The following is a 71,570-nucleotide window of genomic DNA, read 5'->3' as shown; positions in this document are numbered from 1 at the left end:
GTCACGAATAGCGAGAGCTCTTGCACCTTTATGTTCTTACTTTGCTATTTTCAATACTAAATATAGACTCTTGCTTGTTATTGTCTTGACTTGAATTACATATCTTACTTGCTTTACTTTGAAGTTCTTATATGTGTGTTAGCATGTCACCACATAAATTATTTGTGTTATCATTTATCTACTCGAGGACAAGCAGACATTAAGCTTGGGGATGTTGATACGTCCCAAACGTATCTATAATTTTTGTTTGTTCCATGCTCTTTTGGGTGACATTGTTATATGTTTTGCTACACTTTTATACCTTTTTACACATATTTCGACTAACCTACTAACTCGGTGCACCCAGTGCTAGTTTATGTCTACTGATGTATTTTAATTGCAGGGACTTTACCCCAATTTTCAGAGCCCCAAAATCCTGAGAAAAATATATAAAAACCAGCGTGACGAAAGCTTCACGAGGCATCAAGGTGGGCCAGAGGGGAGCCAGGCCCTACCCAACCGGCCACCCTGCGCGGCCCCCTCCTGTCCGCGCCACCAGGCCGCCTGGGTGGAGGGTCCACCCCATGGCGCCCTCCTTTGGCCTATATTTACCCCTCGGACGGAAAACCCTACATATATATCCAGAGTCACGAGTTTCTCCTCTGTTCCGCCGCCGCAGCGCTTCCGGGATCGGGAGCGCCAGAAGACCTCTTCTCGGCACCCTGCTGGAGGGAGGATTGACCTCCGGGAGCTTCTCCACCACCATGGACGCTTCCCAGATTTGCCATGAGTAGTCCTCCTTTGACCATGAGTCCATGACCAGTAGCTATGTGATGTCTCTCTCCAATCTTGTGCTTCAATGCTTAGCCCTTGTGAGCTGGCCTACATGATCAAGACATCTATGTAATTTACCTGTTGTTGCTATGCTGAGTTTGCTCGGATCCGATGGATTATGAGATTATGTTCAGATTGTGATGAGTTATATATTTGGTTCTCCTTTTATATTATGTTCTTGACTAATTCATGCATGTTCTCCATTGCTTTTTATTGCTTTGGCCGAGTAGTAGATTGTAACTCCAAGAGGGAGCGTTATGCATGATTGTGGGTTCATGCCCCCTGATGTCTAGCTTGAGTGACAAAAACATGAGACTAGAGGATGTGTTGTTGACACCAGGGAGAAAACAACGGTGCTTGTGACCACGGTTGCAAGGATTATTTACCTTACGCAAAGTTCGTTGATGAAGTTGCCCGTTGCTTTGAGTTTACACTTTGGGTGGGGCTCACAACTTAATACCAACGAGATGTTCTGGATAGATATCTTAAGGTGGATGATTAGAGAGTAGATGCTGATGGATAAGCGGTCTACTTGTCTTGGCGTACTGCCCATTACTTTTGAGCCTCTAACTTTCTTGTAGCATGGTTAGCATTGCGGTGCATTTATAATTCTGTCAATTGCCGAGCTGTAATTTGTTTACCCTAGCATTATTGTTTATCGTCTTTTGGGAGAGAGACATCACTAGTGAACATCATGGGACTCTGGTCCATATTTTGACCCTTGTTTACACCTTCACCATTTACCATTTTTATTTACTTTTCTGTTGCAATCACTGTGGCTATTCCCGCTTGTGTTATGATCCTTTGCAAACTACAAGACCGGAGAGATTGACGGCGTATCCGAGCTCGTCCTGTTTTGCAGATTAATTTTCATGTTCAAAATATTTTCATCTCACTTTGGTTTATTTTATATTAATTTTTAAAGTTTTATTCAACATTAGAAATTAAACAGATTTAAATAATTCATATATTTCAATTCTGATATCGGCAATGATGTCATACACATCAGCAGTCAAGAGTATTTTTGACTAGTCAAATATGACCAATGGGTCCCATGTTTCATAGGCACATTTATTTTACGGTTTAATAAATTTTTAATCAGGTTAATTAATGGGGGTGGGACCCAACTGAAGTATTTTATTTAGCTTAGTGAACAAATTTAGGTAACAGTTTATTTAATTAATTCACCTAATCTTTAAACATAACTAAATACTTATTTATCTATTATTATTATATTAAATCTTAATTATTCCATAACAATCATTATTTTTAAACTAAATAACTAATATAATTAATTAATTAATTATTAAATATTTATAAAATCATATTATTATTATTATTATTTACTTATTTTCATTTTCAGTTTTAGGGGCATGGCCCCGCATGTCATTGGGACAACAAGCACACGCATACTCTAAACACACACACATTCTTCACACACCAATTATATAGATACATTCATAAATGCATAAATCGTACATACATACTTTTGCATATACATACATCTACATACATATATACCTATATAGATAGTTTGCTCCTCAAAATACATACTTTTGCATATACATACATCTACATCTACATACATACATATGCATAAATCGTACATACATACTTTTGCATATACATACATACATATATATATACATATAGAACATTCAAAATGCTTCAAACATAGATAGTACAAAATGCAACATTCAAAAAACAACTGACGTTCCAAGAACTTCAGAGCAATACTGAACCAGGAGGATTATCTACACAGTTGATCAACTGAGGGTTTCTAATCAAGTGGTGGATTTGTATCAACAGTCCATTCTGATATTTGTTGTTGGCTTAGTAGGGAACGCAATCTGAAGCCAAGTCAGATTTTCTGTGTTCCTGAATTAATTCTGGTTCCTTGAATTTCTGAATGGAACTTCCAAGCATTGATTGCCCTTCTAGTAAATGCAGCACTTGCTGAACGCCAGCAAGGTCTGTGACACTGACTGCCGCATAACATTCACCGACATATGTGCAGATCCTTGATACACATAGAATACCAAGATTTCAAATGGTGAATGTGTTCAATTCACATAGAATAATCAAAGTTAGGTTAAAACATATGCAAATGTAAGCTGAAAGCTATGATTATGGTTAAAACAATTCTATATGTTTCATACTATTATGAATCAAAAGGTCCTACAAGGGGAACAAGATATTATAGGGGAAATTACAAGGTTCAGACATCCAAGAAACAAATTAGCAACAAAAGCCCTTTAGACAAGGGTGAATGTTTCAAGAAACGGGCCTTAAATTTGATATCATTGTCAAATTATTTCTTTATTCACTAAACAATGGCAAATATCAGAAGAATATTTCCGGTCAACATGCTACATATAAGAGATGAAATAACAGCAAATGCCCTATCAGAGTAACTATGACAAATTATATTGACCCATCTGGACATACATCCATAGCTAATATATTAAATTCATCATGTAGGGCGGTTGAATTAAAACCAACAGAAAATAAAGAAACTTGGAACATTTCATGTTTGATGCAAAAACCAGAGGGCACGCAGATGAATATAGGAAGCAAAAAAATGGTAGAAAATGGCAACATTTCAATGGATTAAAAACAAATCTCTTTGACTCTTCATGAAACCAAGCAAACATCATTCGAAGTTCTATGGTTTAAGTTGCAAACCTGTTGTTTGATTCAAGATCAATTCTAATACTATTTTACAAATCCTAGTGAGTTTAAATCGGTAAGTTTCTTCATTTACTCATTCAGCTTAGTTAAGATTGATATCTTAATACACCAACTCGCAAGCCTTTTGCGTGTTCACAAGAAAAAATTGGTGTCCCGGTCACTTCTTCCAAAACAAAATTCTCAGCCCGACTTACTACAGCAGCACACCAGTGAAACAAAAAACATATGGGAGAGAGGCACTAAACGCACATATAGGATGAGGTTTTTGAGATCACTACTGGAGAGGGTCCTAACAGAGGAATAAGGAGGGAAACCACACCCAAATGACTCGATGTCGTCCAATAAAACAAAGAGTACAAAGAAACATTAACAGAATAGTAGTAATTGAAGAAATGATTATCTCATGGCATGTCCCAAAGTTTAACTGCAGCAACGCCGCTATCAAGGGCAATGGAATATGAGACCACCTTCAAATGGAGAAATTCCAGAGGAATCTACACGTTCAAAGGTTTGTTTTGTGACGTTCGCCAAGGAATATACAAACATAGATAGTTTGCTCCTAAACAGGCAGAAGGACTCGGATGTCCCCCCGTCTCACAACAAGATAGTTTTCCAACAAAATGCAACATTGAAAAAACAACTGACATTCCGAGAACTTCAGAGCAATACTTAACCAGGAGGATTATCTACATAGTTGATCAACCGAGGGCTTCTAATCAAGTGGTGGATTTGTATCAACAGTCCATTCTGATATTTGTTGTTGGCCTTAGTAGGGAATGCAATCCGAAGCCAAGTCAGATTTTCTGTTTTCCTGAATTGATTCTGGTTCCTTGAATTTCTGAATTGAATTTCCAAGGTCTGGTTGCCCTTCTAGTCAATGCAGCGCTTGCTGAACGCCAGCAACAAGGTCTGTGACACTGACTGCCGCATAGCATTCGTTGACATATATGCAGATCCTTGGTCCACATGATACAGTTTCTTATTAGGTTCATTTATTTGATCTGCCCGTTTCAGTTTTCAGACAATCAGACCATGTGCTAAAAAAGGATTCCAAATTTTAAAAACATAACAGAATTCAGAAAGTAATGTAGTGTAGTTCCTCGACGTCCAATCACATCACAAAACTTCCGCGGTGGATAGCGAGAGGAACAATTGCTTTCTGCTTCCCGTCTGCATACTGCCCGGGAACCATACAAATTGATTCACAGACACGAATACTGTTAAGAGAAGCAGCAGACAAAAACACACGTCAAATACAAGATCCAAAATTGGAATCATGATTTTCAAGACAACTCAGTCCCTTAGATGTTCTTTGACCATGCGATCATTTCCGCAGGAGTCATTACAGGTCTGTAACTGTAAAATTAGCTCATCACGGTTGTCAAAATCAAGATTCGAAAGAGGCAAATCAAATAACAAATTTTTTGCTTTGGTGTGTGATGTAAATGTATGTAAGAGCCACCGGCGCCCTGCGAGAGAAACTCGGAGGGCACACGAGAGGGGCGAACTCGGGATACAACGGGATGATGTTGCTTCAAGGGAACGAGTCCATTGGGAACCGATCAGACTCGAGAGACCGATCATCCCAATGACCAGATGACGAAGCACAAACAAATCACTAGAATCAAATTTGAGACGAGATAAAGAACAGCAAAACGAAACGAGAGACACAAATCAACGAGGGCGAAGAAGCAAATCTGCCGGCTGCCGAAGACGGGCGGAGAAGGAGGCGGCGGTGATGGTGTAAACGGGGGAAGAGGCAACTGCGATTTATAGCCAACGCGCGTCGCTGCCTTCGCCAGCAAAACCCTAATGGGCCCTAGGGCGGTGATGGGTCAGTGTGCTGCTATGGGCCGCAAGACATTTTTTCAGGGTGTGAACAAAATACGGGCTCCGTATTGAGTCAGAACTTTTGCTTAGGACTCGAAACAAATCTGACCCCGTACAAAACAAAGATGAAATAACCCTTACCATTCAAAAAAGAAGAAAGATGCGATAACTCTTTCCATACAAACTTGAAATGTGCAGCGATAAATCAAAAAAAAATATACATTGAACAACAAGAATAAAATGTGCCCCATTGCAATGCACATGTATCTAGCTATTAGCAGTTTTTCCCTCATGTCGCCCAAATTCATAACAAAAAAAGTAGTTTTCATCAAAGAAATACGGATGTATTTAGCTAATAGCTGTATTTTAAAGAGGTTGAATGTGTATTTTAAAAATGTTCAGCCTATGCGTAAAATGGTCAATGTGTATTTAAAATAAGAAAACGCATATTTGAAAATTGATTTTTTTAAACAAACATAAAAAACTAACAAAAAAACGGACAGAGCCTTCCTAAAACCGAACAGAATGTTCCTAGAACTGGCCATGAGGTTTTCAAACGGCTTGTAGAAGATTCACAAAGCCATTTGGGTACGTTGTTGAGCCAGGCCAGCTATGTTTTTGCTCACGACAAGCATTTGCATCCGTAAGCATTAGTGGCAGAGACGAAAATTATTAGCGGTTTTGTGGTTATACTTTGCTCTGGATGGTATGATGTGCATCTTCTATGGATGTTATTTTCGTAGGAGTTGCTGGACAATTTTCAAGCATGCATTTTTTCTTAGAGCATCTGAGAGTCGTTTGACTCCGAGTGCGTTCCGACGATGGCTGTTCTCGACCTTGGGGTGAGCGAGTTTCCACCCGCGTCCACAGGTTTCGGCCCCCATACGTCAATGTTTTTAAATTTCTCTTTCCCGCTGTTCAAAAACACGTCGCGAGTTCGGCGATCCGTGTCATAGTTCGGCGATCAAACACACCAATAATTCGACGATCAAAAGAAAATGATAAAAACGGATCACGCGGCCGACTAGGGGGGGTGCGGCTCCTCCACCAGCGTAGACGGGCTCATAATCAGCGTCGTCGGCGTAGTCGGGCTCGTGGTCGGCATGCGCTCTGCGTTGGTGGGCGCCGTCGTCGTGATCGTCGTTGCGATCGCGGTTGCGGTTGCGGTAGTGGTCACCGTTGCAGTCGCCGTCGGCGATGTCATCTAGTTCAAGATGAGGTCACGATGTACTATGTACCACGCCTTCACCTTCTCGTCCATCGTCGATGTGTCTGTCCTCATCATGAACTCCAGGTCGGTGTTCCTCTTCTTTGCAGCGGTCTTGATCATCAATGTCGACCACCGCGCGTCGAATTTCTCCTGCCGCCTAGCAGCGCTGCTCTTGACGCCCGCGAAGCATTGCTCGATCGAAGCCTGCAACCGTTGGGCAGCGGGCGCCGCGTCTCTCGCCACCCTGGCCTTTTTGGTGCCATCTGGGCGCCCTACTGCCGCAGCCGGGGCAGACGCGTCCGGGTTATAAGTCTCCTTGGCCTTGTCGAGAGCGAGTCGAACCTCCCTCCACTTCTCGCACGGGTCGATCCTGGAGAACACGTGAAGGAACATGAACTTTTTGTCCTCGTTGTCGGCGCGGTACATGGCGAACATCCGAAGCATCTGCACAAGACGGCGGACGAAACATGTCGGCAAAGCACACGGCGACGTGATGAACTAGGGCCGGCGAATTGTGGGCATACCTGACCCTCGACGTTGGCGCCACTTCCCGGGCAAGCTGTGACCTCCTCCATGATGTCATGCCACTTGTTGCAGGCTGTCTGGATCGTCGACCAATGGTTCACCATCGCCTTCTCGTCGCGGTCCATGTGGATGTTGGCGAAGTCGGGGTCGACCAGCTTGCGTTCATCGAACGCCATTTTGATTCTCCCCCAGTACATGTCATTGTTCTGATTTGTGCCAGTGGTCGGGTCAATGCTAACAGTCTTTCATGCTTCGGCAAGGCACTCATCTTCCTTGGATGTCCACTTGACGCGGAGTTTGTCCGTCTTGGCATTCGCCGGCCGCTTTCTCTTCCCCCTTTTTCTACGGCACTGGTTCCGGTTCCACCTCCACTTCCTCGTCCTCCCCTTCCCCCTCCTCGGCGTTGTCGAGCTGGTCATCGATGTCGTCGTTTGTGTCCGTTGTTTCATCTTGTGTGCCGAACTCTGGGTGCGACGCTGTGGCGACGGAGCTGCTCGTGATGATCTCGTCCATGTCGACGGCGTCGGCGTAGTTAAACTAGAGCGACGAAGTGGGTGCGAACGGAAGGACGCCAGGGCGCAGAAACGACGCAGGTGAGACTGCTGACGAGTACGTCGACAGCAAGTAGTTGTACTGTGTGTTGAGGCCGGCGTTGAACACGGGCGAGGGAGTACGCTAGTCTTGGCCAAAACCGACGGGGGAGGAACGTTGCGGCGCGCCATGCGGGAAGGTGGTGTTGGGATTGAAGTCGCCATCGTGCAAGAACCCATGTATTATATATGCTTTTGGTGTAGAATCATCCGAGGAATCCATTGGTGGAATCAGATTTCACTTTAGAGAAACTTCATAAAACTGACATTTTCTATCATGATGCCATGTTTAGAGCTTTGTATTATGTGGTGCTTTGACCCTATGAGGATGAATCCTTGATGTAGTGGTAGTGGGTGAACCCCTCTACAGAATGGGGTCTTAGTTTTGTTCATAGGAATTTGTATGCACCTTTTGTGCCTTGTCAAAGTTGACACTTTGCTGAAACTGACAGCTTGGTGAAAATCTGTGATTTTCACTAAGTCTGAGAATCTGGTGTTATTTTCTTCCCGTGTTGTCTTGGTTGTAAAAGCTCATGTGTTGGGAAACAGCCCATGCAACAAACTAAAGTTTGTGAGATTTTGTGTTTGTCTAGCTCCCTGTTAAATTTCATGCTCATACACTTCCTGTAGATATCATTTTGGAGGCTGCCAAATGCTTCAGAGCATAAGCAGCTGGTGAAAATCTGAAGTTTTCACTAAGTCCCAGAATCTGTAATATTTTGTCCAAGTTAGTGCATGTAGATCTGCTCATGTGTGACTCCTTTGTATTAACTTCTTGCACACGGTTGTAGAGCTTTTGAATGGCTTTTGCCTCATATCTTGTTTGGCTCATTTGGATGGCTGTAGATACTTTAAATGTTGTAGACAAACTGCTATGATATTGTTAAAAACATATTGCATGTTTTGGTTGATTTAAAGCTTGTGTGGGCATTGTTGATGGTGTGGTGTGTTTCCATGCACCACCCCACTTATATTTGATTGTTTGATCATGTGGCAACCTCATAACACCAGGAGAGTGCCATTAGAGTGTGTTTGTGGCTGATTTGAACCGTAGGTCTCCATATCATGTTTTTAGTTTCCGGTTGATCCATAGCTCCGTTCTCTACGTTCTTTATATGTTTTTGCATCGTTTTCTCGTGTTGCACATGTTCATGCCATCATCATGCATGTCAAGATAACTTAACATGATGTTCTGTCTAGAATTCTCTTAACTCAACTAATGCATATGAAAGTGACTAGAATAGTGATGCATGCTTCCTTCTTCACTCATGCATCATATTGTTTGTTGCGTCATGTTGTGTTGGTGTTCATTGGTTGTTGTTTTATCTTGGGTAACATCGGTATCGGAGAGCGAGTACGTGGATTCTGGAGAGTACGTGCAGGAAGATCAAGAGCAGTTCCAAGCTGAAGAATTCACAGGCAAGACGACCGTGACCTTGATACGGTATCTAGCTTTGTTATGCTTAGAATCACGTTTCCTTCGATACATGCTCGCTGCCTACCACTTGATATAAATGCCTCCTAACATTGCCATGAAACCCAAACACCTTCCTCTCCTAACAAATGTTGTTTGGCTAAGTAGGCTTGCTCAACCTCTAATGAATAGCTTTGCTAGTTGCAGGTGCCAGCTGTATCATGTGATAACATGAGTATTTTGTTATCATTATGTTTAAACTGCTATTTAATTAATGCACCTATATACTTGGTAAATGACAGAAGGCCTAGCCTTTTGTCGGGTGATTTGTTCTGTTGTTGTCGCCTTAGTTTCGGCTACCGGTGTTTGATTCCATAACTGATCGCTCCTAACACGTTCGGGGTTGTTATGGGTCCCCCCTTGATAAATTGCGTAGTGTTAAGGCTTGTCCGGCAGGACCCAACATTGGTTTTAATCTGCTAATCACCTAATAATAATTTGCATAGGGAATAGCTACCCCGAGGATTTAATCAACAACCCGGGCCAGTGCTCCTCATGAGTGTTGGTCCAAATTGGAGAGACTCTGGGGCCACCACAAGGAAACTTGAGGTTTGGTTCCTGTAGGCTTTCCCATCCATCGTGTCCTGAGACTGAGATACGCGGCTCTTATCGGGGTCGTCGACACGACGGGAGGTCCTGCTAGATTTGTCTTACCTTAGCGATATATCTTGCATATAGGAATCCCGGTAAAACTTTGGGTCTCCTCAAAGTTGAGGTTTTCCTCTAAGGAATCCGACGAGATCACGAGATTCGTGATAGAGGATTACTTTGCGGCCCGTGGCAGTTTGTGATGGACTAGTTGGAGCACCCCTGCAGGGTTTAATCTTTCGAAAAGCCGTGCCCGCGGTTATGTGGCAAACATGGATAATTTGTTAACATCCGGTTCTAGACAACTTAAAGTAACTCTAATAAAACTGTCAACTGTGTGCGTAACTGTGACTGTCTCCTTGGAAGACCTCTCTTCGATCGGGAACACGGTGAGGTTATGTTTGACGTAAGTAGGTGCTTAGGATCACTTAGTGATCATCTAGTCTTCAATCGCTCGCGTAGACCACCATATAAATTACTCTGATCATCGTAAGTTAGCCACCATACATGCTTAGGTTGCTGCAAACCATACGATAAACCTTCCTCACCTAATAACTTGACTAGATTCGATACCAAGGTCATCCGATTGTTGAGTCCCCGTGGCTCACAGATTACTACAAACCCCAATAGGTACAGGTACGCCCGACGCAGGAGATCCTGATGGCACCCAGCTGAAGTGGGAGTACGATGAGGAGTCTGACCGACTGTACGTGAACTATCCGGAGGACCGAGGCCGTGGTCGTGATCGTGGGCCAGCATGCGGGGTGTCATAGTTTTACTTGTTTCATGTTGTCCGTAGCGGGACTAAACTATGCTCTGAATAATTGTGTGATTATAAATTTATGTTAAACTATCGTCAGATGGCAAGTGTATGTCCTACTTGTCATTCTTCAGTTATGTAATGTTATGATTATCTCGCTTGCGAAACGTTTAGATGCGCCTCTTTCCCTTTTGAGGCATCACCCCCAAAATAGGAAAGGGTCGCATCTTAGTCGTTACACTTGCATGCCGAATTTGTTTAGGACATCCTTGAGGTATTTCTCGTGAGAGATGAAGATGCCATTGCGTTGTTGACGAATTTGAAGACCTAGGAAGAATTTCAACTCCCCCATCATGGACATTAGATATTCTTCACCCACCATGTAGCCAAATTCATCACTATAACGTCTCTTAGTATAACCAAAGATAATGTCGTCTACTTATATTTGGCACACGAATAGTTCATTGTCATAAGATTTTGTGAAAAGAGTTGGATCAAGTGAATCGGGTTTGAAGCCTTTCTTCACGAGGAATTCCTTCAACGTGTCATACCATGCCCGAGGGGCTTGCTTGAGGCCATCGAGAGCCTTGTTCAGTCTGAAGACTTTATCAGGATGCTTTGGTTCTTCAAAACCCGGGGACTGAGCAACATATACTTCTTCCTCAAGCTTACAATTGAGGAATGCACTTTTCACATCCATTTGATATAAGGTGATATTATGATGATTAACATAAGCAAGCAATATACGAATAGATTCAAGTCTAGAAAAAGTGCAAAAGTTTCATCAAAGTCAATTCCCTCAACCTGTGTGTAGCCTTGTGCTACAAGTCATGCCTTATTCCTCACTGCGTGACCATCTTCGTCTTGCTTGTTTCGGTAGATCCACTTGGTACCGATGATATTGTGCTTGCGAGGATGAGGTAGCTTGACAAGTTCCCACACATTGTTAAGCTTGAATTGATGTAGTTCCTCTTGCATTGCTTGAATCCACTTAGGCTCCATGAAGGCTTCATCAACCTTTGAGGGTTTTGTGATAGACACAAAGGAAGAGTGCCCACCAAAGTTAGTTAAATGTGAAGCTTTTGAGCGAGTGATGGGACATGGTGCATTGATGTCATCGAGAATTTTGTCCATTTGCACTTCATTTGCAACCCTTGGATGCGCACGTTGATGACTTTGTTCGGGTTGAAGAATTTAACCAGCAACAATTTCCTCACGTGCACCAACTCAAATTTCTTCGTTGTTTGGATGGCTTCTTCAATAGATAGAGGTTCAGTGGGGATGATATCTTCATTAGCATTGAACCTAATGTATTCCTCAGGATCCAATTCATCTAGCACGGGAGGCACGTGCTCTCTTTGCCAGCCGTTAGTTTCATCGAACCGCACATCTAGAGTTTCAACAACTTTGTTGTGGTAGTTGTTGAAGACTCTGTAGGTATGCGAGTACTTTCCGTAACCAAGAATAAAACCCTTATGTGCTTTCGGTGCAAGATTATAACTATGGTGAGGATCTCTAATACAACATCTTGCACTGAAGACTTTGAAATGACTTACATTGGGTTTCTTTTCAGTGAGGAGTTAATATGAGGTATTCTTGAGGAATTTGTGTAGATATACCCTGTTGATGTTGTGGCAGCCTGTGTTGATTGCCTCAGGACAAAAGTGATGAGGGGTCTAATATTCTTCAAGCATAGTGCAAGCCATCTCAACAAGAGTCATGTTCTTGCGCTCCACGACGCCATTCTACTGAGGAGTATATGAGGCAGACAACTCGCGAGTAATACCAAGTTCATCAAGATAATCATCAAGACCAGTGTTAATGAACTCCGTCCCCTTATCACTCTTGATGTGCTTGATCTTGGCACCGAAGTTCGTCGAGGCCCTTGAAGAAAACTGTTTGAAGACATCCTGCATTTCAGTTTTGTAACAGATAATATGCACCCAAGTCAACTTGCATAATCATCAACAATGACAAATCCATATATAGACACTGCATTGGTCAGTATGGCATAATGAGTAGGTCCAAAGAGGTCCATGTGAAGCAATTCAAAGGGATGAGCGGTCGTCATGATAGTCTTCCAGGGGTGCTTGGATCTGGTCATCTTTCCAGACTCACAAGCCCCGCACATATGATCCTTTAGGAATTTTACATCCTCGGTGCCAATGTGTAAGTGCATCTAGTGCCCCTTAGTGATTTTGGTGTATTGAAGACTTATAGGTTAAGAGACTGATATGTTTATGAGTGTACACAGGCTCTATAAGTTCCTGAGGAGTTTGAGTTATTCGAAAAATATCGACCCCTAAAAATGTGTGTCTTCGGCTCAAGACTTTGCTATTTCCTGTGAAGACTTTGAAAGTGAGGAAATTGGTGTGTTCGTGAAGAGATCGATGGGAAGACTCTGAAGCGTGAAGACTTTCATTTTCATAGTTTCATTTTCTGTATTCTGTGTCTCAGGACCACCGTACTGTTAAAGGGGGTCAAGGTAAAACTAAGGAAAAGTTTCCAAGTGATCCTCATCTCAAAGCCTTCACATACAAACCCTTCGAATGAAGCCTTTGGAAATCTTCAACAACTTAGTCAAATTATTCCGTGTCAGAGACTAAGATCTTATGGTCTCTAAGGAATTTGCTCTAACCGAGGACTTAGGTCTTCACCAGTGCGAATCACCTAGCTGTGTGGAGTATGAGTGACATGAGCACTTTCACAGTTGAAAGGTTACGACCATTGCTGTGGTGCGCGCCAGCTGTCCCCAACCTTATCCACCTAACGGTCATATCATTGGGGCATTAATGTCAATTCATGTTGGGATTGCTCCCAGACTATAAATAGCCACCCCCATAACCACTAGTTGGTTGGCTACTCCGCGAGAGAAACTAACGCTTGTCATTTGAGAGCAACCCAATCCTCGAAGACTTTAAGAGAAAATCATCAGTGAGGAAAAAACCCAAACACCCAAACCAAAACCCCAAACCCAAAGTGATTGAGCATCACTAAAGAGATTGTTCCTGTGCTAAACTGACGCTTGTTACCTTTGAGGACAGTGCATCCTCCAAATGGTTAGGCGTCATGGTCTAGAGCATCCAGAAGTGAATTGTGGATCGTCGCATGACCAAGTTTGTGAGGGTTTGGAAATCTGCCCTGAAGACTTACCACGAGTGTTGGGAGAGGAGTGTGAAAGGATCGATATGGTTGACTAGAGGGGGGGGTGAATAGGCAACGACCACTTTTTAATTAATCTTAGCAAGTTAGGGTAAACAACATACGGGTTCACAAGAATAACAACAATGGGGTGAACCGTAATGAAGCTAACCACAAGAGCTACTAAGACAAGTAAGAGATAGACAACAACATAAGCATACACAAAGTAAAGGTTAGAGATAACCACAAGTGGAACCAATGAAGACGAGGATGTGTTACCGAAGTTCCTTTCCTTCGACAGGAAGTACGTCTCCGTTGGAGCGGTGTGGAGGCACAATGCTCCCCAATAAGCCACTAAGGCCACCGTATTCTCCTCACGCCCTCACACGATGCAAGGTACCGTGATTCCACTATACGTGCCCTTGAAGGCGGCGACCGAACCTTTACAAACAAGGTTGGGGGCAAACTCCACACAAATCTTGGAGGCTCCCAACAAGACCACGAAGCTTCACCACAATGGAATGTGGCTCCGAGGTGACCTCAACCGTCTAGGATGCTCAAACACCCAAGAGTAACAAGATCCGCAAGGGATTGGTGGGGGAATCAACTTTTCTCTTGGTGGAAGTGTAGATCTAGGCCTTCTCAACCAATCCCTAAAGAATCAACAAGTTTGATTGGCTAGGGAGAGAGATCGGGCACTTTTGAGCTTAGGGAGCAACAATGGAGCTTGGGAGGGTAAGAGATAGGGTTCCACAGCTAGAAGAACCCCTTATATAGTGGGGGGGGGGGAATCCAACCGTTTTCCCACTCAGAGCCCGTGCCTAGCGGTACTACCACTGGATGCAGCGGTACTACCGCTAGCACTCCAGCGGTACTACCACTCGCACTCCAGCGGTACTACCGCTGGGCCCATGATAGTGCATAAGCACTACCGGGCCAACCACCGCCAAGAAAGTCTTAGCAAAAAGGTTTGTCGAAGTACAACCGCTAGGAAGGCGTGTGACAGCCCGATGCCGGCGTTCCAGAAGATTCCCCCCTTCTTTCCGTTTTCGTCGTGTGTCTATTTTCTTTTGTCGCATCGTCATTGCATCATGCGCATCATTTGCATTGCATCGGCATCTCCGTTGCCGCAAGTTTTCAAAACTTGCATTTGTTGTTAGTTCCCGGTTCTCGTCGTTGTCCGTTCTGAGCCCGGCCGCACACGCACGCGCCCGCGGCATCGTACGAATCTTGTTTTTAAAGTGTGCGTAAAACTTTCTCTGATCGGGTTGAAATTTGTTGTGCGGTGTTATTTAAATATAGGTAGACCGTCTGTCAAGTTTCGTCGCGACCGGAGTTCGTCTGGTACCCGAACGGTTGACCGTAGCGGTACCATATTCGGTCTATCGTCGGACGTTTGTCGGTGTTTTAAAACTCGTTGCTGCGCCGCCCGTTTTCCCTCTCGTCTCCGGCAAACCACTCTTCACATCCACTCACCCGTTCCCGCGTGCGGAATCTGTTGGAATTATGCCCTAGAGGCAATAATAAATATAGTTATTATTATAATTCCTATATCAAGATAATAGTTTATTATCCATGCTATAATTGTATTGAATGAAGACTCATGTACATGTGTGGATACATAGACAAAACACCATCCCTAGGATGCCTCTAGTTGGCTAGCCAGTTGATCGATGATAGTCAGTGTCTTCTGATTATGAACAAGGTGTTGTTGCTTGATAACTGGATCACGTCATTGGGAGAATCACGTGACGGACTAAACCCAAACTAATAGACGTAGCATGTTGATCGTGTCATTTTGTTGCTACTGTTTTCTGCGTGTCAAGTATTTATTCCTATGACCATGAGATCATATAACTCACTGACACCGGAGGAATGCTTTGTGTGTATCAAACGTCGCAACGTAACTGGGTGACTATAAAGATGCTCTACAGGTATCTCCGAAGGTGTTGGTTGAGTTAGTATGGATCAAGACTGGGATTTGTCACTCCGTGTGACGGAGAGGTATCTCGGGGCCCACTCGGTAATACAACATCACACACAAAGCCTTGCAAGCAATGTAACTTAGTGTAAGTTGCGGGATCTTGTGTTACGGAACGAGTAAAGAGACTTGCCGGTAAACGAGATTGAAATAGGTATGCGGATACTGACGATCGAATCTCGGGCAAGTAACATACCGAAGGACAAAGGGAATGACATACGGGATTATACGAATCCTTGGCACCAAGGTTAAAACGATAAGATCTTCGTAGAATATGTAGGATCCAATATGGGCATCCAGGTCCCGCTATTGGATATTGACCGAGGAGTCTCTCGGGTCATGTCTACATAGTTCTCGAACCCGCAGGGTCTGCACACTTAAGGTTCGACGTTGTTTTATGCGTATTTGAGTTATATGGTTGGTTACCGAATGTTGTTCGGAGTCCCGGATGAGATCACGGACGTCACGAGGGTTTCCGGAATGGTCCGGAAACGAAGATTGATATATAGGATGACCTCATTTGATTACCGGAAGGTTTTCGGAGTTACCGGGAATGTACCGGGAATGACGAATGGGTTCCGGGAGTTCACCGGGGGGCCAACCCACCCCGGGGAAGTCCATAGGCATTGGGGGAGCCACACCAGCCCTTAGTGGGCTGGTGGGACAGCCCACAAGTGCCCTATGCGCCAAGGAGAAGAAAATCAAGAGAGAAAAAAAAAGGAGGAGGTGGGAAGGAAGGGGGACTCTCTCCCACCAAACCTAGTCCAACTCGGTTTGGGGGGGGAGAGTCCTCCCCCTTGGACTCGGCCGACCCCCTTGGGGCTCCTTGAGCCCCAAGGCAAGGCCCCCTCCCTCCCACCTATATATACGGAGGTTTTAGGGCTGATTTGAGACGACTTTTCCACGGCAGCCCGACCACATACCTCCACGGTTTTTCCTCTAGATCGCGTTTCTGCGGAGCTCGGGCGGAGCCCTGCTGAGACAAGGTCATCACCAACCTCCGGAGCGCCGTCACGCTGCCGGAGAACTCTTCTACCTCTCCGTCTCTCTTGCTGGATCAAGAAGGCCGAGATCATCGTCGAGCTGTACGTGTGCTGAACGCGGAGGTGCCGTCCGTTCGGTACTAGATCGTGGGACTGATCGTGGGATTGTTCGCGGGGCGGATCGAGGGACGTGAGGACGTTCCACTACATCAACCGCGTTCTCTAACGCTTCTGTTGTACGATCTACAAGGGTACGTAGATCACTCATCCCCTCTCGTAGATGGACATCACCATGATAGGTCTTCGTGCGCGTAGGAAAATTTTTGTTTCCCATGCGGCGTTCCCCAACAGAATCGTCCGATTCCGACCGCACGGTTGGATCCAGAACGCGATTTCGGTTAACCTAGCCCCCCCCTTTGCCTATAAATAGACCCGCATGTTTTTTTAGGTGCCCCTCTCCTCTCCCTCGAAACCGTGCAGACACCAAACCCTAGCCGCAGCCTCCTCCCACCTCCTCCTCGTGCCGCCGGGACCACGGGCCCATGTGAGGCCCGCCAAGCCCATCCAGTCGCCACCCCGTTCTCCTCCCAGCCCCGAGCTCCTTCTACCAGGAGCTGCGCGCCGCCCGATCCGCTTCCCGCCGGCGTCCGCCACCGCACGCCGCCCTGATCCAGCCCCCGTCCGGCCACAACGCCACGCCAGCCCCGCCGCCAGCTCCTCCCTCGACCACGCCGGTCCTCCCTGCATCGCCGCCATGGCCTCCTTCGTCGCCGGAGCCCGTGCTCCTCCCTGTCCTCGTCGCCGGCCGCCGGGAGGCTCCCGCGCTAGGATCCGCCTTGTTCCGACCGGATCCCGCCACCCCCGGCCGGTGCTGCACCCCTCCGCCTTGCCTTCCGCCGCCTGCCGGAGCTTCGCCGCCATCGCCTCTGGTTCCGCTCGGGAGGATCCCGACAGGGAACTGCCTCGCCCCCGTTCGAGCGCAGTGCCACCTGTGCCCCGCGGCCCAACAGCCCCGCTAGCCTCCCTGGCAGGCCTCCTCGTGCCGAGCCGGCCCAGCTAGGCGCAGCTCCCCGCGGCCCATCTCCTGCAGCCCCTCCATCCGGCCGAGAGGCCCCCATGGTAAGCCCCTCCCCAGCACATCTTAGTTATGTTGTGCATGCTGTAGGCCCGTTAGTAATATAGATGTTTTCGGAATTTAGTTTAAATTCCAGTAATTAGACGTATATATAAACGTCCGTAACTTTTAAACCGTTTGTCAGATCGCGATGAATTAGATATGTTTTTCATGTAGTTTTGCGCGTAGAATCCGTTTATAAAACTTGCATAATTATTTGACGTTGTTTGACGTGTCGTATGCATAGGTTAGCTTGCTGTTTCTATAGGTTTCGTCTCGTAATAATTTTCCACGCGTGTTCGAATTGCTCGGATGTCGTAGTATAAATGTCCATGATTTAGGAACCCTCTTGCCATGTATTTTAGAGTAGTCATCCGTATTTTTGCGTGTAGGTATTTGCCACTAGATTATTTTCCGTGCTTAGGACGTTACCTCGCCTTTACGTATGGCATTATATTTGTTGTGCAACCCCACATATTTTATATGTTTTCGGGGTACAAAAAATACATGGGATTTTTCTGTGCAATTAGTTTTAGCTTTTGAGCAAGTTAGTTCGCGCGATATTTTGCCGTGATGCCCTTTTGTTTATTTCGTAGGATTTATTGTGTGCTTCGTTTGATTAAGTTGTCAACTAGGAAGTTGATCTTTGATGTTTAGTCTAGCCCCTGGTATTTTTAGTTGCAATAGAAATGCATGTTTAGGTGTGGTTTGCTTGCTCTCAAGTTGCTAGAAATAGTGCTGATTTGGAGGAGCCGAAATATTTCTAAGTCTGAGATCTGTTATATTTTGTTGCTGTCTTGTCTTGCTTGTATCTTGTGATCTGTAGCTCTTTTGAGGTTGATCCAATGGAGTTAGTTGTAGTCCTTGTGTTTTCTAGCATGCTGTGAATTTTCATGCCATTTGGAGCCCTGTAGCTATAGGTTTTGCTGTTGTCAATATGGCTTCAGATCGAAAACTACACTTTCATGAGGTGTAATTTTCACTAAGTCTGAAATAGTTTGTGAGATGCCATTTTGTGTCTTCTTTCCCTAGTGATCCATGATGCCATGCTAGTTATTGTTATTGTTTGTTGTAGTGCTTCTTGCCCTCTTTCGTGGCATCTCTTGGTTGATTATATTTGAGTTGAGTAGCTCGTAGTTGTGGGGTGTAGAAAATGCCATATGGCTGATTTTGGCAGATTGTAGTGTTTTCTTGTTTTGCTCGTAGTTTTTGATCCGTAGCTCCGATTTGATCGTGTCCTACATGAAACTTGCTTAGAATCCCGTGAGGTTTCATTTTATCTTGTTGGTTGTATGTTTTGAAGTGCTTGTGACCGTCGTTGCACACATATTGCATTCATACCATCATACCTTGCGGTGCTTGTATCTTTTGAACCGTAGCTACGTTGGAGATGTTCTCTATGTGTAAATTGCTTGTCTTGACGCGTAGAATCACGTGAACCTATTTGTTTTGCTGTTTAACAATCAATTAAATGTGTTAGTTCAGATCTGGACAGAATTGTAAATTAACATATGAGGTTGTTTCGGAGGTGCTATATGTCATTTCCGACCTCATTTAAAATGCCTAGATAGGTAGATTAATTGCGCTTCACCTCTTGCCATGTGTAACCACATTTAATAATGTCGTGTATCTAATCGGGATAGAACTAAATAATTAAATGTGGAGTTTCGTCAATATGCAACTCGTTGCATATTGAACTTCACTTAATGTGTAGTGTTTGTTTGTCATGAATTGTCATGCCGTGTCTTGCATGTTTTCAGCTGCTCATGCATCATATGTGTTGTGCATCGTGTGGTGAATTCCGTGTGTTGATTTGTGTTTCCGGTTTGCTTCGTCTCGATAGAGTCCCGCAGCGTGTCGGATTGTGAGGACCCGTTCGACTACGTCGGTTCGTCTGCTTCACGGAGGCATTCTTCTTCCAAGCGGGATCTCGGGCAAGATGACCATTTCCCCAGATACCATTACTATCATTGCCATGCTAGTTTTATCGCTTCTATCGATTATGTCTCGTTGCCTACCACATGTTAAATATTAGCCTCTCAACAATGCCATGAAAACCTTCAACCTGTTCGACCTAGCAAACCACTGATTGGCTATGTTACTGCTTGCTTAACCTTGTTGTTAGCGTTGCTAGTTGCAGGTGCAGTTCCGTCCATGTGGTAACATGGGTTCCTTGTTATATCACCATATTAAAAGCTATTTAATTTAATGCACCTATATACTTGGTAAAAGGTGGAAGGCTCGACATAACTTACGAGTACAAGAATAAGAGGGGAAAGATCTACGCATAACGGACGTGAACTACTGATGATCAAATGAATGATCCTGAACACCTACCTACGTCAGACATAACCCCACCGTGTCCTCGATCGGAGAAGGAACTCACGAAAGAGAAAGTCACGGTTACACACACAGTTGGCATGTTTTAATTAAGTTAACTTCAAGTTAATCTAGAACCAGTGTTAAACAAAGTTTCCACGTTGCCACATAACTGCGGGCATGGCTTTCCGAAAGATTTAACCCTGCAGGGGTACTCCAACTAGTCCATCAGAAATTACCACAAGCCGCATAGAAATCCTCAATCACGAAGCTCGCGATCTCGTCGGATTCCCTAGTGGAAAACCTCAACTCTGAGATTACCCAAAGCATCACCGGAATCCCGATGCACAAGATATTCCGTCAAAGGTAAAACTAATCCAGCAAGGCCGCCCGACGTGTCGACGATCCCGATAGGAGCCGCGTATCTCGTTCTCAGGACACGTCGGATAAGCACAACGTACGGTGGCCTGATAGAAATCTCCCGAGTTGCCCCGGGTTGGCCCCGCAAACGGCTCTAGTTTTGGACCAGCACCAACAACACTGGGCCCCCTGTATTATGTAGAATTACTCCTCGGGTAGCGCTAACTCCCTATGCATTTCATTTTAACATAATTATTATGTTGGGCAAATAGTACCAATGTTGGGCCTTGCCAGACCAGCTTTAATCTAAAACAAATTATCAAGGGGGTCCCCATAACAACCCCGATCGTGTTAGGAGCGCTCATTTATGGAACATAACACCGGTAGCCGAAACTAAGGGGGCAAAGGTGGAACAAAACACCAGGATAGAAAGGCCGAGCCTTCCACCATTAACCAAGTATATAGGTGCATTAAATTAAATAGCATTAATATGGTGATATGACAAGGAACCCATGTTTTCACATGGAAGCAATGCACCTACAACTAGCAACGCTAACAACAGGGTTAAGCAAGCGGTAACATAGCCAATCAGTGGTTTGCTAGGTCGTACAAGTTGAAGGTGATCATGGCATTGTTGAGAGGCTGATATTTAACATGTGGTAGGCAACGAGACATAATCGATAGAAGCGATGAAACTAGCATGGCAACGATAGTAATGGTATCTGGGGAAATGATCATCTTGCCTGAGATCCCGCTTGGAAGAAGAATGCCTCCGTGAAGCAGACGAACCGATGTAGTCGAACGGGTCCTCACTTTCCGACACGCTGCAGAACTCTATCGAGACGAAGCAAACAGGAAACACAAATCAACACACGAAATTCACCACACAATGCACAACACAAATGTTGCATGAACAGGCTGAATACAAGCAAGACACGACATGACAATTCACACAATCAAACACTACAGATTAAGTGAAGTTCAATATGCAACGTATTGCATATTGACGAAACTCCACATATGGATTATTTAGTTCTATCTCGATTAAATAAACGGCAATATTAAATGTGGTTAAACATAGCAAGAGGTGAAGCATAATTAAACTACCTATCTAGGCATTTTAAATGAGGTCGGAAATGACATATAGCATCTCCGAGACGACCTCACATGTTAATTTACAATTCTGTCCAGATCTGAACTAATGCATTTAAATAGTTGTTAAACATAAAAAAAATAGGTTCACGTGATTCTACGCGTCATTTCAAGCAATCTACACATAAAGAACATCTCCAACGGAGCTACGGTTCAAAAGATACAAGCATCGCAAGATATGATGGCATGAATGCAATATGTGTGCAACGACGGTCACAAGCACTTTAAAACATACAACCAGCAAGGGAAAATAAAACTACACGAGATTCTAAGAAATTTTCATGTAGGACACGATCAAATCGGAGCTACGGTTCAACATCTACGAGCAAAACGAGAAATCACTACAATCTGCCAAAATCAGCCACATAACATTTTCTACACCCCACAACTACGAGCTATACAACTCCGATATGCTCAAGCAAGGCATGGCATGAAAGAGGGAAAGAAGCACTACTACAAACAACTAACAACAACTAGCATGGCAGCAAGGAACACTAGGAAAAGAAGACACAACATGGCATCGCACACACTATTTCAGACTTAGTGAAAATAGCACTTCATGAAAGTGCAGTTTTCGATCTGAAGCCATATTGACAGCAGAAAAACCTATAGCTACAGGACTCCAAATGGCAATAAAATTTACAGCATGCTAGAGAAACACAAGGGCTACAACTAACTCCATTGCACCAACCTCAAAAGAGCTATAGATCACAAGTTACAAGCAAGACAAGACAACCACAAAATATAATATATTCCAGACTTAGAAATATTTCAGCACCTCCAAATCAGCACTATTTCTAGCAACTTGAGAGCAATCAAACCACACCTAAACATGCATTTATATTGCAACCAAAAATACCAAGGGCTAGTCTAAACACCCAAGATCAACTCCCTAGTTGACAACTTCGTCAAACGTAGCACAGACTAAATCCTACGAATTAAACAAAAGGGCATCACGACAAAATATCGCACGAACCAACTTACTCAAAAGCTAAAACCAATTGCGCAGAAAAATCCCATGGATTTTTCTACCCCGAAAACATATAAAATATGTGGGGTTGCAACACAATAATAATACCACACGAAAATGCGAGAAAATAACCTATACACGGGAAAATAAACTACCGGCAATCCCTACACGCAAAAATACCAATGACCGCTCTAAAATACATGGAATAATGGTTCCTAAAACCTGGGCATTTAACCTACGGCATACGAGCAATCCGGACTTGCGCGAAAAATAATTACGGGCACTAATCTAATGGGGCAGCATGTTACTCTAGGCAAATAGTGGGTCAAACCTCATCAAACATTTATGCAAGTTGCAAAAACGGATACTACGCGAAATTCTATACCAAAACCATATAAAATATGCCTCGATCCGATTTACGGTTTAAAAGTTACAGGGGTTTAAATATTTAGCTAAATCCTGAAATTAACTAATTCGGAAAACCCCAAAAAATACTATCAGACCGAATCCTTGCACTGGGCCTAAACGGGCATTGAGCGCAATATAGAACAATGCGCCTGTGGCGCAAGATAGAGGCTGAGGATCTCACCTTGGGCTCAAGGCCTGCTCGAACTGGGCGTGGGTTCGGAGGCCTCGGCCTGGCTTGGCCAGCTCGGCCTGGCTCGGGGAACCTCCTGGCGAGGCTGCTCGCCTCGTCTCCCTCCCGCACGAGCAGGGGCAGCCGCCGGCGGTCGAGGAGCCCGGGTTCTGGCCGAGATCCGACGTGGACGAACTCCAAGCGGCGGGTTCCGGCGAGGCAGGTCCCGACGACGGGATCCGACGGGTACAGGCACCCGGGGCGGTGGCCTCCGGCCTGCTGCGAACTAACTGCTGGTGGCGGGGAGCACGATGGTGCGCGTGGCGCGTTGCTCCGGCGAGGCCGATCTGCGGTGGGGCGCGGTTCCAGGCGGCGGATCCGGGCGACGGCTGGCCTCGGGGCACGGGGAGGCGGCGGCCGGCGAGGAAGGCAGCGCGCGACGGTGGCTCGGGCAGCACGCTGGGCACGGGAGAGAGGAGCTCGAGCGCAGGGAGCATGGGGCGGCGGCCGGATGGGCTCGGCGGGCCCGATCTGGGCTCGGCGGGCCGCGGCGGCTGGGAGGAGGAGGTGCTGTGGGGAGAGAGAGAGGGTTAGGGTTTCGGGCGCGGATCCCGATGTGGAAGGGGGGCTGTCTAAAAAATACAAACGGGGACTATATATAGACAAATGGGGGGGCTAGGTTTAGCGAAATTTCGATCGGATCCAACCGTGCGGTCGGATTCGGACGATTCCGCACGCGGGAATGGGTACGTGACCATGTAAAGTGGATATCCGGAGATGAGAGGGGAAACGGGCGGCGCGGCAACAATTTTTAAAACACCGACATACGTCCGACGGTAGACCGAATACGGTGCCGCTACGGTCGACCGTTCGGGTACCAGACGTACTCCAATCGCGACGAAATTCGACAGGTGGCCTAACTAAAACAAATTACGACCGCATGCCAAGTTTCACCTCGATCAGAGAAAGTTTTAAATGCACTTTAAATACAGGGTTTCGACGATGCCGCGAGCGCGTGCGAGTGCAGTCGGGTTCAGAACGGACAACAACGAGAACTGACAACTATCAACGGATGCAAGTTTGAAAACTAGCGGCATGGAGATGCAGATGCAATGCAGATGATGCGCATGATGCGACAAAAATAAAATAGACACACGACGAAAATGGAAAGGAAAGGGAATCTTCTCGAACATCGGCATCGGGCTGTCACATGGACGTCGTTCTTATTTTTCTCGTTTGTTTTCGTCTGTAGTCGGACCCTGCTCTTACTATTGATGATTATGTAATGTACTGATGTGCCTCTGATGTAGCTTGTGGCGAGTGTAAGCTAATTCTATATATATATCTCTTCTTTTCAGTACATGTACTTGTAACGATATCCATTCTTGCGACACGACGAGATGCGCTTCTATCCCTGACGAGGCCTTCGTGCCAAATTGAGGATAGGCTTGCATCTTGGGCGTGACAAGGCGGTACTAAGCTCCTGGAGCGGTACTACCGCTGACCACGGGCGGTACTACCGCCAGCTAGCGTACTACCGCTGGCTGCAGCGGTACTATCGCTAGGGCTAGCGGTACTATCGCTAGGGCTAGCGGTACTAACGCTAGGCACAGCGATACTACCGTTGAGGGACCATTTGCTTAGATGAGATAAACACAGAGGCGGGAGCCACTCCAAAGTTGCAGGTAAGGGGGAAAGGAGATAAAGTGTGTGCGTGCAAAATTGATTCCACCCAAACCTTTCCACTACGGGTCCCCTCTTAATATTACGACGTTCCTATGACTCAAAGAAAGAGAATCGTAGAGTACACCGTGCTTCTGTTCCATGGAAAGAGGGGGCGAGTCGTCTTGTGCCGTTGACATGTGTCATCTGAAATCTTAACACACACGATTAGTCCTTTGCGGTATTGTCATTAATCACCAAAATTACTTAGGCATAAACTATGCCCTAACAATCTCCCCCTTTTTGGTGGATTGATGACAATACCGGATTTGCATAGTGAATAGCATGTGAACATAAAGATAGAGATATATAAAAATAAGTAGCATATGACTCACGGCATATGATGGAAATAAATCTCACACTAGTTCAAGTCTCACATCACACAAAGAAAAGATATCAAATAAAAGCAAACCAAGTTCAAAGCAAACATGAAAGATAAGCAAAGCTAAGCAAAGTTCAACTCTCAAATCCAGCTCGTAGACTCTCTCCCCCTTTGGCACAAGACACCAAAAGGGGTACACCTAATGACACAGGTGGTCACTCCTCATCCTCATCAGCCCCAGACCCGTCCGTGGCATCCGGATTGTCCCGCTCCTCCTCATTGTCCTCCTCAGACGCCTCCTCCTCTGCATCAGACCACTGATAACCTTGAGCCCGCATCCAAGCAGACTCTGGAGTGATGTCGTCCTCTGAGCCGCTGGAGATCTCAACATCAAGTGTCCTCAGGACACGCTTGTGCCTCTGACGGCTCTCCTTCTGGGCCACATGAGTCTGATACTGTCCCTTGGCCTGCATACAGAAGAGAGTCTTCATCTTATCCTTCAGTTTCACTGCCCAAGATAGCATAGGAGAAGAGTGGGACTGAGAAGCGGTACCTCTGTCAGCAGCAGTCTTTGTGCCAGTGTCCATGTGTTGAGACGAAGTGGATGGGTTGGCCCATTTGTCCTTGATGCGGAGCCTGATAGGATCGTGCACAAAGTAATCAGCCTGAAGGTGGAACTCCTCAATCAAATAGGTGTCGTGCCACTTCTGACGAATATAGGCAAACAAGTAGGGCCCGTAGATGGGAACCTTGCGCATCATGATGCAGTTCCAGAGCTCAGTGAACATCACGTCAGAAATATCGAGAGGGGCAGACTCCTTAGTCATAGCCTCCTCACAAAGCAGAAGCATCTCAGCTAGAGAACCATGCACCTCGTCAAAGTTGCCAATGCGAGGAAAGAGAGTGTTGCGGAAGATCCGATGCATGATATCCAGATGCTTGGGGAGCACACCTTTCTTCACATAAAGTTGCTGCAACCTGTCCTTGGCGGGGGCCCTATCAGTGGAAGCTGGAGCATGAGGACGCGACCCAATAGGATTGTCAGCTCCCTGAAAGTCGACCTTGAGAGACTCCATGAATTCACGCCAGGAACCTGTCATCTTGTGAGTACCAGTCATCCAAATCATGGTGCGCTCTTCATCGGGCGAGAAGTGAACATTGACATAGAATTGGGCGACAACATCTGGATCAAAGTCTTTCTTGAAGGAGATGATCTCCTTAATGCCAAACTTGTCAATCAAAGAGAGAGCATCACCAAAGTAGTCCGGGTGCCGCTGAAGGTGAGCCAAGTCAATCCACTGAACTGGAACAAAACTCTTCTTGAAGTTCTTGATGATGTCGCGATAGATCCGGAAGTGATCCCGCGACCAAACATGCTCAATATCCTTGATCACAGCTTTCTCTTCTAGATAGTGATTTTTGGTGCGAAACCGAAGAAAATCCATAGGGGGCATAGTGCGAACGTTGACCCCCTTGTCCTTGTGAGCTGCCTTCTTGAAAGACTTCTTTCTCGGTTGCAGACCGGAAGTGGCGGAGTCCTCTGGAGCCTCTGGATTGCGATACTGTTTCGACGAGGTGTCCCGTGGGGGATTCGAGCGGCGAGCACCACCTGTGACACACAAGACACACACCGAAAAAGAGCGACAGAAGGAGTCAAGGAAATGAACACAAAGAGGCATAAAAGTAAACTCACATTGCCAAGAAAAATAAAAAATATCCTCCTAGCGGTACTACCGCTACCCCTGGCGGTAGTACCGTTGGGGTCCTAGCGGTAGTACCGCTAGGGGGTTGACTTTCATATCTGAATAAGAAAAAGATCCATAGGAACGGCTAGATTGGATTTACGAGGGCCATGGGTACTGCATAAACTCACTACAAAAACCACCATAGCCCTAAACACATGAGTATCTCAAGAATCATCTAAATAAAGACATGCCTAGTCAAGAGGATTCAAGTTTTAGATCTAATCCAAAATAAGAGAAGAAGTGCTTAGATCTAAAACATGAAGAACCTAGGGCATGGCAATATAAACGCAATGAATCATAAGACCTACACTCCCCTAGAATATCTCCTTCGTGCCATCCAAGAACAAAGCACATTACCATAGCCATGGATCCAAAGCACCAATTCTCCTAACCCTAGAACAAGAAAACATCAACCAAGAGAATAAAGGGAGGAGCTTTACCGGAGTCCATGGCACTTGGTGGAGGAAGGAGGAGTGGAGCAAACCCTCCAACTCAACGAAGAGAAGGGGCTCCACAGATAGAGATCCAAATAGGGGGAGTTCGGGGTTGGGGAGGGAAGAGCCACGAGGAAGAAGAAAGAAGCAGGAAAAACGGGCTCCCCCTCCTTTATATAGCCCAAGGGGTACGGGCCAGCGGTAGTACCGCTGGGGTCCTGGCGGTAGTACCGCTGCCTGCAGCGGTAGTACCGCTGGGGTCCTGGCGGTAGTACCGCTCCCCCTGGCGGTAGTACCGCTCCCCCTTGAGACAGCCCTAAAAAGTCCTAGTTAGGTCGTGGTAGATTGGGGTCCTGGCGATAGTACCGCTATCCCTAACGGTATTACCGCTGGGGTCCTGGCGGTAGTACCGCTGGGGTCCTGACGCTAGTACCGCTACCTCTGGCGGTAGTACCGCTGCAGATGGCTCAACGAGACATAGGAGATGAGAAAGACGTGGGCACACGACAAGTCAGTGTAAAAAGAAGATAGCACCAGCAAAATATACTGACTTGTCATTTTGTATCCTTTCTTCCATATGAGAGAAATGTGGGGGGGGGGGGGGTGGCCGAGGCCACCTATGTTTGAGACAAAGGTATGACACCGCGAAGAATTATCCTTGGGTTCATGACCAACGCTCGTCTTTGAAGCACAAGTGCCATTTGGTAATGGCTAAAGTGAAAGACTAGATCAATTTATGCATAATGGGGGGAGGAAGAGTTCATTGAGAGAACAACACTCCCCCTATGTCCATGCCTATATCTAGAACAAGATCGAATGCATAGTGAGGTGTAACGTGCCTAGATTCAATCCACATTACTTGAATCAATGATATTTAGCTCATGCCTTAACTCCCGGAACCTTGCTTCATCTAGGGGCTTAGTGAAAATATCTGCAAGTTGCTCTTCCGTGTGGATGAAGTGAACCTCAATATCACCTAGCTTGATATATTCACGAATGAAGTGATGGCGAATATCAATATGCTTGGTCTTGCTATGTTGCACTGGGTTGAGGGAAATATTGATAGCACTTTGATTGTCACATAGAAGAGGCACTTTGTCACAAGTGACACCGTAATCCTTTAAAGCTTGCCTCATCCATAGCAATTGTGCACAACAACTTGCAACTGCCACATACTCAACTTCGGTGGATGATAGTGAGACACAATTCTGCTTCTTTGAAGACCAACTTACCAGTGAGCGACCAAGGAATTGGCACCCTCCAGAAGTTGACTTCCTCTCCACACAATCTCCTGCCCAATCTGAGTCAGAATAGCCTACTAGGTTGAAGTTTGCTCCTTTGGGATACCATAGGCCAAAGTTTGGGGTATGAGCCAAATATCGAAAGATTCGCTTAACAGCCATATAATGAGTTTCTTTTGGTGCGGATTGAAACCGTGCACATATCCATACACTCAACATAATATCTGGTCTAGATGCACAAAGGTAAAGGAGGGATCCAATCATGAAGCGATATACCTTTTGATCCACTGCTTTACCATTGGGATCACTGTCAAGCTTGCATCTTGTTGGCATGGGGAACTTGACCGGCTTGAGATCTTCAAGCTCGAACCGTTTGAGCATGTCTTGAGTGTACTTGGCTTGTTTGATGAAGGTCCCTTCTAAGCCTTGTTTAATCTCGAAGCCGAGGAAGAACTTCAACTCTCCCATCATGGACATCTCAAATTTCTCGGTCATTAGTGCAGCAAATTCTTCATTGAAGGAAATGTTAGGAGAACCAAAGATAATATCATCAACATATAGTTGGCATATGAACAAATCCCCTTTAACCCTCTTAGTAAAAAGAGTGGGATCTATCTTCCCAATTTCAAAACCACGATCTTGTAACAACTCAGTAAGATACTCATACCACGCACGTGGGGCTTGTTTAAGGCCATAGAGTGCCTTATTAAGTTTGTACACATGATTGGGGAGCTTGGGATGTTCGAATCCCGGGGGTTGTTTGACATAGACCAACTCATTTAAAGGACCATTAAGAAAGGCACTTTTCACATCCATTTGCTGTAATTTGAAATTACGATGAGAAGCAAATGCAAGCAACATGCGAATAGATTCTAGACGAGCAACAGGGGCAAAGGTTTCACCGTAGTCGATACCCTCGACTTGGGAGTAGCCTTGAGCCACCAATCTTGCCTTGTTTCGAATCACGATCACAAGCCCAATGACATTATGTTCCTCCTTTGGTCTTGGCACTAAATACCAGACATGGTTACGCTCGAAGTTGTTAAGTTCTTCATGCATGGCCATAAGACAATCCTCATCATCGAGTGCTTCCTGTACCTGTTGAGGTTCACAATACGAAACAAACGCGTGATGCTCACAATAATTCCAAATCTGTTGACGGGTGGATACTCCCCTTTTTAAACTGCCAAGTACATTCTTCATAAGATGTGACTTGACTCTCAGCTTGTTCGCAATTTTGGCTGCTCGACGCCCCAAGAGTTCTTCATTGGATAACTGGGGAGCATCGACTTGTTTACTTTGCTTGCCCTTGCATCTTGAACCTCCCTTGGCACCGGCTGTTGGTGCCGCAGAAGGGAATTGCGAGACAGTATCCTGATCATCTTGACTTTCGACTTGAGCAGGTTCACTTGTTTGTCCTTGTACTTGTGGTTGCTCTTGATCTTGATCTTGTGCTTCTACTTGGTCTGGATCTTGTGGTTGTACTTGATCTTGATCATGAGCAGGTTCGGAACCTTGGGTAAGTGCTTGAATATCATGGGACACATCATCATTGTTGGGCAATTTATCTTGACCTTGAGCTTGTTCATCTTGTTGAGAGTCTTCTCTTTGTTCATCGGAAGCGTGTGGGGCTTGTGGGGGTGATGGCTCCACTTGAGTAGAGCATTGTCCTTCTCCTTCGGCCACAAGGGGTTCCTCAATGGGGAGTATTTGACCAATCCCCATTCTTCTTATGGCTCGGGGAGGAATTTCATCACCTACATCACAAAGACCACTTTGCTCCACTTGGGAGCCATTATTTTCATCAAACTCCACGTTACACGTCTCCTCAATGAGTCCCGTGGACTTGTTGAGGACACGGTAAGCATGAGAGTTTGTAGCATAACCAACAAAGATGCCCTCATGTGCTCTAGAATCAAATTTAGCTAAACGTGCACCTTTCTTGAGAATGAAACACTTACAACCGAATACCCAGAAGTACTTGAGATTGGGTTTGTTTCCAGTGAGAATCTCATATGGAGTCTTGTTCAAGCCTTTGCGGGTATAGAGCCAATTGGACGCATGACATGCTGTGTTGATGGCCTCTGCCCAAAAGTTATATGGAGATTTGAATTCCGCCATCATTGTTCTTGCAGCATCCATCAAGGTCTGGTTCTTCCTTTCTGCCACGCCATTTTGTTGAGGGGTATATGGTGCTGAATATTGATGTTTTATTCCCTCATCACCTAGAAACTCATCCAAGGTGTAGTTCTTGAACTCGGTGCCGTTGTCACTTCTAATCATCAAGATCTTTGCTTCATGTTGACGTTGAGCTTCATTAGCAAAGTTGATGACAGTTTGTTGAGTCTCACTCTTCCTTTTGAAGAAATATACCCAGGTGTATCTTGAGTAGTCATCAAAAATCACAAGCAGTACTTTCTGCCTCCAAGACTATCAAATGATGGAGGGCCGAAGATATCCATATGGAGGAGCTCCAATGGCCTCTCAGTGTAAATGAGAGTCGTTGGAAGATGAGCAGTTTCATGAATCTTTCCTTCAATGCAGGCACTGCAAGCACGATCTCTAGCAAAACTCACATTTGTTAGTCCACGAATATGGTCCCCTGTTAGAAGACTTTGCAAAGATCTCATATTGACATGAGCTAGTCGGCGATGCCAAAGCCAGCCCACATCAACTTTAGCCATTAAACACGTCGCAGTCTTAGTGGGTCGCTTTGAGAAGTTCACCACATAAAGACCATTTTCGACATATCCAACATATGCTACTTTAAGAGTCTTGCTCCACAAGAGGACCACGGTATCAAAAGAATGTGGAAAACCCCATAATTGCAAGTTGACGAACCGAAAGTAAATTGTAGGCAAGAGACTCAACAAGCATGACCTTCTCAATAGATAACTCTTGAGAGATGACCACCTTACCAAATCCCAATACCTTTGACGAGGATGCATCAGCGAATTGGACATGGGTGGGCATAGATGGAGAAGGATGCACGTCCACCACTAAGTCCTTGCTTCCGGTCATATGATTTGTTGCTCCACTATTGAGCAACCATGACACCCCACCAGAAGCAAACTCCTGCAATAGATCAAGGCTTGGTTTTAGGTACCAATTTTTTAATGGGTCCTTTCATGTTAGAGACAAGGGTCTTAGGAACCCAGATAGCCCATTCAATGGACTCATAGTAGGAACCAACAAATCTGGCATAAACATGCCCATCACTAGCACGACATAAGGCATAGGAAGAATTGAGTTTGTCGGCTGTGTTAGTAGGAATGGTTTTGCCCTTCTTGACGTTACCATCGTCCACCTTGTTCTTGTTCACCTCCTGAGTCCCTTCGCCCTCTTTGACAAAGATGTCCATGAGGGTAGAGGATCGTTTGTTCCTGTTCCTCCTTTTTCCTTTTGACTTGGAGGTAAGTCCAAGTCCCTCCTTTCTTACAACACCCTTTTGAGTGCTCAAGAGGTTGTTCAGGCTCTTCTCACCTTGTATGCATGCCACAAGGCCCTTCTCAAGTTTCTCCTTTAACTTGGCATTTTCCTCCACAAGATGTACATGCTCACAACAAGGATTAGTTGCACAAGCATTATCAATTAACACAAACGGAGGACAAGTAGAGATCTCCTTGGTAAGCTTTGCTTGGAGTTGATCATGAGACTCTTTCAGAGAGAAATGAACACCTTTCAAGACCTTGTGAGCCTTGTCAAGTGTGTCAAACTCCGCTTTGAGTCTGTCATGGTGAAAAGACCTCGATGACGCCTAGAGGGGGGGTGAATAGGCTATTTAAAAACTTCTTCGGATTTGGCTTGAACCTAATGCGGAAATAAACTAAGAGGGTACTTGTCAAGCACAAATCCTAAATGCACTGGGCACTGCAACGTGTATCAACAACACGATCTACCAAGATGGACACAATACAGTTACTAACAAGCACAAGTAAGTTACACAAACTTACTTGAGCTATATCACACGACAAGTAGGTGAACGACACAAGATACTAGATCACACTATAGCACACGATATATCAAAAGCTGCAAGTGTGAACGTGTGGATATAGAGGGTATGCTTGAATGATTAATCTTGTACAAGAAATAGCCAACACAATATAATGAGCACAAACAATATGCAATGTATGTATGCTCAAGTAACACAAGTAAACCACAAGTAAGGAGTTAGGGTTAAGGATAACCAAGGTCACTGAGACGAAGATGTATCCCGATGTTCACTTCCTTGGAGGGAAGCTAGTCACCGTTAGAGAGGTGGATGTTACCACGAAGGCACACCAACGCCACGAAGGCTCACCCTATTCTCCCTTTGAGATAACACCACGAAGGCGTTTCTCAACCACTAGTGGTAAGCCTTTGAGGTGGCTTCCAAACCCTCACAAACTTTTCCCGGGGGTAATCACACGGATTGATTCCTCTCCTAAGAACTCCTACCGCCTAGGAGTCTCCAACCTCCAAGAGTAACAAGATCACGGGGAATGCTCAAAACTTGCTCAAATCTCAAATAGCTTGGGTTGAGAGGAGGAGAGGGAGACGATCTATCTTTTGATTGGAACAACTCTCAAAGGGGCTCACAAATGCTCTTGGGATCTAAGATTTGGTGTGAGCAAATGTGTGTGAGGTAGAAGTGTGTTCTTATGAGGATAAGGCTGTGTTGGACAACCCTCTCACGAAGTGGGAGGGGGTATTTATAGTGGGGAGAGAAAAACAGTCGTTGGGGACACTTTAAGTCACACAGGGTCCGGACGTCCGACAGTTGCCGGAAGTCCGGGCGTCCGCGAGGGGTCGGACGTCCGACAGGGGTCGGTTGTCCGAGGCCTGTAGATATGACTGAAAATACTGTGAATCGAACAGGCACCGGACGTCCGGAGAAGGCCGGAAATCCGAGTTATTCGACTCAACTTCTTCTGGTGGGAGGTTCCGGATTTCCGAAAGGGGACGGACGTCCGGCCCTCGGACGTCCGAAGGGAGCCGGAAATCCGAGTTATAGAGGTCATGTTCTTCTGGTGCAGGGCTCCGGATTTCCGAAGCCTGTCGGTCGTCCGAACCTTGACCGGCCCTCGGACGTCCGGAGGGAGCCGGAAGTCCGAGTTATATGGCTCAAGTTTCTCCGGTGCATAGTTTCGGAATTCCGAAGCTGGTCGGATATCCGGGCCTCGGACGTCCGGAGGGAGCCGGAAGTCCGAGTTATATGGCTCTGATTTCTCTGGTATCGGATTCCGGATTTCCGAAGCGTCGGTCGTTCGGCCCTCGGACGTCCGGAGGAAGCCGGATGTCCGAGGCACTGGTTCCGTTTTCAGATAACAGCAGAGCAGTGGAGATGTGGTCTGAGCAGAACAGTGGAGATGTAGTTTGAGCAAGTTCATCGCAAAACCTGTGATCCCCTCTTAATAGTGTGGGATCCCTAAGGACTCAAGAATCATAAAAGGGTACTGATGATCCATACTTGAGTGTATACTTTTATTCACTGATCATCACTCCGCACCACTAACGTCAAAGGAACTGATACCTTTGAGTTAGCCCTTTCACTTGAGCTTGATGTTGTTGTTCCTTCTTGGCTCAAGTTGAAAGCAAGACATGATGAAGTCTTCAAGTAGCTCTCTCATACACAATGCGGAAAGCCTAGCTTATGTATTCATCTTCATTTGTCCATCATGTGAACATCCACAAGAATCAAGCATGTAGTGCTCACGAATGCTTATCTTGATCTTGTCCTTGTTAGCACATGAGGTTGTCCTTATCAACACATGATCATTGACAATAGTTTCAATGATATATTCGTGCTGATCCACTTGAACTTGCACACCACAATCTTGATGACGATCACCACTTGACGTCATCCTTCATGGGTTGTATGAGATCTTCCTTTTGACGCAAGCCCAATGGAAGCACACCTAACCCCCACATAGGAGTCTCACAAAGACCATGGGTTAGTACACAAACACGTAATGGATAATGCTTACCAACTATGGGATCACTTGATCCCTCTCGGTACATCTTATACGCTTTGTGTGTTGATCATCTTGATTTACTCTTTGTCTGAGATCTTGATCAACCTAGTGTTTCTATGACCATTCTTTGGATAATACCTTGAATAACATCTTGGTCATCATATAAACTCCTTGAACCCAACAGATGGACTTCAAGAAGTGCCTATGGACAAATCCTATAAACATAACTTAAGGCAACCATTTGTCCATAGGAATTGTCATCAATTACCAAAACCACATATGGAGATATATGCTCTAACACATGGCCAACCCCAAGAGCATACTTCTCAGACTTAAGCATACGAGTAAGAACAGTATCATGATCTAGTTTCTTTTGCATTTTAGCGCAGTCATCGTTGTATGACTCCTCCAGAGCCAAACGAAGAGTGCGCTCCTTTTCTAGAGCAATAGATAATTCAGCAATTTCATCGGCATAGTCACGACTGTGTCCCTGAAGCTCGGAGATGGTTTCCTCATGAGACTCAATGAGGTCATTGGCCTCACCCAGTTGTTCCAAGAGAGCAACAAAGTGCTTCTTGGATTCTCCCTTAATAGTGCACAAAAACTTGTCAAGATCATGCTCATTAAGTTCCCCAACATCACTATCATCAACACAATTTAACAATCAAGGAGAAGTAGCGATCTTGGTCTTAATGATGGGGGTTACCTGATTGATACCTTTTGCCATGAGGCACTTGGTGATGTGGTTCTCGTTGGGGGCGTTGAAGAGAGACACCTTCTGGGGAGAGGGAGTGGCAATAGCAACAGTTGTCGTTGCCACTGTATCATCATCATCATCATCATCGGAAGGGTACTCTTCAAGGGCCACCATCCTCTTTAGGTGAGGTTTCTTCACAAAGTTGTTCTTGATTGGGAATGACTTGGTTTTGTCTTTGCGAATGAGCTTGCCCCCGTTGTCTTCCCTTTTCTCATAGGGACATTCAGCCACGAAGTGACTCACGTTACCACAGTTATAGCATGTCCTCACTCGTTGCTTGGGTTTGAACCCACTCGAGTTGTTCTTGGTGAAGGTGGGTCTTGAGTTCCTCTTGTTGCCCCATAATTTCCTTGACGCAAGAGCCATGTGCTCATGATAGGCATACTTCGTGTCTTCAGGGCAACTCTCCTCTTCCTCATCCTCTTCTTCTTCTTCAAACGTTGCTTTTGCCTTTAACGCAAGGTTGGGTGAAGTTTTCTTTGAGCGAACACGAGCAAGTGCATTGACAGCTATTTCATTCATGATTGACATTGCAATGAATTCATCCAACACCTCACTGGAAGACAAGGAGTGGAAGTCTGGTCGCTGACGAATGACAGATGACATGGCTTTATTGAAAGGCATGATGGCTTTGAGAAACTTGCGCTTGACCCATGTATCATCCACATCCTTGCTCCCATGGTCCTTGAGTGCCACAGCAATAGCAGTCACCCTCTGATAGAGATCACGAGGGTCCTCGTCTTCCTTCATCACAAACTCATCGGCCTTATCAAGTATCACTTCATAGTTGGACCGTTGAATGCTTGAGCTTCCCTTGTACAACACCATAATGTGATCCCAACAGTCCTTGGCCAAAGTGAAGGGACGCAAGTGAGGAAGATATTCAGGTGGCACTGCGGACTGGAGAATAAACAAAGCAGAGTGATTGTATTGATTGTCCGCATCTTCTCTTGGAGTGAGGTTGCTTGGATCATGGGGATAATATCCTTGCTCGATGATTCTCCACAAATTTGTTGAGCTGTGATTCAAATGAGACTTAATAGAAAATACCCAGTTAGCAAAATCACCTTTTACAAGCTTAGGAGGAGGACCAAAAGGATTAAGACGCGGTGTGGGAACCGGTCCTCCATATACCAAGGGTGGTGGAACAGATGCATACGTCCCATTCCCATCATTTTCGAGAGGTTGGGAAGGTTGCATACCTTTAGACGTTTCCCTGACGGAATTGGCCTCCGAATCCGTGGTGGTAGGTTTAACCACCAATGCCGGTTCGGGAGAGTTTCTAATTCCCTCAATTAACTCTTTAAGCATGGTCTTGACCTCGTTCGTCATGGACGTCTTGAGTGCGGCCATAGCCGTATTCAAGTCGTCCCTTGTGATCGAAGTCAAGTCCATGCCCTCGGTTTGTGCACGGGGGACTCCCTCATCATCTTCCATACTCTTCGGGTGGTTAAACCCTTAATAAAGAGACGTGGATCTGATACCAATTGAAAGGATCGATATGGTTGACTAGAGGGGGGTGAATAGACAACGACCACTTTTTAATTAATCTTAGCAAGTTAGGGTAAACAACATACGGGTTCACAAGAATAACAACAATGGGGTGAACCGTAATGAAGCTAACCACAAGAGCTACTAATACAAGTAAGAGATAGACAACAACATAAGCATACGCGAAGTAAAGGTTAGAGATAACCACAAGTGGAAGCAATGAAGACGAGGATGTGTTACCGAAGTTCCTTCCCTTTGACAGGAAGTACGTCTCCGTTGGAGCGGTGTGGAGGCACAATGCTCCCCAATAAGCCACTAAGGCCACCGTATTCTCCTAACGCCCTCACACGATGCAAGATACCGTGATTCCACTATAGGTGACCTTGAAGGCGGCGACCGAACCTTTACAAACAAGGTTGGGGCAAACTCCACACAAAGCTTGGAGGCTCCCAACAAGACCATGAAGCTTCACCACAATGGAATGTGGCTCCGAGATGACCTCAACCGTCTAGGAGCTCAAACACCCAAGAGTAACAAGATCCGCAAGGGATTGGTGGGGGAATCAACTTTTCTCTTGGTGGAAGTGTAGATCTAGGCCTTCTCAACCAATCCCTAAAGAATCAACAAGTTTGATTGGCTAGGGAGAGAGATCGGGCACTTTTGAGCTTAGGGAGCAACAATGGAGCTTGGGAGGGTAAGAGATAGGGTTCCACAGCTAGAAGAACCCCTTATATAGTGGGGGGGAAATCCAACCGTTTTCCCACTCACAGCCCGTGCCTAGCGGTACTACCGCTGGATGCAGGGGTACTACCGCTGGCTGCAGCGGTACTACCGCTGGGCCCATGGTAGTGCATAAGCACTACCGGGCCAACCACCGCCAAGAAAGTCTTCGCAAAAACGTCCGTCGAAGTACAACCGCTAGGAAGGCGGTACTAAGCTCCTGGAGCGGTACTACCGCTGACCAGGGGCGGTACTACCGCCAGCTAGCGGTACTACCGCTGGCTGCAGCGGTACTACCGCTAGGGATAGCGGTACTACCGCTAGGCACAGCGGTACTACCGCTGAGGGACCATTTGCTTAGATGAGATAAACACAGAGGCGGGAGCCACTCCAAAGTTGCAGGTAAGGGGGAAAGGAGATAAAGTGTGTGCGTGCAAAATTGATTCCACCCAAACCTTTCCACCACGGGTCCCCTCTTAATAGTACGACGTTCCTATGACTCAAAGAAAGAGAATCGTAGAGTACACCGTGCTTCTGTTCCATGGAAAGAGGGGGCGAGTCGTCTTGTGCCGTTGACATGTGTTATCTGAAATCTTAACACACACGATTAGTCCTTTGCGGTACTGTCATCAATCACCAAAATTACTTAGGCATAAACTATGCCCTAACATAGTGTGTGTTCTTAGCTCAAGGAGAATACGGTAAGGACTGCATGTCCTATGGTTTAAATATCAAGCCGCTCCAAACCAGACGCACGACTGTCACAACAGTTGGAACTGGGTCATCAAATCACCGTCTTCATCGAGCAACGGGTTCTAATTCCTCAACCCTTTCATTTCCTCAATTGTATGTTGACGACTTTGATCTTTACTGTTTGGAGAATTTGACTGAAGACTTTCTCAAATTCCTCACCTCAGATTCTTCACTTAAGTTATCGTGCTTACCCTGATCACGCTACGTGTGCAACCTGAATGTTTCATTTTACTCTCACGACTAAGCTATAGCTGTTTCTGCACATCTGTTTGAGTACTTATTCCGTTGCACTTAGTTCGTGACTGATGACTTTTCCTTACTAGGAATTTCCTCAGTGACGAATTTGTAAAAAACGCCTATTCACCACCTCTAGTCGATATAACGCAGTTTCACAATGACATGCTTATTATTCACAAGAGTGTGCTGATTCCTCTTGCCTGCATGACCAAGTCGTCGATGCCATAGCCAGCCCTTTGAGGCTTTTGCAAGTAGACACGTGGCTAGTTATGGACCTATAGAAAAAATCAACAATGTACAAGCCTCCTCTCCTATAGCCTTCAGAGACTTTGGATTTGTCAGATTCCATGATGACTACGCAATGATATTTGCAAAGGTACAATAGTGCATACACGAGGTACAGTCTCCTCTCTGAAAGTAATCGTGATGAAATAGCGCATACACGAGGTACAAGTAGCATGTAATCAAGATAAGCAGGCGGAAGGTAAAGTGACTGAAGAATTTGGATTGAGGAAATTGAGAAAGAATTTAGTCAAATTCTTGAAACAACACGAATCAATTTCATAAACATATAAATGAGGAAATTGAAGGGTTGATGAAATAGAGCCAGATTGCTCTATGAAGACATATAGTTTGTTCTACCGGTTCCAACTGTTGTGACAGTTGTACATTTGGTTGAAGCGGCATGGAATTCAGACGAAAGGACACACATTCCTTATCATATTCTCCTTAAGCTAAAGTCACACAGACTCCGCACAATCACTCGTAGTAAGTATTAAAGGTAGACTTCCAAACCTTCACAGACCTGGTCACCCTCACAATCCACAATTACTCTTGGATGCACTAGACCATGATGCCTAACCGCTGGAAGATACACAATCTCCAAAGGTAACCCGCGTCGGTTCCACACATGACCATTTCTTCAGTGATGCTCAATCACCTTGAGGCTCCGGGTGTATAAGTTTTTCCCCACTTAGGATTCTCTCAAAATCTAGAGTGGAAGGATTACTCTAGATGACACTTTTCAGTCTCTCTCCCGGAACAACCAACCAACTAATGGTTGTGAGGGGTGGCTATTTATAGCCAGGGGCAACCCGACATGATATTGCCATAAATGCCCCTATAGATATGACCATTGTTAGAATAAGGATCCACTCGACAGCTGGCACACAATGCAACAACAGTCAAAATTTTGTACCCACAAATTCCTCGAGGCTATCAAATTCCTCATGGTAGGCAGTTCGCACTTGCAAAATCCTAACTCCTTAGTGAGACCAATTTCCTCAGCGACCAGAAGAACTTCGTGTGTGTCATTGAAGAATTTGACTGCATTGTAAGTGATTTTCAAAGTCTTCACTCAAAGAAATAGGTAGGTGTATGTTTTGAGAAGAGCATCACTTGGAAATACGCTTATGCATCACTTGGAAATACGCCTATGTATTAGCTCGACCCCTTTAATAGTACGGTGTTTCCTATGACTCAATAAGAACTAAAGAAACCATGAAAAAAAGTCTTCAAGCTGTAAAGTCCCCACTCCAATTTCTTCAAATGTCACATCAAATTCTTCACGCCAATTTCTTCAAAAAGAGCACGCAAGTCTTCGCTTGAATAATACATTTTTAGGGATCATCTTTCGTCGGTTAAACCAAACTCTTCAAGGACTATAATACATGTGTACATTCACAAACACATTAGTCCCTTAACCCATTTGTCTTCAATACTTCAAAACCACCAAGGGGGCACTAGATGCACTTGCATTATCTAAAAAATTCATGTCACTGCTCTTACAAACATCAAAACAGAGTACAATTGGATGAGAATGCCCTATACCGTACACCGAAACCCCCAAATTGTGAGGCAAAACCCTATCTCAATATTGAAAATTTACACGAGAAAAACTATCCTAGAAACTCAATATATGCAACGCGTAACCCTAAATTGTCGAGGCACACACACCACAAATGGAAATCATTATCAAAGTGGCGGCTTTCTGTAATTGAGCGGGTGGAACAAGCGCCACCGCGACGCAAAAACTCTAGCCACGAGATTCGGCGGACCTGTGCGACGAGTCTCGCCGAAGATGTTGCAGTCCAGCCGACGATCACCTTCCCCTGCCACTGCTCCCCTCTCATTATGATCGAAGTCAAACAAACTGGGTGGTTTCCAGCATTCCTAAGCAAACCAGGGGTTTCCTATAAAAACACCACGCAACCACCCGCTTGTTGCCACCTAACCCCGTAGTCTGGTCAACAAGTGTCTAACGCCCACACTAGTTAACACGTGAGCCGACGAGTGGCATACATGAAACAATAACCGTACAATCACGTCTTGTCATATATAATGAAAGTATTAGTTGTATTCCTTAGTACGTCTTGTCGTATATAGTGACATTTTGTCATATATAGTGACAGTATTTGCCATATTCCTGAGTACGATGAGAGCTTTCTTCAAAAGTTTGGTAAACAAATGATTTTGCCTTTTTGTGTAGCTCACATACCAAGCATTATGTCATGATTTTATTTTGACATGTAGCATACATTCATATGAATACATAGATTTTTTATAATTAAATTTCTAAACTTTTAAATGCATTTATTATTAAAAGGTTATTATTAAAAGGGTTGACTGAAGCCCAAGCACGCAACACTGTGGGATCACGTATATAGGGTGTGTTTCGAAGCATTCTCAATCTAGCATGATTGTTCTCCTCGAGACATAATGTAGACATGTTGAGTACATTCATTTGCTGTTGTTTGATACCGATGTATGTACTAAGACCCTGTTTGGAACCACCCAGATTATGTAATTCAGTTTTTATAATCTATTATGTCTCTAAACAGGACAGCTTATGGTGTAAATTATAAAAACTAGATGGCTAGATTATTAAAAACTCATAATCTACTCTATACCAGCTAAAATAAGATTATGGATTGCTAATGATCCATTACCCTTATAAAGTTGGAGATAATACATTCCTACCACCCCCACCCTTCTCTTTTTTCAAAAAAACAAACAAAGGGCAGACAGGTCATTATGCAATGTAAAACCAGAATTACAATTTATACAATGTGGCCTCCAAACATGTCCACCTAGATTATTTTTATAAATCAGATTATATAATCTATCTTCATAATCCAGATTATCATAATCTATTATGGTTCCAAACAGGGCCTAAGATGTGCTAAGCTTAAACTCTGTTTGACAACTTGCATCTGTTTAGATATGTCGGTTAGTTCTGTAGCAACCGTATTTCAATATAAGTGAAAAAAACATTTCAAAAATGTGAAAAAAATGAAACACGAAAAAATAACATTTTTTAAAAATTTAAACATTTTTGAATTTCTGAAGTTTTTTTAGAATTTAAACAAATTTTGATAGTTTGATCTTTCTAAAAATTTAAACAAAATTTGAGAATCTATTCTTTTTAAAATTTCAAAAAATCCGAACATTTCTGAAAATTTTAACAAAATTAAAAATTATGTACTTTTTTGAAAGTTTTAATGAATTTTGAAAATCTGGACAGTTTTTGCAAATTTTAACAATTTTTGAAAACCTAAACATTTTTTTGAAAATATAAAGAAATTTTAAAAATCAAAACATTTTTTGGTATTCTAAATATTTTCTAAAAATTAAATTATTTTTTAAGAATTCTAAACACTTTTTAAAACACATTGTCACTCGCTCATGCATACTGACTAGCAAATGGTTGTTGAGGTGTTCTCTTTTCCCGCATGCTAGGAAGGTATTTGAACCGAGTTCATGCATGTTGAAAAAGCCACGCCCAGGCTACCAAACACCAAAAATGAATTGAGAAGGGAACTTTTAAGCGCATGCACCTTACCAAACACACCCATAAGATCCAGTACAGGTATCATGTATTCCCTCCTTCGAAAATAAGTGTCTCAAGTTTAGTATAATTTCTGTACTTTAGTATAAAGTTGAGACACTTATTTTGAAACGGAAGGAGTATGATGTATGTCAAACACGTTGTAGCATCACTTGCTTCAGAAATGAACATTACAAATGGTAGAGAAAATGTGAGCACACAGTAAATCTAACAATGGTAAAGTTTTAATCGAATTTATGCTGAGGCACAAAGTTTGCTATTACGATAAGCCCATACGTAGCAATCTGACAAGGTTAGATGCTCCGAACATGGGCACCCTAAGAAAACATAACTGCAAAGCTGCATTGCATCCTTGTAAAACAAGAACGACTAGAGCATCTAGAAACATATCAGCTCTTGTTTTCAGTTGAGGAGGCTCCGAGGTCGTCCTTGGCACATTGTGATACATAAGGCTTCAACTGCAGTTATTTAAAAAACTGATTAGTTACAACACAAAGCCATAAAATGAAGGGAGTGATGATTCTCTCGGCCAAATCTCATAGGAAGCTTTTTGCGCAATCACTTTCAGTTTCTCCACCTTGGCTTATAGCAATGCAATGGTACTAAATTTTGAACATGAACTCTTCTTAGCTAAAGTTGGAATCATTTCATAGCTTTGCTTAAGATATGCTCGTGATTTGTTGTTTGTAGGTACTGCTAACTATTTTTACTATTTCAGTGCTCTATTTTTCTGAGTAATAAAAGAGCTAATATTCCAGTATTCTACTCCCTCCGTCCCATAATATAAGAGCGTTTTTTACACTATATTAGTGTCGTGAAGTGTCAAAAACGCTCTTATATTATGGGATGGAGGGAGTACCTCTTTTCCCAGGAAATGAAGGTTATACCAAAGTATATAGGCAACTTTGGTACTTGATGTAACTGGAGCGCGAAAACAGTGCAAAATATTGAAACCCCAAAAATATGAAAGTCACCTTGAAATCAGTCAAGTCAGGGACAACGAATCTTGGTAACTTTGCATCGACCATCACATAGCCACCTACAAAATTACATCAACATTTCAAAAATAGTAAGACTCTTCCCTCTCATGAAAGAAATCCATACAAAAAATACGAAAGTCATAGCACCAGTTACGTCACTACCCACTTATAGTACTCCCTCCGTTCCTAAATATAAGAGATTTTAATACGGGCTACATACGGATATTTAGACATATTTTAGAGTGTTGATTCAGCCAATTTGCTCCGTATGTAGTCCATATTGAAATCTCTATAAGGACTATATTCAGGAATGGAGGGAGTAAAATAATCATATCCTAACATGAAAGTGATTTTTATAGTTGTACAGTGGCATGAAAGTGATTGCATTTGTTACTTGAACCAAGCAACTTCAAGAATACAACATTTAAGGAACTGGATCCTTATGTATAATAGTATAAGTATGCAACACATAATCAAATTAGCCTATTGCAGCTAAAATCTGCAAACAGTTCACGGTTCAAAGAAGCATAGTGTATTAGACTTTCAGTAGATGAGTCACATCTACACAAGGGTACCACCATACCAGAGACAATGAACCAATCACAAGGTACTTGAAGCTTTCGGACGAAGAGAAGCTTTCGGACGAAGAGAGGACTTAAAAATAAATAAACACTCGATCAAGTCAAATGGACAAAAGGCTTAAGCGCAGTATCTTGAATTCGTTTCATTGAAACCCAATCTCTCTTTTCAATGAAATGAAACGCAAAGGTCCATTGCGTTTTCCCGAAAAAAAAGCCCATGCTAAGTTTTAGCTGATAGCAATACAACAATTATCTTATCTTAACACGTACACACCGTTTCAATGTTCCAAAATCTAACCAGATTCTAAGTTCAGCAAAATACCCACCACCACCAGTACATTATTTCTTGGCATTATTCAGCATGTGTTCCCCACAATGACCCAGCAATATAGCATTATTCGTAGTAGCTGGATGCACATATAGTTGCATTTCTTACTGCAAGGCTGCATTACTATTCTTGTACATCATCATTATTAATATTATCATCACTCCTTTAAACATCGGACTGGTGGTTCATCTAACATCCTACCTCCCCTCCAAAGCCAACTCACTGACTGGTGGGGTGTTCTCCATGATTTCCACAATCTTGTTTTAGGGTATGCAAAATATATACAACTAGATGATACCCCACGCGTTGTGGTAGGAATATGCTAAAATATATTTCAATAAGATTTGGTTATATGAAGTATTTTGGATTAATAATATATGAAAAAACTAAAGATACATATTATTAATATTGTATAGTTGAACAATATTTATTGAATAAAGGTAGAGTATCTTGGGTGGCCTTTTGATGAGGTGACACGTGTGCATGGCTTAAGTGTGCATGTCGAAATGAATAGAATTAGTGGGGATCAAATAATAATAATAAATAATTCTCATGCATATTGTCATAGGCCTTTGATGATGTGTCGTGTGTGCATGTTAAGATAACAGAATAATAATAAATAATTCTAATGCATATTGTCGTGGGCCTTTGATGATTTGTCGTGTGTATGTTAAGATAATAGAAGTAGTGGGGATGAACTATTTAGGTATATAGGATTCGAAGAAGCTTGAATTACGGTCAAAATTGTGTGTTTTCCTTGGCTATAGCTCTTATCATAAAGTATAGAAGTGTTTGGATAGGTCCACTAGTCGTATTTTTATTTCTCATCATGTGATCTATGAAAGGGTTTTTCCCTTTGCATCCAATGTAGCTCCTGATATTTCCTTACTCATCGAGCCCGTTTTGTTTCCCTCCTCCGAACCGGTCGTTCTGAATGCTAGTATGAGACATTATGATTTGCATTATTTGCTTCCTATAATCCTGCTGCAGGTCCAGGTCCTCAGCTGATCGTTGAGCCTCTAGTGAACAATCCAAGAAATGTCCCTACTCTGGCTTGTCCTCTACCCCCGATGCCTTCCACGCTTGCGTGTGTTAAACCCACCCCAAGATACAAGGATCATGCCACCCCGTCGAGCACATCGACGCGTAGCCATGCAGATGCACCATCTGATGGGCCAGCCCAGCCTTCGGCTTCGCCTCACATTGGCGATCATTCTCCTACTGAGCTTCCTCCGTCTCGGCTCATGCTCATGGACCGCCTACAACAGCACCGGCGTGGCCTGTGATCACCCGCGGTGGTTGCGTCGTCAAGCAAGTGGTTCCGACGGATGACACCATCCGCTACGACCACAATTGATGCGCCTTCTTTGCCGAGTTTGTCTCATACCATGTTGCTCGAGGTGATCCGTTGTGGCGGTCGGCTACGAAAGACGAGTTTGCGGCGCTCCGCCACAACTCGACGTGGTCGCTGGTTCCTCGCCCACCTGGTCAGATCTCATTGGCTGCAAGTGGGTGTTTACAGTTAAACAACGACCCAATGGCTCAATCGACAAGTACAAAGCTCGCCTCGTTGCCAAGGGTTTTATGCAGTAACGCGGCATCGACTACGTCGGCTCTTTCAGTTCCGTTGTCAAGCCAACTACCATGCATCTCTTGTTGTCTCTTGCAGTTAGTCATGGCTGGAATCTTTGTCAGATTGACATCAGTAATGCTCCTTCATGCTGTTGTCCAAGAGGATGCATATATGCATCAGCCGCTGGGTTTTGAAGATCCTGCTCATCCAACGCATGTATGCAAGTTGTACAAAGCAATATATGGACTTAAACAGTCTCCGCGTGCTTGGTACTCACGTATGAGTGATCGGCTTCAGCAGCTTGGCTTCATTACATCTATTGCAGACACATCTTTGTTCATCTTCTCCCATGGCAGTGTCACCATCTATATGTTGGTTCATGTCGATGATATTGTCATTGCAAGCTCTTCTGACGTAGTAACAGATCGTCTTCTTCACCAGTTGTCTGCCACCTTCCCGGTTAAAAATCTTGGCCAGCTTCGATACTTCTTGGGCATTGAAGTGGCTCAAAATTCCAGGGTCATTGTCCTTGCGAATAGATGTACAATCTTGATCTGCTTGAGCGCACTCACATGACAAATTGTAAGACAGTTTCTACACCCATGTGTGTTCATGAGAAGCTGTCCTGTGACCTCAGCACTCCTCTTGGTGAAACTGACATTCATACCTACCGGAGCGCTCACACTTCTGCTACCTTACATTGACTCGGCTGGATATCTCCTTTGTTGTGAACAAGGTGTGTCAGTATCTCTCCCAACCGACAAATGTTCATTGGGAAGCAGTCAAGAGGATTCTCCATTTCATCAAGGGTACAGTAGCTACTGGCCTACATATTCAGAGGTCCAAGAACACATCCGTGTTGACTGTTGACAGACACAAACTGGGCAGGCTGCGCTGATAACTGGAGATCCACTGGCAGGTTCGCGGTTTTCTTCGGTCCGAATCTCATATCTTGGGAGTGCTAGGAAACATATTAATTATTTCCAGATCATCCACTGAGGCAGAGTACAAAGCCCTGGCAAATGGTGCTCCAGAGGCTTCTTGGGTTCAGTCGCTTCTACGAGAACTTCATGTCCCTCAGCCAAGACCTCTAGTTCTATTGTGTGATAATTTCGGTGCTACGTTATTAACTGCAAACCCAGTGTTTCATGCACGCACTAAACACATTGAAGTGGATTTCCACTTTGTTCGGGAGAAGGTTGCACTTGGAGCTTTGGAAGTCCGCTTTGTGTTGTCAGCAGATCAGACCGCTGATGTCTTCACCTTGTTCATAGTGGTTGAGATTGCAGGGGCATATTAACTCCTGTATTTACTAGGCACTATTTGTTCCGTTCCTAGTTGTTTCGTTTCTGTAACTCATGTGGTTATGTAGCACTAGAGAATCAGTAACTACATCCATGATCTAGTGGTCATGACTGTTTGTATGCCTGCACGGCAATATAAATATAAGACAAACCGACCATCATAGGCATGACCAAAAACATCCCTTCTAACTTGCCATATAATCACAATACTGTTTTGCTATTTCTAAGCTGCCCTGTTTTTCCTAACTCCAAGTAAGTTTTTGTGACCATGGTACAGAAACTGATGCGCCACATGGTTGGAATGGCTTTTCCTCCATGAAGTACAAGGCTGTATCAATATTCTTGTATGTTTTCCAAAGAAGTATCTATATTTTTCTTTGGAGTTGCTGAATTTGCTCTCCACAGTTGCAGTTCTTTCTAGCCGCATGGTGATATGCATGAACAGCAGAACAATCGAAAATACTTGGTCCTAGTTTCTACATATACATGGTTAATACTACTAATTCCAATGAACTTCACCATTGGCCATAGACTGCCTAGATTGAAATGTTTTGCACCTTGTCCACTCACTAAGCTTTATTATATTATTATGATGTCAAATGCCAAGGAAGCAAGCACTTGGTTCACATACGGTGTAATGGTTTACTCAGAACAACGCACTACATTTGACATCCCATATGGACCATCCGTTGCTACCATGGGGCAAATGCTGTGGCAACTGTCGAACTGAAAGCCAATTTGACCGGGTGCATCAGGTTATTTTAACTATATCTGATTCAAATCAAAATCGTTTAAATTACTCAACCAAACAGATCATGACCTGCATCTTTGAATGTAAATGACGCATCGAACCAGAAGGTGATAAGAAGTGTAGTAGTATCAAGCAGCGGGCATAAGATACCGAGAAGACGACTAGGTTCAGATCAGAGTTGGTGTCAGCTTGTCACCTTTGCGGGTGTGGAACCCGGTGGGCTTGCAGTTCTTGCCCTTGTAGTAATCCCGGGGCGCCCTCTTGGAGGAGAGGATGTTGAGCGAGGACGTCCGCTTCCGCCGCATCGACCTCCCGATCGAGCTCAGTATCAGCCCCAGAGGCATCGTTCCTACGAATCCCGACGGTAAAATCAGCTGTCAGAGGGGAGGGGAGGGGAGGGGAGGAGAGGCGAGGCGTGGCGAGAGCGATGTGAAGGGCATACCGGAGGAGCGAGGGCAGCGACGACGAGGATCGGGAGGTGCGGTAGGGTTTGGGGGGTTTCGAGTCGGAGCTCTTCTTCCCGGCGGCGGCGGCGGCGGGCGATCAGTGTGAGGGAGAGAGAGAAATGGGGCTTCTTTCGACACGATACGGGCATCCTGAGCCGTCGGTCACTCGTTGTACGGTCCAGATCTCTTGAGGGTCATAAAACCGGAGAAGCTGTGTTCGTTCGGCTCACTGACACGTGGGTCCACGATCAACCGCTGCACTGCCCGTATGACGCACCCAAGCCAAAGACGGCGAGAGGCCCAACCATTTCGCTTCGCCGCTTAAACCCTAAACCCAGGCCCAAAACCCCTCTTCCTCTTCCTGCCGCTCCTCCCCAGTCCCCGAGCGCCACCATGTCGATGGCGGTGGCCTCGCTCCGCTTCCTCGCGCGCCGACGGCACCAGATGCGGCTCGCTTTCCCCGGCACGCGGGCCGCATTCCTCTCCAACACGGCCGAGGAGGCCCCGCAGGCGTCGCCGCCGCCGCCGGGGCGGAAGGTGCTGGAGAGCTTCCGCGAGGAGTTCGAGATCGGGGGTCGCCTCATCGCCTTCGAGACCGGGAAGATGGCGCGCTTCGCCAACGGCTCCGTGGTCATCTCCATGGAGGACACCAACGTCCTCTCCACCGTCGCCGCCGCTAAGTCCTCGGACCCCGTCCGGGACTTCCTCCCTCTAACCGTAAGGATCGTTTTCCGTCTTCTATTGACGTGGTGTGTTTCAGAGCATGTCAAATTCGCCCTTCCCTCCCATGTGGCAACTTAATCTGCACATACATACACTTCCATTTGACGCAATTTTAAGTGTTCTCCAGCTACAGCATTTGATTTGTGCCACAAATTTTCCCAGGTTATATATATCTTGTTGAACACCCCACCTTTTTTATATCTTTGTAATAATGAGACTTCATTGATTTGGTTCACAAGCACGGTTTGGTTGCAGTACTATTCATTGTTATGCCGTTCATTTGTGCCAATTATCACCAGTTTTGCGTTTCAGTAAGAGATTGATAAAATTAAGGCTGCGTTTGGCATTGCAGTCGATTGCCATAGCCCCGGTTGCCCAACCAGCTTTTGCCTATTTTGGTGTTTGTTTGACCTGCTTTTACCTACTTTCCTGGCTAATTTTCAACAGCGCACCGCATTATAAAATATGCACAATGCAGAACAGTTCAGCAACTGCAAACTGACCTAAATCGATGTTATTTACAAATTATCACGCTTGATTTTGGGCAGGTAGTGTTCAGTGCTTCATGGTAATAAAGCATAATTTTAGTACCTTGAAGCTGTTTCTTACAGCTGCTGATTCCCTGGAGTAAAATTTGAAAGAGCTAAATACATTATTGACTCTTAAACTTCTCTGAAGCACTTAAATAATCTACAGTTTTTTAGTTTAGGGACCTACTTGACCACCCTGGACAAGTTTAAAGGCCCATTGTGTACTTCACTTCTCTCATTGCCAATTGAACTTACTGGGGATATGCTTAACCCAAAGGGAAGAATGGAATATGTTTGTCTTCACTTTTTCAAGGCAACACTATCTATTTGCTATCTGCATCTTTCCCATGATGAGCAGGTTGGTTATTTTGTTGGCTGTAGGTTGATTATCAAGAGAAGCAATATGCTCAAGGTGTTATTCCCACAACATATATGCGCAGGGAAGGTGCTCCTAAGGAAAGAGAACTTCTGTGTGGGCGCATAATCGATCGACCAATACGGCCATTGTTTCCTCGTGGCTTTTACCATGAAGTCCAGGTGATTTTTCTGTTTAATATTTCATTCCTGAAATTCGCGAAGTTTGCACAAGCATTACCACTCATTGATGGATTTGGATCCTGCTTTTGTAGATCACGGTAAATGTACTTTCCTCAGATGGAAAGCAGGACCCGGATGTTATGGCTGCTAATGCATCTTCAGCTGCTCTCATGCTTTCTGATATACCTTGGAATGGGCCAATTGGAGTAATACGTGTCGGAAGAATTGATGGGAATTTCGTGTTGAACCCAACAGTGGATGAGGTAATATCGATCAAGTGCTACAATATGTAATCATTTTTTATCTATCCTCCACTGTGCCTCAATTGTACCCATGATGGTGTACATTTGCGCTGTTTGTGGATATAGCATTTCCCAGGAGCGTTTCGTGGCTCATGGTGCCTATTCCATTTCTTTGCCATTTGCACCATAACTAACATCAGTGTATATGTGGTTTTCACATACTCCCTCTGTCCCAAAATAAGTGTCGCTGATTTATTACAGTTTTAGTACAAAGTTGTACTAAGTCCACGACACTTACTTTGGGACGGAGGGAGTATTATCCATTGTAAATGCAGGGGTTTCATTCACTTCACTCATATTTTCTGTATATTTCTCTGTGACTTGTAGTTAGGTTTGAGTGATCTCAACCTAGTTTATGCATGTTCACGGGATAAAACACTAATGATAGATGTACAAGCTCGTGAGATAACTGAAAGGGATCTTCAAGCAGGAATGAAGCTTGCACACTCTGAGGTATTATTTCTTTCCTATTTTTAGTTGATGCGTTATAATTATATTCTCATGCAGTTGGCTATGATTCACAGGCAGTCAAGTATATCGACCCTCAAATTAGATTGGCCAAGCGAGCTGGCAAAGAGAAAAGAGAGTACAAGCTGTCAATGATTTCAGATGAATCATACGAGAAAATCAGAACATTATCAGAAGCACCAATTGAGGAAGTCTTCACAGATAAATCATACGGCAAGGTGTGTTGTGTACTTGTGTATTCTCTTTTGACTGCAGGTCTTCCTCTCTAGTTGAAGATTTACCTTTCTAGTTTGTGGAGTTAGAAGTGGAAATGTTCGATTGTGAACTTCCTTAAAGATCTTTGCCTCCGTCTCTAAGGGTGCATTTTTTCTGGTCATGACCAAAACCTTGGCTTTTGTTTGGAGTATGACCAACTTTTTAACATGACAATGCTCCAGTACCAACTTTATTAGTACACTTTTCTAGCCAATGTTGGCCTATCCAATGACAAGCAAAATCTCAACCAATTTTGTGGCTAGCCAACTTTTTGGCACAAACTAAACATACCCTAAATGTAAGTTGCCCAGCCCTGGGATTTTGTGTGGTCAATCTTTATAGACTTTGAATAATAATATGTTTGGAAGATACATATTGACTGCATGAAAGTAATGTAATTAGATTTGTCCAGAATATCACTTTCACTTCATTTTGTTAGTATATTATGTTGAAAACTATGTTCAAGGTTTGCCAAAAAAAAACATATTTTGACTGTGCTTCAACTATATCATGAAGAATCAAAAACCAACCTTTTACTTTTTTGGAGGAGTCATCCGGTAATAAGTTAAAGCTGTTCTTGTTTTCTGCTTGCACCATGAATTCATTGGATGTTTTCATTTGCTGCAGTTTGAACGTGGAGAAGCCTTGCAAAATATCACAGAATCTGTAAAAGAGAAGCTTGAAGAAGAATGCGATGAGGAAAGCTTGAAGTTTCTTCCTAAAGCAGTTGATACTGTGAGAAAGCAGGTAGCACATTGATTTCTCTGGAAACTGGAAAATTTAGATAAAAGTGTGAGCTTTGTCAATAGATGAGCAGAAAAGACATTCATGTTGTTACACATGCATCTATATCTATACCAATATAAAAAGACACAAAGGGGCAAGTCCAACTAATCTAGGCCATCAAACCATGTCAATCCAACGACCTCGATTACTCCAGTGGCGAGCACTCAACATCTTTAATGTGCAATTAATGCCATACCAAATATGAATGGCAGCACTAATCATGTAATTAAAGTGCAACTAATATCCATCCTAATATGAGCGTCCAATTAATATACTACTCCCTCCGTCCCAAAATAAATGTCTTAAGCTTAGTACAACTTTCTACTAAAACTAGTATAAAGTTGAGACAGTTATTTTGGGACGGAGGGAGTACCTAATAACAATGTGCATTGAACATACACATTTACTAGTAGCTCATGGGTATCCTGTTTCGATACATGCAAGGAAGGTTAACTCCAATGCTGACGTTTTAATCATATTTTTTGCCGTGCCTAAATTAATGATTCTGTCATATCTCATTTTACACATTGAAACCTGGAACTTTATGTAACACCTACTGATCTTATCTGTTCAATGCACAAATGTACGTGCCATAGAAACAACAGAGCACATTGATCTCTTTACAATAGCGAATTCTTAACATTTGGCAAACTTGCATCCATTGTACCAAAACTCTGTTTCCAGTCATGTGCATGAGTAGTTTATAATCGGTAAATGAAAGCTCTGGTCCCTATGAATTCAGGATACTTCTATTTCTGAATTCAGGATAAAATTTCTGTTCTGGTAGTTCATGGAAAACTCTGAGAACTTGTGCAAATTATATTGAGGTATTGGGCCTAATAGCTTTTAATATCAAGACGAAAGTTGCGAGGAGCTACCATCTATCCTTGGCATCACTTGATAGCATTTCATTCAGTGCAATTTTGTGTGTGTAGAATCACTTATATTATTTCAGTCAATAAAGAGTTGCGCTCTTCTTTTGTGCAGGTCATACGCAAGAGAATAATTAAAGAAGGCCTTAGAGTCGATGGTAGACGACTTGATGAGGTGCGGCCGTTGTATTGTGAATCGAGCACATACCCGATATTGCATGGTTCTGCACTGTTTTCGCGTGGAGATACTCAGGTTCTCTCTCTCTCCCTCCAGAGGCACACACAATGGCACAGGCACATGTGCGCACGAACACTCATGCAGTCACGTGCACCCCCCCCCCCCCCCCCCCCACCCCCACCCACACACACACACAGAAAATGACATCTGTTTAAATCTGAAGGACCTTTATAATGTATTCAAATCAAGTTATTATATGTATACGGCACATGAATAATTCGAATTTCGCTTGTAGGTTTTATGTACAGTTACCCTTGGTGCTCCTGGTGATGCTCAGCGATTGGATTCAATTGTTGGCCCACCAACAAAGCGTTTCATGCTTCATTATAGTTTTCCACCATTTTCAATAAACGAAGTTGCCAAACGTGGGGGTTTGAATCGGCGTGAAGTTGGACATGGTACATATTTTTCCTTGTTGGTGCAGTGCTGCAGTTTAAAGAATTTATTTGTCCCGAAGTGTACTCTAAATAGATATGTGTAGTACCATGTTTTAAAGAATACATAGCCTAGGGAACTTCTGCAAACTGTGGTTCAAAGCGTAGGCTTTTGGTTTGCTGTGTGCATACTTGGGTTTCTACAATATGCTGATTGGCATCTGTTGCAATATTTAGGTTCTAGATCCGTGATTGTGTTTTCCTTTGTTTTTCTCCTTCTGTTCAGCTTTTCTAATTTCAGCCTTAGTTTGTGTTGATAGTTTTATAAGGGAAAATGAATAACACCAATTTGGTTATTTTGTTTTGTACTATTGTGCAGGCACTCTTGCCGAGAAAGCACTACTTGCTGTGCTTCCTCCAGAAGGTGACTTTCCATATACTGTTCGGGTAAATTCAGAAGTCATGGCTTCTGATGGTTCAACATCAATGGCATCAGTATGTGGAGGTACGCATCTTCATTTCTTCTAGTGTTACTATTATTATGCATAAAATGAAACTCTCGGAGATGGTATTTTATTGAACTAAATGCCATTTTATCTGATTGACCTTCATCCGTAATTTGGTGACAGAATGCCATTCATTTGCAAACGCGCTAGTTTTGCAAGATTATGTCCTGCACTTTGATGTAAAAATGGATCAAGGGTCTATACTTCGCTCTGTAACTAAGCTATGATAGGATAGGCATTCACAATTGCCTTTATCATGTCTATAATGCAGAAATATCATAAATGATTAGCAAGTGTAACACTTCCAAGAAACCTCTGAAATAACTTTTATCTTGTATTGAGTTTAATTGGTTTCTAGGGTTCATCTATTAATCTGGGTATAAAAATGCCTTTCCAGCATCAATGTGATGTCCTTGAAGGCTTGAACTGCTCAGATTTTTATTTATTTATTTTTATTACAAATTCTGCTGTTCATGCATTTTGAAATGGTGATTGACAGGAAGCATGGCTTTAATGGATGCTGGGATACCGGTAAGGGAGCATGTTGCTGGTGTTTCAGTGGGTCTTGTCAGTGAAGCAGACCCAACTACTGGAGATATTTCTAGTTACCGTATATTGACGGATATTCTAGTAAGCTTAGACACTCTTCATTTTCCTTGTCAGATTTTTGAGAGAAATTTCCTACTTTTATGTCTAATTGACTAACTGTATATGTTGCTAGAGCAAAAAAGTCCATACTGAACTAATCATGGCCATTGATGTACTCAGGGTCTTGAGGATCACCTGGGTGACATGGACTTCAAAATTGCAGGAACAAGGAGGGGTATTACTGCTATTCAGCTGGATATAAAACCTGCAGGAATACCATTGGACATAGTATGTGAAAGTTTGGAGCCTGCACGAAAGGCTCGTAATCAAATCCTTGACCGCATGGATCAGGAAATAAGTACTGCTCGTGCTATCAATGATGGAAGTTCTCCTCGATTAGGTTTGTTAATGCACTTTCACTGTTCCCTTTTAGGTTAGGTTGATTTGTTGATGTCACAATTGCCTCTCCATTTGCAGCCACGCTGAGCTTCAGCAGCAATTCTCTTAGGAAATTACTTTTCCACAGGAAAAAAATTGAGCAAGATACAGGTATAAGGCTAGCTTCTACCTGATTTTTGTTCATGTCGTTTCTTAAGCTCTTCTTTAAGACATTATTCATGTCACATTTGATGTGAGGGTTAAATGTTACTCCCTCATCCCACAATTTTTTTTGGGATGGGGGGAGTACCTGTTTCTGGAATTTTGTAATTGTCTGATGTGCCACAAATTATTTTGATGATTGATAACATGTGTTTCAGTTTTTGGCAAGTTATTTTGGATCCTGTTTGCACTCTCCTTTTTCATTGTAAAAAAACTGAATTGATTATTTCAAGGCAACACTAAGAAATATACCATCATCCACTTTGCCTAGATGAAATGGAATGAATACTTTTGGATATTTGTAAAGACAAAGACTAATCCCAGCTGAGTATTGCAGGGTTGCAGGGTTGCATTCTTCAAAATTTGATGAAGATTTTCTTTATGGTTGCAGAACCTGAACTAATAATAAGAATAAAATACTGATACAAATTGTTGCATTTGATGATGGGAACATATGTTGCTGCATACCACCTGTAGATCCAACGTCAGTTCGTGCTTGTAGATTCACATATTTTTTATCCTTTCACTATAGCCCATCCACATTTCACACCCTAATAAAAAAACCCAAGTGCACGTGACTTTCATGTCTAAAACATGGGCGATACAATCTTGATTCTGTCATCACGTAATGGTTTATTCATTTCAAGTCCTGATATATGGTCAAGTAGCTTGGGGTGGCGTCGACATCATCTGCCTGGAAGCTCCCGGGTTAGACCCTGATGGACCTGTGTCAATGCCTAATATTAACATGCATAGAAATGATTTACAGCAAGCTAAATATGTATTGGATTCATCATGGAGTGTAGAATGCTGCATAGCGTAGAAATTAAAAAAAAAATCCCAATTTTTTTAGTACCAACTCAAGGTGGATAGTAGGGGTGTAAAAATAAAACCACGCTCTTTGATGTTGGTACTTCTTGGGCTGTGTTTCTACAGCCTTGCTTTTGGGCTGTGTTCTACTCGTTTTCTTTTGCTATTAGCTGTCACTCTGTCTGGATCTAGACCTGCATGTCTGTGATAAGCCAAAGTCAGAAATTCAAGTTCCCTTAAGGATTAACTGAATATGGACTTATTCTAACAGAAACTGAATATGGGCATAATGTCACCATTCTGTTTCGTAACTTGTATATTTAAATCCATGTATGTACTACATTTAGCTATCCCCTCTGTATTTTGTAAAAGATTTTCAGGCAGCTAACTTTGTAATTAATTTCCATTTTCTCAAGGTGCACGGGTATCTGTTAGTGATGGTACAGTCACTATTGTTGCTAAAACTCAGCCAATTATGGATAAGGCTATTGAGAAGGTATGTATCAGTTAATGGCAGGTTGATTAAGCTAGATATGGTTGGTTGGGCTTTTACTTGCCTTTTTCACTTTGGCTTATAAGCCAAAAAGCACCCCAACAAAGCCAAAGTGAAAAAGCCAAGTAAAATCCCAACCAAACATCCTTCCTTGCAAGTGTTTGGGAGGAAGAAATTTTACATGAGAAAGTCTAACCTGTTCCTTTGCAGGTTGAATTTCTTGTGGGTCGTGAAATTGAAGTTGGCAAGACATACAAAGGAATTGTTTCCTCAATAAAGGAGTATGGCGCTTTTGTGGATTTCAATGGTGGACAGCAAGGTCTTCTTCACATTTCTGAGCTATCACATGAACCGGTATTTCTCTTGAAATTCTGCTTCACATTTCTGAGTTATTTCATGGACCATTTTTTATCATGAAATTTTTGTAGAAGGTTGATAGAACTGACTATCTCGATTTTTCGTACTTCGCTTGAATAATTCAGTGTCATTGCTTCAGAATATACTCCCTCCGTTTACAAATATAAGATGTTCTAACTTTTTTCTGAATCGGATGTATATAGACACGTTTTAGTGATGTTTTTTCCCACTTATATCAGTCCGTATGTAGTCTATATTGGAATAACGAAAACATCTTACACTTCTGAACGGAGGGAGTAAAATTGTAGCTCTGCATGAATATTTTTGGATATGCGCTGCTCATGTTGAGAAGTGTTTGCCGATATTGTTTGTATCCTGAAGAGGATATTTGGTTGAAGGATTGGGTCGGTCTCTTTGGTTCAAGCCTTTCTTGCTTGGTTTGAGGAACATATTGGGTTGGTCCACCACCAATCCTAGTTTAGACTCCTGCCTTTTCTTTTTATTAGTAGAGATTTGTCTTTGCTCTCTCCTTTCGAATGAAAGTGGTGCTTGAGGTGCCCCCTCCTTTACTGCCTTGACTTGCTATATAATTATACCCCCTCCGTCCCAAAATAAGTGTCGTTGATCTAGTACAAAATTTGTACTAATTTAGTACTAAATCTGCGTCATTTATTTTGGGACAGAGGGAGTAATAAATAAGGAGCAATGATACTGTGCCATAAAAAACCACGAACCAGAGTTTTTGTTACCTTTTACACCGATTTATAAGTTCTCCATTGTATTCTAAATACTGGCAAATCAGCTTTTAATTAGTTCTAACTATTATTTGTTTTTGTTTTATTTCCTTTCTTCCTTCAGGTTTCAAAAGTCTCGGATATTATATCTGTTGGCCAAGCGCTCTCATTGACATGCATTGGACAGGACGTGAGGGGTAATATTAAACTTTCACTCAAAGCAAACCATCCCCATCGGCCTGCAAAGGAGTTAGCAAGTGAGGATGCTACTTTTTTGCCAAGTCAAGACCTTGTTGGTTGGGCCGCCGTTGAGAACATGCCCAGCAAGGATGCTGATGTCAAGTCATCCAATAGCATAGAGGGAGATAACACAACTGAGGAGACACCTGCATTTTCTACTCCTGCAGTTATAATTCGCAGTGCTGCTGACTGTGATGCTCAAGATGTTGCAAATGGTCCTACAAAGAAACGTTCAAAGGCGGCAAGTTCTAAGGTTGCAAAGCCATCCCCCAGAGTATCTAAACCAACCAAAGAACTTCAGGAGGCTAGGAAAGCTAGCCCTAAGAAAGCATCAACTACGTCAATTGTCAAGAAAAACAAGAAAGCGAAGGCTGATGATTCTGCAAGTAATGAACTCGATGCCGTTCCAGAACATGAAGCCATTGCAGAACAGGAAATAAGCAACACCCTGAAGCATTCCAGTCCCAAGAACTTCCGCTCAGGTTCTATAAAGCTGGGCGACGTAGTTACTGCAAAGGTTTACCAAATAAGGGCCTATGGATTAGTACTTGAGCTGAGTGATGGAGTTCGTGGAATGCATAAGTTTGCGGTAACTTCCTACCCAGCTCTCTGGTGTTCTATTTTGGTTAATGCTGCCGCACACATTATTTCATACATTGTTCAACTTATTGAACCCATTGTGGTAATGTCATCTTTTGGTCTTTGGTGCTGAAATTCGGGTGAATATTTTTGCAGGAAAATAGCCAGACTAACTTTGAGGTTGGAGAGGAAGTGCTTGTGAAATGCGCGACTTTCAGTGCCAAGGGTGTCCCAGTCTTCTCATTGCTTGATTAGTAAAATTTTGATGGGGCTAATTTGCTCACCTCTAGAGCTCTACAGAGATACACTTGTAAATGTGTAGTAGTTAATCCACTGACTTAATAAACATGGGAAGCAGCGAAGCAGCCTCAAATTTCGTTGGAATGCTGCGCAAGTTTGTGCTTTTGCAGCCGTCGTGAGCATTTTGCTCCTGCATTTTTACCCTTCTAGCATGCAACCATGCATACGAGGAGGCAGGGAAAATTTGATCATGTGACTCGGCTGAAACATACGGACTATATGCAGCTTGTCCAACTTTTGTTGTGACTCAGCTGAATGCATGATTTTTTTAATTTGTATTATATCCATGCCATTTGTATGCAGCACTAATAGCTCTTACTTGGTCAACTATCTTTTTTTCTTTTTTTTTAAACACATCACATACACACAAGTACACCCACTCTTATGAGCTATGAACGCACATACCTGCCGTTACGAGCAAACTATTTCTGGCCAAGCACAAGTGACATCGATGGATGAGGAGGATTAATAGTACCAACTCAAAATAAAATAAAACAATAGTACTCCAAGCTGAGGAGTGAGATGAAATGCCACGACAGTCCACACAAGCTAAGCTGTTGTTGTGTTGACCGAGAGAGCAGCACTGGTCTGGATAGCAGTGGTAACCAGTTAGCTAAAGAGGACCCTCCTGGTCCATGGCGAGTATGGTGCTGAGGTTCATGGGGTGCATGTAGTCGGTGGACCCATGCATGAACTGGGCGACGATGATGCGGTTGGCCCGCTCCGTCGGGTGGAAGGCGTCCCAGAACGCGTACACCTCCCGGTTGGCGCACACGTTGGACGCCGCCGTGCACAGCCCGATCCCGTTGTACGGCCCCTGCCCACAGCACGCCACCTTCACGTCCGTGAACCCTGCACGCACGCAACACCGCAAGAACCTATTACTACTGTAGTTTGTTGACAACGATCACACGGCAGCGTTCGACCGTCGCTCTGGCCGGCTGCAACGCAAGCAAGCACGCACGTACCGTAGCTCTGCGGGCTGGCGAGGTAGTCGAAGTTGGCGCGGTAGGTGTTGGCGGAGACGAAGACGTCGGCGCCGGCGTCGCGGTTGAGGCCGCGCACCATGTCCACCAGCTGCGGGTTGAAGAGGTCCACGGCGCGGTTCAGCTCCGCCGCGCACTCGCCGTTGCCGCTGTGCTGCGCCAGCTCCGCCGGCACGCACCCCAGCGGCCCCGTCCCCGTTACGATCACGCGACGCGCCCCAAGCTCGTACAACCTCTGCACGGGCCACGGTGTCAAGTACAGTAAGTCACGCGGTGTCAGCTCGTCCATCGGCGCGTATGTCACTCTTGGAGTCTTGGTATGGCATGGAAGGCGGGTGAAGTGGATTCGAGAAGCTGCTGCACTGCACCGCACATGCATCGTACGTGCTGCAGCGCGCCAGGAGTGAATGCTGCAACTGCCATGGGTCGCCATGTGTATACGGCTGTCTTTACCCTGCACGTATGGTAATACCCTTTGCTGGCTCCATTTATGCTTGTCTTTACAGCTTGGGGCAAAAGGCGTGTGTGTGGGTGTACACGAGAGAGGTTTCATGCCGCATGTGCGGGTGTACACGGTAGAGTTATGACCGGTTGACTTTGACTGGTGGGTCATGAACTGCTGCAGCCTGGCTGGTCTATGTTTTGTCATGTGCTCAAACTTATTTCACGAACAGTACTCGATCGTTGGAACTGTAGAGTCAATCTGGCGTCCATTTATGTAGAGGTCTTCCTTCTTGCTTCATTTCGGTCATAACTCTACCGCAGCGTGCACAAAATCTGCCATGTTAGGTTGCAGCTGGAGCAACATTTTTTTTTTTGTATTGCAATGTGCACAAATCAAAATAGTACCAAATCTGTCGGTCTGTCACTCTATCATATGTGTCATGACAGTTAGCACTTGCGTTTTTTATCCCATCTGTCTTGGTGCTAGATACTACTCGTAGTACACATACAGTAGCTACTGCTGCTGCGCATGTCAGTTTGCAGTTAAGCAACACACTCACTTAAACGTACTTTCTAGTAATTCTTAACTTATAGAGTAGTACTTAGTGCATTGTGCACGAATTAATATGAAACAACATTTTAACTGTAAAGTAAGTAACTGCACGGGACTTACCGCAAGGATTTTCCTGTACTCCGAGACGATGTAGCGGACGTAGTCCGGGAGCGCGTACTGGCGAGACCGCATGGACATGGGCACCAGGTAGTAGTTGTTGACGAAGTCGTTGCCTCCCAATGTGATGAGCACGAGAGCCCCGCTGACAAGCCTCGCCGCCTGCTCCTCGCCGGCGAATGCCCTCAGCTTGCGCTGGTACTCCCCGAAGTAACGCAGCTGATCTCCGATCCTAATTATATTCACCTGCTCCATCCGTCATGCACATGCCATCATACATAAGCCGTCAAATGCATGCTAATCTGTCAGGGAAATGTGAGGGCGCGCTGAGCTGAGCATTATTCATATCTCTCGTAGAGCACGTACAAACTGCACTCCCGTGTCGTTGAGGATCCCAACGCCGGCCGACGCGAAGTTGGCGCCGACGAGCAGCTTCGCCCCCCGGAGCTCCGGGCTCAGGTACGGCAACGCAGGCTCCGCCCCGAGGTGCTCACCTGAAGCAATCGAAATATCAAATGGCAGCGTCACGTGGCATGTTGTTACGTACTCCAGTTGGAGTTCAACAAGGAAATGAGGCATGGGGTGTATTGTATTTTACTGATGATGTCGGGGATGTTGAGGCCGTTGGAGAAGCGGCCGGTGGGGCGGTGCGATGGGAAGTCGATGCCGTAGGGCGGCGCGTCGGCGCGCGCCGTCGTGAGGAGGTAGTTGTTGTTGCCGTTGTCGACGAGGGAGTCGCCGAAGACGAAGAATGCCCGCGGCGCCGCGGAGGCCGCCGGGGCACGCGCCGCCGCCACGACGAGTAGTACCACGGAGACGAGGAGAGGAACGAGAGCGCCGCCCATCTGCTCGCGCGCGACGTACGGACGCTTTGAGATTTGGAGAGAATAGATATGCACGGGTGGCTAGGCTACGCGCGCGCTGGGAAACTGAGAAGGTGGCGATCGAATGTGCGCTTTATTATACAGGCCGTCTGGGCAGCTTGATGGACAGACAGACACCCTCGGAAATCCGTAGATGCGAGGTGGTTGGGGGACGGGTAGGTAGGTGGAGCCTCGTGAGACGTGCGCTCGATCCGTAAAGCAGCGTGTGACTGCGGCACAGGTTGTAGAAGCCTTTGTGCCCGCGAAAGGAGGGGGGTTGCACGGCCGGTACGTGCCGGTATTTAGCGTTCGTACAGAGGAAAATATGCTTTAATTCACGGCTGTCTCGTTTGCTGGTTGGTGGGAAGAGAATTTCAGTTATCATGAGTATAGCTACGCTACTAAGAAAAAACCTACTAAAAGAAATTGTTCACATGATGGGCAATTAACACGACATGTGCACCGAATAGAGGGCAGCGGCGCGACTGACCAGTCTACGCGTCTGATGGCGATGATGCAGCGGCGCGGCTGACCAGACTACGCGTCTGATGCCACACGCGAGGAGACCGCCCGCCGCGCAACTAAGCAGACCCGGCGTCTAAGAAGTCCCCTATTCTTTTAGGGTTTTGAAGTCCTCGGGTGCCCGTCGCCACAAGTTGGTTTTTTTATCTCTTTCTGATTGCCTTCGCGATCGGGAGACTGTATCTCCTTGCTTGGGGCTCTCGTGTTGCCGATCCATGGCGGTGTCTTCGAGTGCTGGAGTTTCCCAGGGTAATGCGAAGATAGATCCGAGTAAGCTTCTGGAGCGCTTGCATCCGGAGGAAGATGAGTTGGACAATTTGGTGTGGGAAGACGAAGTTGATGATCCAGGGGACCAGCTGAAGTGGCTCGCCCTCGCACACGTACTAACGGAGAAGAGCTTTAGCCAAGGAGTCCTAATTGACGATATGAGGGGTGCCTGGAACCCGACACGAGATGTGGTCTGGAGGAGGGTAAACCCTAACTCATTCTCCATACAATTTAATTGCCTAGTTGATTGGAACAAAGCGATCCATCAAGGTCCGTGGGACTTCCGCGGATCAGCGCTGATAATTGCGGAGTATGATGGGTTCTCCAGCCCAGAAAGCATCACACTTGATCAGATCGAAACTTGGACGCATATTCACAAACTTCCTGATGGAGTGCTGAGGAACGAAGGGTTCATGCAGAATATGGCATAGAGAATTGGGGAAGTTTAGGAGGTTCCGATTAAGCTCCCTAATGGCTGCATGGGACAGTTTATTAGGGTTCGAGTGAAGTTGGACGTCAACAAGAAGCTTACTCGCTTTGTGAGCTTCTCAAAGGGGGGGGGGTAAGACATAATTTTTCCAAGTAAAGTACAAAAAGCTTCCAAATTCCTGCTATGCATGTGAAAAATTGGGACATTGGCATGAGGAGTGTGGCACAGGGGAACATGACATATCCAAGCTTGAATGAGGTCCTTTCATTCTTGCCCCGAGGAGGGGAAGAGGAACTGGCAGATATCCGGGTACTGGACGCGGTTCTGATGCCAGAGAGGGTGATAGCAATGCATATGGCTATGGAAGGGACCGCGATCTGACGAGGGGGGAGTGTTGGGGAACGTAGTAATTTCGAAAATTTTCCTACGTCACACAAGGATCTATCTAGGAGAAACCAGCAACGAGTAATGGGGTAGAGCATCTTCGTACCTTTGAAGATCGCTAAGCGAAAGCGTTGCTAGAACGCGGTTGACGGAGTCGTACTCGTAGCGATTCAAATCACGGTGGATTCCGATCTAAGCGCCGAACAACGGCGCCTCCGCGTTCAACACACGTGTAGCTCGGTGACGTCTCCAACGCCTTGAACCAGCAAGGAGGGAGGAGAGGTTGAGGGAGAGCTCTGGCAGCACGACGGCGTGGTGACAGTGGATCTGCGTGGTACTTCGACAGAGCTTTGCTAAGTACTATGGAGGACGAGGAGGAGGAGAGGTAGGGTTGCGCCAAGAGAGGATGAAACTTGTGTGTCTAGCAGCCCCAAAACCTCACATATATATAGGGGGAGGAGGAGGAGGGTGCGCAACCCCTAGGGTTCCCCTAGGTGGTGCGGAAGCCCCTTAGATGGGAGGGAGGCGCGGGCGGCCAGGGTGGAGAGGGCTTCTCCCTAAGGTGGCTTGCCACCCAAGGCAAGCCCCCATGCTTAGGGTTGGCCCCTCTCTTCCTTCTTGCGCCTTGGGCCTTAGGTGGGTGGCGCACCAGCCCACATAGGGGTTGGTTCCCATCCATTTTCGGCCCATATTGCCCTTTGGGGCTGGTGGCCCTTCCCGGTGGACCCCTCGGAACCCTTCCGATGGTCCCGGTACATTACCGTCACCCAAAACACTTCCGGTGACCAATTTCTCATTTCCTATATATAAATCTTTACCTCCGGACTATTCCAGAACTCCTCGTGACGTCCGGGATCTCATCCGGGACTCCGAACAACCTTCGATAACCACGTACACTATTTCCCTATAACCCTAGCGTCATCGAACCTTAAGTGTGTAGACCCTACGGGTTCGGGAAGCATGCAGACATGACCGAGACACCTCTCTGGTCAATAACCAACATCGTGGTATGGATATCCATGTTGGCTCCCACATGTTCCACGATGATCTCATCGGATGAACCACGATGTCAAGGATTCAGTCAATCCCTATACAACTCCCTTTGTCTACCGGTATATAACTTGCCCGAGATTTGATAGTTGGTATCCCCATACCTTGTTCAATCTCGTTACCGACAAGTCTCTTTACTCGTTATGTAACACATGATCCTCTGACTAACTCCTTAGTCACATTGAGCTCAATAGGATGATGTATTACCGAGTGGGCCCAGAGATACCTTTCCGTCACACAGAGTGACAAATCCCAGTCTCGTCTCGTGCCAACCCAACAAACACATTCAGAGATACCCGTAGTACACCTTTATAGCCACCCAGTTACGTTGTGACATTTGATGAACCCAAAGCATTCCTATGGTATCCGGGAGTTGCACAATCTCATGGTCTAAGGAAATGATACTTGACATTAGAAAAGCTTTAGAAGACAAACTACACGATCTTGTGCTATGCTTAGGATTGGGTCTTGTCCATCACATCATTCTCCTAATGATGTGATCCCGTTATCAAAGACATCCAATGTCCATGATCAGGAAACCATGATCATCTATTGATCAACGAGCTAGCGAACTAGAGGCTCACTAGGGACACATTGTGATATATATATATATATATATATATATATTCACACATGTATTACTGTTTTCAGTTAATACAATTATAGCATCAATAATAGACAATTATCATGAACAAGGAAATATAATAATAACCACTTTATTATTGCCTCTAGGGCATATTTCTAACAGCCTCCCACTTGCACTAGAGTCAATAATATAGTTACATTGTGATGAAACGAACACCCATAGCATTCTGGTGTTGATCATGTTTCGCTCGTGGAAGAGGTTTAGTCAATGGATCTACGACATTCAGATCCATATGTACTTTACAAATATCTATATCTCCTTCCTGAATGTAATCACGGATGGAGTTGAAGTGGCGCTTGATGTGATTGGTTTTCCTGTCAAACCCGGGCTCCTTGGCTATGGCAATAGCTCCAGTGTTGTCACAGAAGAGTGTCATCGGGCCCGACGCATTGGGAATCACTCCTAGGTCGGTGATGAACTCCTTCATCCAGATCCCTTCCTCGCACAGAGGGGGTATTCGAGAAAGACTCGACAGGGGCCTTGCAAATGAGCCTGGGAAAGATAAAGGGGCAATTGTATCTGTGCCCTTAGTTGTGTCCCCCTCGACTGATTTGCCCCTAATTTTTGAAAACACGCGGTCTTGCCCAGCTCACCTCCCTCTTCTTGCGGTTTTGCCCTTTCAGCACGGTTCCGTCCAGTCAGCGCCGTTTGACCGCAAACGACGCGTTAATTTGGACACCGCTTGCCCCGTTCTCTCTCATTCCCCACTCTGTCTTGCCCCCGTGCTCACCACGCTCATACTCTGCTCACGCTCTATCATTCCCCGTGCTCTCTCTCTTTCCCTCTCACGAACCCTAAATTGCGGCAAAAAGATCCATTGCGCAAGGTGATGGGGGAGAGTGGAGAGAGCGGAGAAGGCACCAACAACGACAAGGGCAGCACCAACGGCGACAAGGGCGACACCAACGGCGACAAGGGGAAGCCTTGTGGTGGATCTATAGCAGTGTCGAGGAGCGGTGCAGGATCTGCACCAACGGCGACAAGCTGGGGCGGAGATGGTCGGCAAATTCCCTTAGGGTTAGTATTGGACCTGATTTGCTTGGATTTAGGGTTTAGCCTAGAGTTTGTACCTTTTCTCACTAGAGATTGTGTGTTATATGATAGGATGATCCAACAACAGCTTTCTTTCTTTGAGTTAGAATGGAGACCACTATTCTAGTTTCTGGTGGTACAAAAGGAAAAGACTGTGGATCCTCATTTCCTTTAGTTGTGGACTGCACTAGTTCATATACTAATTTTAGGGCTGCTATTTGTGCCCAATATCCATGGGGATTGTTTGATGCAGTGGAGATCAGATACTGGGATAGTTCCAAACTTTATTGGGTCCATGTGTGATGCAGAGTTAGGTTTGATGTTTGCAAGTAATGCAGCAACAATGTCATGCAATTTGGAAATCACAGTTATACAAAGAACTAGAGGTCAGAGATGTGTTAAACCATCTAGTTCCAGGCCATATGCATCTAGAACTAGGGCTAGAAGTAGAACACCAAGTGCTCCTAGAACACCAACTGCTAATGCAACTGCAAGTGTCAATGAAAGCCAAGAACACCAAAAGAAGCCACTTGATCCTGTTGTGGAGGAGGCATTGCCTGATGCACCTGGTGTGGAGGATGAGGTTCTATATCCTCGATATGTCCAGCACAATAATGATGAAGAAGATGCAGTAGATAAAGAGTACATTCCAGCAGAATTTTCGGATGTAGATGAAGATGAGAAGCAAGAGGATGTTGAGATGGGAGTTTTTGAAGATGCAGAAGAGGACATACCTGTAAAGATGTATGACAGGGAAAATCCATGTATTGCTAAAGGTGTGGTCTTTCCTAGTGCTGTTTACTGCAGAAATGCAGTTTCAAGCTTCTCAATCAAGTCTGAAATTGAGTTCCTCAATGTGAAAAGTGATCCAACAGGGTTTACTGTCAAATGTGCTTATGAGAGATGCAAGTGGAGACTGCATGCCTCTTTAATGAGGAATAGCACATTGTTTCAGGTATTTTCCCTTTTTGTTTTAGTTTATTTTTAGTTATTTGCTTTTTCATTACTAATCTCATTATTTTTTTGGTTTGTTTCAGATTAAAGTCAACACATATCAGCATACATGTCCTAGTGTGAATAGATCTCGGAGTTTGAGAGCTGCAAAAAGAAGATGGATAGCATATGCTTCTGTGTCATGGATCAGAGCAAATCTAGGAATTGGTCCTAAGGAAATTCAAACCAGGTTGTTAGAGAAATATGGTGTAGAGGTGCCATATGACAGATGCTACCATGGTAAGGAGATTGCACTTGACAAATTGTATGGAAAGTATGGTGATAGCTTTCAGGTGCTATATAGCTTGAAAGCTGAAGTAGAGAGGGCATCATCAGGCAGTATTGTGGAAATTGACAAGCACAAAGTTGAGTACAAGATAAACAACAAGAAGTTGTATAAGGAGTGCTTTAGAAGGGTGTTTGTGTGCTTCAAAGCATGTCAAAAGGGTTTTCTGGAGGGGTGCAGGCCATACCTAGCTGTAGATGCTACTTCATGTAATCACCAGGATTGGTACTGGGGAGCAACCCCGAATCATTAGCAACGACGATATCGCCAGACACCTTAAGCGGGGGGCACGATTGCTTCTTCTGTTGGCCGAGCTAGGGAATTGTTTTCCCACTTCTTCGTTTTGCTAACCTTGCATCACTGCTAGCCGCTAGAGCGGCGACGGAGTCTGTCTTCCGCTTGAGAGAAGGAGGAGGAGGCGACATCTTTCTTACTTGTGTAATTTTCGTCGGAGTGGCGACGACGTCTGTCTTCAGCCGTTGCGGAGGAGGCAGACTGCTCCGACGCGCCCGAGGAGGAGCAGAAGGAGGAGGACTGCTCCGACATGCCTAAGGAGGAGCCGAAGGAGGAGGACTGCTATGACGCACCTGATGAGGAGCTAAAGGTGGAGGACTGCTCCGTCACGCTGCAGGAGGAGCCGAAGAAGGAGGCAGAGTGCTCCGACGCGCCGGAGGAGGAGCTGAAGAAGGAGGCGGACTGCTCCGACGCGCCAGAGGAGGAGTCGAAGAAGGAGGCGTAGTGCCCTCACACGCCGGAGGAGGAGTCGAAGAAGGAGGCAGAGTGCCCTCACGCGTCGGAGGAGCCGGAGTGCCCTGATCACTCACCGGAGGAGGATGAGGAGTGCCCTGATCACTCGCCAGAGGAGGAGGAGGAGGAGGAGGCGTCCAGTTTGGAAGCTTGATGTACTCCTTTGGCCATAGGCATGTACTCCTCACATCATGAACCAACTTATGCTCCCCTTCACCTGTAGGGTGGTCAAGCTCGAGCTGCTCAAATCCCTCCTTTACTTCATCCACCATCACAACAGCAAAGCCACGTGGAATCGGAAGGCAGTGAAAAGTTCCGTTGGGTTGAGGAGGTGCAACAAAGCCGATAGCAGCCTTGAATGTGAGGTTCCGGCATTTCGTCAAAAGATCGCAAGGCTGAGACTTCGTGGTAGTATCCACGGGGTAGCTAGGAGCCATGAAGTCAGGCTGAACGAGCTCCGTGGAAGCCACGCTGCTTCTCTGCTGAGATGGCAGGGTAACTTCTGGGGTAGTTTCGTGCCGCTGAGATGGTTGGTCGGCAACTCGCTGGCTCTAAAGTTCCTCTATTATTTGTAGTCTTGCATTGATCTTCTGCATGTCGCTCAGCTCCCCTTTTCTCTTTCTCTCTTGGCTTCTGTAACCGGCTGCGTCGGGAAACCCAACCTTCCACGGAACGGAGCCTGGTGTGCCTCGTGTTCGTCCAGGGTGCTCAGCATTCTCTAGGGCCTCAGTCAGCTCGTCCTTCTCTCTGTCGGGAAAGAACGTCCCTTCCTGCGCTGCGGTGATACACTTCTGAAGCTTGTTGATGGGTGTTGCAAGTTGCTCGTCCATCCAACGACACTTCCCTGTTTCACGGTCCAAAGTTCCCCCAATCCCGAAGAACCAATTCCTTGAACGGTCGGGCCAGTTCCATGTCTGTGGTTGGACCCCTTTAGCAATCAGGTCATTCTCAGCTTTGTCCCACAACGGATGACCTTTGAGGTAGCCACCTGACCCCGTGTGTTGGTGATACTGCTTCTTTGCAGCATTGTTCTTGTTTGTCTCTTACATTTTATTACTCTTGTCCGATGTCTTGTAGGCCACAAATGCGGGCCAGTGATCTCTCATCTTCTCAAATCGGCTGACGAATTCTGGAGTCTTCCCTTTGTCGACAAACTTTGATTTCAACTCTTTCTTCCACCTCCTGAATAGATCTGCCATCTTCTTAAGAGCACACACCTTGACCAGTGTCTCTTTAACTAGCTTATTCGGATCCTCCTCTGGCGGTAGGGTGGAATTTTCCTTTAGCGCGGTCTAAGGATCATCTTTCTGTCTATCGGTGACATAATCACCTTCAGGGACGTCGTCGCCCTTAGGCTTATTCCATTGCTTGATGCCGACCGGGATGTTGTCCTTGAAAATAGCTCTGCACTGGGCAGAAAATGCGTCCTTGGTCTGCTTGGGTTCAATCGGTAGGCCATCATGCGCGAGTGATGTGATCGTGAAATTTTGATCCTTGCCCAACCTTCTCTTCTGGACTCGTATCGTGATGACCCACAAGTATAGGGGATCTATCGTAATCCTTTCGATAAGTAAGAGTGTCGAACCCAACGAGGAGCAGAAGGATCTGACAAGTGGTTTTCAGCAAGGTAAAATCTGCAAGCACTGAAATTATCGGTAACAAGTAGTTGTGTGACAAGATGATTCGTAGCAAGTAGTAAGTAACAAAAGTAACCACGGTGCAGCAAAGTGGCCCAATCCCTTTTGTAGCAACGGACAAGCCTCGACAAACTCTTATAGGAGGTAAAACGCTCCCGAGGACACATGGGAATTTCTGTCAAGCTAGTTTTCATCATGTTCATATGATTCGCGTTCGCTACTTTCATAGTTTGATATGTGGGTGGACCGGCGCTTGGGTACTGCCCTTACTTGGACAAGAATCCCACTTATAATTAACCCCTCTCGCAAGCATCCGCAACTACGAAAGAAGAATTAAGACAAAGTCTAACCCTAGCATTAAACTAGTGGATCCAAATGAGCCCCTTACGAAGCAACACATAAACTAGGGTTTAAGCTTCTGTCACTCTAGCAACCCATCATCTACTTACTACTTCCCAATGCCTTCCTCTAGGCCCAAATAATGGTGAAGTGTTATGTAGTTGACGTTGACATAACACCACTAGAGGAAAAACAACATACAACACATCAAATTATCGAACGAATACCAAATTCACATGACTAATTATAGCAAGACTTATCCCATATTCTCAGGAACAAAAGTAACTACTCAAAAAGCATAATCATATTCATGACCAGAGAGGTAATGAGTAGCATCAAAGATCTGAACATAAACTCTTCCACCAAGTAATCCAACTAGCATCAACTACTAAGAGTAATTAACACTACTAGCAACCTTACAAGTACCAATCGGAGTCGCGAGACAGAGATTGGTTACAAGTGATGAACTAGGGTTTGGAGATGAGATGGTGCTGATGAAGATGTTGATGGTGACGGGTCCCCTCCGATGACAGGAGTGTTAGTGATGACGATGGCGATGATTTCCCCCTCCGAGAGGGAAGTTTCCCCGGCAGGATCGTCCTGCCGGAGCTCTAGATTGGTTCTGCTCAAGTTCCGCCTTGTGGCGGCGGCGAACCCTCCGAAAAGCCTCCTCCTGATTTTTTCCGGGACGGAACCCTTCTTGTAGCAAAAGAGGAGAGCCAGAGGGCCAAGTGGGAGCCCACAAGCCCCCTAGGCGCGGCCAGGGGGGCCCGCGCCTAGCAGGCTTTTGGCCTCCTGCTGGCGCCCCTCCCGTACTTCTTCGGCCCAGTATTTTTTATAAATCCCCCAAAAAAAATCCTTGTTGATTTTCATGGCTTTTGGAGTCGCACAGAATAGGTATCTCAAACTTGCTCCTTTTTCAGGCCAGAATTCCAGCTGTCGGCATTCTCCCTCTTCATGTAAACTTTGCAAAATAAGAGAGAAAAGGCATAAGTATTGTACCGTGAAGTGTAATAACAGCCCCAAAAGCGATAAATATCAACATGAAAGCATGATGCAAAATGTACGTATCAACTCCCCCAAGCTTAGACCTCGCTTGTCCTCAAGCAAAAGCCGAGATCAATAGACATGCCCACATGTTTAGAGAGAGAGAGATGTCGACAAAACAAGATACGAACATGCAGGCATCATGATGATTGTCAGAATAGAAATACCATCGTATCATCTCTTATGCTAAAGTGACAATTCCTTCACAAAGTAAAGCATGGATCAAGAACCTTACTGAGAATTAACAACCGATAGCCTTTAGTCATTGAAGCAATTGCAATTTATCACAACATCGGAAAGAGTCAAATAAGAGCTTGTAAAGCAAATCCACATACTCAATCATCTTTTCGTTCTCTACAATTGCTACAACTCACGTGGTACTCATGAGATCAAAGTTTCAGCTGGACACAGAGAAAGATAGGGGCTTATAGTTTCGCCTCCCAACCACTTACCTCAAGGGTAATGTCAACAATAATAGTTCATGAATACTTACTTCCAAGTTGACATATGAATATAGATCTTTCCCTAGCATGTGATGTTAGCCAAGATAAAGGCGAAATAAGGAATTGGTGTAGATCACCATGACTCTTTCAAGGGCAAAAAGTAAAGGTACAAGGTAGGCCCTTCGCAGAGGGAAGCAGAGGTTGTCATGCGCTTTTGAGGTTTGGATG

At 44.8% G+C, this 71,570-nt stretch overlaps 3 protein-coding genes and 2 non-coding genes across 5 annotated transcripts; 1 reads left to right on the top strand and 4 right to left on the bottom strand.

Moving 5' to 3' along the window:
* Window positions 1-4,592: 4,592 nt before the first annotated feature.
* On the bottom strand, window positions 4,593-4,741 carry LOC123406772. Its single transcript, XR_006612428.1, has one exon. It is a non-coding gene; the product is annotated as a small nucleolar RNA snoR136 (small nucleolar RNA).
* A 50-nt stretch (window positions 4,742-4,791) lies between these two features.
* On the bottom strand, window positions 4,792-4,887 carry LOC123406491. Its single transcript, XR_006612181.1, has one exon. It is a non-coding gene; the product is annotated as a small nucleolar RNA SNORD25 (small nucleolar RNA).
* Window positions 4,888-42,428: 37,541 nt separating this feature from the next.
* LOC123406002 (39S ribosomal protein L41-A, mitochondrial-like) lies at window positions 42,429-48,425 on the bottom strand. The gene is made up of 4 exons (XM_045099505.1): window positions 48,261-48,425; window positions 48,015-48,167; window positions 43,276-43,340; window positions 42,429-42,759 (listed from the first exon to the last, which is right to left on the bottom strand). The coding sequence occupies exons 2-4, from the start codon at window positions 48,160-48,162 to the stop codon at window positions 42,691-42,693; spliced, it is 282 nt and encodes a 93-aa protein (XP_044955440.1). The 5' UTR covers window positions 48,163-48,167; window positions 48,261-48,425; the 3' UTR covers window positions 42,429-42,690.
* A 141-nt stretch (window positions 48,426-48,566) lies between these two features.
* LOC123405999 (polyribonucleotide nucleotidyltransferase 2, mitochondrial) lies at window positions 48,567-58,640 on the top strand. The gene is made up of 16 exons (XM_045099503.1): window positions 48,567-48,981; window positions 49,899-50,054; window positions 50,147-50,317; window positions 50,684-50,809; window positions 50,881-51,042; window positions 51,707-51,826; window positions 52,853-52,990; window positions 53,211-53,373; window positions 53,729-53,854; window positions 54,355-54,485; window positions 54,624-54,843; window positions 54,921-54,992; window positions 56,270-56,349; window positions 56,557-56,700; window positions 57,562-58,266; window positions 58,413-58,640. The coding sequence occupies exons 1-16, from the start codon at window positions 48,658-48,660 to the stop codon at window positions 58,509-58,511; spliced, it is 2,937 nt and encodes a 978-aa protein (XP_044955438.1). The 5' UTR covers window positions 48,567-48,657; the 3' UTR covers window positions 58,512-58,640.
* A 322-nt stretch (window positions 58,641-58,962) lies between these two features.
* On the bottom strand, window positions 58,963-61,583 carry LOC123406001 (GDSL esterase/lipase At5g33370-like). The gene is made up of 5 exons (XM_045099504.1): window positions 61,255-61,583; window positions 61,023-61,150; window positions 60,660-60,902; window positions 59,525-59,777; window positions 58,963-59,408 (listed from the first exon to the last, which is right to left on the bottom strand). The coding sequence occupies exons 1-5, from the start codon at window positions 61,499-61,501 to the stop codon at window positions 59,170-59,172; spliced, it is 1,110 nt and encodes a 369-aa protein (XP_044955439.1). The 5' UTR covers window positions 61,502-61,583; the 3' UTR covers window positions 58,963-59,169.
* Window positions 61,584-71,570: the final 9,987 nt, after the last annotated feature.

This window comes from Hordeum vulgare, chromosome 6H (genome assembly GCF_904849725.1).
Source record: "Hordeum vulgare subsp. vulgare chromosome 6H, MorexV3_pseudomolecules_assembly, whole genome shotgun sequence".
Lineage (NCBI taxonomy): Eukaryota > Viridiplantae > Streptophyta > Magnoliopsida > Poales > Poaceae > Hordeum > Hordeum vulgare.
The sequence above is the reverse complement of the archived record's forward strand: the minus strand, read 5'-3'. Positions and strand labels throughout refer to the sequence as shown.

Coding starts and splice junctions, on each gene's coding strand:
- LOC123406002 (XM_045099505.1), bottom strand. CDS start 48,162: ATGCCTCTGGGGCTGATACTGAGCTCGATCGGGAGGTCGATGCGGCGG. Junction 43,341..48,014: donor CGGGTTCCACACCCGCAAAG/GTGACAAGCTGA, acceptor GTAATTTTGTAG/GTGGCTATGTGATGGTCGAT. Junction 42,760..43,275: donor CTGACTTGACTGATTTCAAG/GTGACTTTCATA, acceptor AAATAACTGCAG/TTGAAGCCTTATGTATCACA.
- LOC123405999 (XM_045099503.1), top strand. CDS start 48,658: ATGTCGATGGCGGTGGCCTCGCTCCGCTTCCTCGCGCGCCGACGGCAC. Junction 50,055..50,146: donor GCTTTTACCATGAAGTCCAG/GTGATTTTTCTG, acceptor CTGCTTTTGTAG/ATCACGGTAAATGTACTTTC. Junction 54,844..54,920: donor TGGAAGTTCTCCTCGATTAG/GTTTGTTAATGC, acceptor CTCCATTTGCAG/CCACGCTGAGCTTCAGCAGC.
- LOC123406001 (XM_045099504.1), bottom strand. CDS start 61,501: ATGGGCGGCGCTCTCGTTCCTCTCCTCGTCTCCGTGGTACTACTCGTC. Junction 60,903..61,022: donor ACGACACGGGAGTGCAGTTT/GTACGTGCTCTA, acceptor CGGATGGAGCAG/GTGAATATAATTAGGATCGG. Junction 59,778..60,659: donor AGTACAGGAAAATCCTTGCG/GTAAGTCCCGTG, acceptor TGGCCCGTGCAG/AGGTTGTACGAGCTTGGGGC.